This window comes from Bidens hawaiensis, unplaced genomic scaffold (genome assembly GCF_021521415.1).
Source record: "Bidens hawaiensis isolate Kalapana, Puna unplaced genomic scaffold, B.hawaiensis_p1.1 tig00038177_1, whole genome shotgun sequence".
NCBI lineage: Eukaryota > Viridiplantae > Streptophyta > Magnoliopsida > Asterales > Asteraceae > Bidens > Bidens hawaiensis.
In genome coordinates this window covers 37,276-109,364 of record NW_027496701.1, presented here as the reverse complement: position 1 = coordinate 109,364, position 72,089 = coordinate 37,276, and the positions used below count along the sequence as shown (strand labels likewise).

Here is a 72,089-nt window from a genome sequence, read left to right as displayed (position 1 = left end):
TGGTTAGCAGTTCTGAAGGTACACGCGCCTTGGCTTTGGAACTCTGTCGTGAGTTTGAAGACAAGTTTCTTCAACACATTACAACTGGAGAGGTGATAATTCGTAACATTATAGTTAGACCTTCATGAAGTGTATATTTTTGAACGGCATTTTTTTATATTATTATTATTGTTATTATTATTATTATTATTATCTATTTTGTGTATATATTCAGGGAAGTGGTTGGAAAGTGGTGGCAAGTTTTGAGGGAAACTTTCCTAATAGGATCAAACAGCTACCTCTAGACAGACATTTTGATATAAATAATGTTAAGAGGGTATGGAATAATGGAAGCCTTTTGATTTTTTTTAACCTTTATTTTTATCTATATTCTATTACTCTATGATGACATGGGAATTTTTATCAGATTGTGCTAGAGGCAGATGGTTACCAACCTTATCTTATATCTCCAGAAAAAGGACTTCGGTCTTTAATCAAAGGTGTATTAGAGCTTGCCAAAGAACCTTCTCGTCTCTGTGTTGATGAGGTATTACTATTTACTACACATATGTACTGTACTATAGATATATATGTATCTATGCATGCACATTTGTCTGATTGGTTTCAATGATGCAGGTTCATTGTGTGCTTGTGGATATAGTTTCAGCATCAGCAAATGCGACACCTGGACTTGGAAGATATCCTAATTTCAAAAGAGAGGTGATTATAAATTCGATTTTTCAAAATGTTTTGCAATTTAACTTTTGGTTGGTTTTGTTTATCTAAACATTTGTTTGAGTGTTATGTTTTTCATTAGGTTGTGGCAATTGCCACAACTGCCTTAGAGGATTTTAAGAATGATGCAAAGAAGATGGTGGTTGCTCTTGTTGACATGGAGCGTGTGTTTGTTCCACCTCAGCACTTCATCCGATTGGTCCAGAGAAGGTATGCACAATTTTTGTTCTGGACCGAACATTTTCACACACACACACACACGAAAACTATTGCCAACGAATCAATTTTTTTTATTTCTTATATATATATATATATATATATATTGGCAAAAATATAAAAAGAATGAAAAATTTAAACAAAATTATTGTTTAAAAGTGGTTTTTGTGAAGTTTTCAAGTAGCTACATATATACACGTTTGCTTTTTTCATGGTTTCCTAGAAACTCTTCTACAGTCTTTGGTATTTTTTTCATAATGCTTTTTCACTATTATCAAATTAGCTGTTGATCTTTTTCCAAAGTGTCATTCAGCACTTTTTACATTTTATATGGCTCGTACATTCTATAAAATATGTCAAAATATATTGTGTTTTTATTTATGACATTTACATTTATTTTCTATTACTTGATTTATGACTCCTATCTCAGCTAGCCTCTAAAAAAAGAGAAACTGAAAGTGTTATAGTCTAGAATTAGATCATCATCATCATCATCATCATCATCATCATCATCATCATCATCGTACTCAGTATATCCCGCCAATAGCAAAGCTATGGTAGGGTCTGAGGAGGGTAAGATGTAGACAACCTTACCTCTACCCCATAGGGATAGAGAGGCTGCTTCCGGTGAGACCCCCGGCTCGATAGTAGTTTTGCATCAAGCCTTGGACATAAGGCACATAACACTCAATCATCGGGACACCGGCTGATCGGTGCATGTACACTTATCTTTCGGCTATCAACGCCACCACATGATGCCTGATTAACCTTCCGCCGCTTTTAACGTTATTTTCACGAGATTAGTAAAATAACGTCAAAATTAGTGCAATTTCACTTTTGCCCACCCGTGGGTTCACACATATATACATTATATGCGCGCACCGCAAGCAGGGCGTGTAGAATTTTAAGGATCAGTTAAAATACTGAGTAACCTTAGTTATATTATATTGATTGTGACCTGTAGCAATATGTGACTAGATGTTATAGAATGTTCTGTGGCTGCTACTTGCTATTGATCCATAGCCTTTTAGGAATTTATTTATTATGCTCTGATTAATTTGTAAGTTCCAAAGAAAGGAAAATAAAAAAAAAGGCCGAAACTCTTTGTTATGCATTTTCTTGTTATACTCAATAATATTGGTGATTGATTTTTTTTTCTTTTTCTGGTTTTTAACAGGATGGATAGGCAGAGACGGGAGGAAGAGATCAAGAACAAATCTTCCAAGAAGGCTGTGGATGCAGAACAGTCCTTACTAAATAGGGTACATCTTGTTTTTGTTAACAGTAACATTGATTTTCACGAAACACATCCTTTCTATATTTTACTATGGTTTTGTCCCACTTATACTTTCTATTATCTTTTTACAGACAGCTAGTCCTCAAACAGGAGGCAACTTAAAATCAATGAAGGATAAAAAGGAAGACAAGGATGCACCAGAGGGACCTGTTCTAAAAACTGCTGGAGCTGATGGGGAGATTACAGCAGGTTTTTTCTCACATTGTTTAATATGATATATGTGTGTGTGTATAATCCAAACACTGGTGTTTTTTACAAACAATTGTGTTTTTGTGAGTTTTTAGGTGAAATCATATACCATACGTATGTAATAATTTGTTTTCATTTAGAATTTACTTGTGTATGTTTGTGGCAGGATATTTATTAAAGAAAAGCTCAAAAACTAATGGATGGAGTAAAAAGTGGTTCGTTTTAAATGAGAAAACTGGGAAGGTTAGTAAAAGAATTTTGATCAGATATGCACAAAATTCCCGAGAAATGAAGTGCTAAGAGTTGACACATGTAGATTAATTAATTATCATCACAGTTGTAATATTTTTTTTGTCTTCTAATGTTTTAATTGGTCTTTAAGCAAACTGTAAACTGTAAGTTCAATGTGATTAAATTTTTTATTTTTTTTAACTGCAGCTTGGTTACACCAACAAACAAGAAGAGAGAAATTTTCGTGGCGTGATCACCTTGGAGGTATGTGTATTCAGAAATTAATGTTTATCTTTGAGACACTTGTCAAATTACTATTAGGTCTCAACTTCCCATAATGAACGAATATTTCAGGAATGCAATATAGAAGAAATTGAAGAGGAAGAACCCCCAGTCAAGAGTTCAAAAGATAAAAAGTCAAAGTCAGAAGAAAAAGCACCCAGTTTGGCATTCAAGATAACGAGCAAAGTTGCATACAAAACTGTTCTAAAATGTAAACCTTCTTTCCATTTTTTTTGCTCTTTATCATTTGTGCTATAAATAATAACATACCTAACTTGACTTTTAAATTACTCCACAGCTCACAGTGCCGTCATACTAAAGGCAGAGAGTGCTACGGAAAAAGTTGAGTGGTTAAACAAGTTAAAAACCATTGTTGGTGCGAAAGGAGGTCAATTCATTACTAAAGAAAATGGTGTTCCACTTCGCCATAGTCAATCAGAAGGGTCGCTTGTGAGTTACATAATATTTGATTTTTGGGTTTCTTAAGGTTGTTGGTGTGTCTAAGTGAGTGGATGATTATTGTGGTTTGTAGGATACAATGGTTAGGAAACCTGCAGACCCGGAGGAAGAACTTCGTTGGATGGCTCAGGAAGTAAGAGGCTATGTTGAAGCTGTTCTCAACAGCCTTGCAGCCAATGTTCCAAAGGTATTTATTTATTAACATTTATTTATTAATATTTATTCTGTTTTTTACATTTCCGTGTTTTGGTTTTCAGGCGGTTGTTCTTTGCCAAGTGGAAAAGTCTAAAGAAGATATGCTTAATAAGTTATACAGTTCTGTAAGGTAAGCTCCTCTTGCTTAAAAGCAATCAATTTTCTCAGTTTGCATGAAAAAGTTCGTTAACCTATTTATGGTAAATTAAGTCTCTAAACTTGTTTTAAGTACACGTATGTGTAATATCAACAGTAAACCTCAGTTACTAGAAGTCTAGTACAGTTATTAGATATGTGGAGACTGTATAGTTTATTGTTTGCTCAACTGAAACACTAATTCGTCAATAACTTTATACAGTTCTATATATATAAAAACAAAACCCATTACAGCATTTTTACAACACTTAGAAGTTAGAACACTGCTTTATTAATTTTGGCTTGTTTAAGGGTAACAAGTCATTATTATTACTGTTTTTTTTCACAACATTCTATATATTAAACTAATGTAGAGTTTATATTCCCACTTTTTCATGTAAAATAAGGAAGTATGTTGGGGTTTATATATATATATATATATATATATATATATATATATATATATATATATATGGTATTGACTTGCAGTCTGGAATAAGATAATTTATTTGCAAGGTTGTGTACTTGTATCATTTAAAATACACTTTGGTCAGCTTTTGACCTGTTCCAAACTGATGCTTATATATTTTTATTATTTTTTGGTGTGAAGTTCATATATATATATATATATATATATGGTATTGACTTGCAGTCTGGAATAAGATAATTTATTTGCAAGGTTGTGTACTTGTATCATTTAAAATACACTTTGGTCAGCTTTTGACCTGTTCCAAACTGATGCTTATATATTTTTATTATTTTTTGGTGTGAAGTTCCCAAAGTACACCGAGGATTGAAGAGCTGCTTCAAGAGGACAGTAATGTTAAACGCAAGAGAGAGAAAATTCAAAAACAATCAAGCCTGCTTTCTAAACTCACCCGACAACTAAGTATTCATGACAATCAAGCAGCTGCAGCCTCAGGTGCTCTGTCAAACGGTACTACTAGTCCTGCAGGTAATGTAATAATAAATAACCAAACATATCATATATTTATGTTATTCCAATAATAAAAGTATATGTATATAATCTAGTTTTTTGGTTTTCATCTGAATGAAACAGAGTCTCCAAGAAATAGTGGGCCGGGTGATGATTGGAGATCTGCTTTTGATGGTGCCGCTAATAGACCCACGAGCGGGTCTAGGCTCGGGTCTAATGGTCATAGTCGCAGGAACAGTGACCCATCTGAGAATGGTGATGTGGGTTCAGGATCAAACTCTGGCAGCCGCCGCACCCCGAACCGGTTGCCACCAGCACCGCCTGGGTCTGGTTATAGATATTAGATTGATTATTATTATTAGTTGAAAGAAATGAAATTGAATATGGTTTACTATTATTATGATGATGATGTTTATAGTATGCTTTTTTGTAGAGTTGTTTTGTAGATATGACATGGTATGGTTTTGGACTGTTGATTTTGTAGTTTGCGGATTGAGGTGTGTTTTGTTTTGTATACGATCGATCAATACATTTATTTCAAATTTTTGGACAGATGAAAGGTGCGTGTTATCTTTTTTCGTTTTCAAAATTTTGGATAATCAATACAGATGAATAATTCACAGCGATAGGTCGCCAGGTTTATGAGCTTGAGGGTTTGATTGTAGTTTGAATCTACCGTTAAGGAGCTTTCTTTCCTACGTTCCTGTCCTTGATCAATGTCTCTCATTATATAAATATTTTAAAATGACAAAGGTGCTATAGTTGTAATACATTATACATAACTAGATACTTTAGGGGAAAAAATAAAAATAAAAAGGACGATGTTTAAATATCAAAGGTCAAACAACCGGTTCAAGTCTCATATCGGACTAAACAGTAAACCAAACTTTGTGAATCTCAAATCGCCTGACTAGCTTTGGTACGGTCACTTTGGTTGATAATAATATATTGAACCAAGTGATTCAACGGTTCCAACCTTGAGATGGTTTTTGATCATTCAAAAAGGAAATGGATCACCTTGGCCCGGTTGATAATAAAAGATGCCGTCTTAGGCCATGCGTAGTGGAGGGGCTATAAATGGGGGCGAATTGTGACACGTGACGCTAAGTCAGTAAAGGGTAAGAATTTGTTTTTGGGGTGTAATGGTGTAGGTGCTACATATTGAGCCCACAGTATCTTTTTTTATTATTTTCTTTTATAATTAAACTAAACAAATAAAAATCATTTTATTTAAATAATTAAATAAAAATGCATTAAAATTAAAAAGAAATACAAAAAAAAACATAGCTAAAAAAATACACAACTAAAAATATAAAAAAAACATAACTAAAGAAAAAAAACATACTAATATCCGTAATATCCGCGCATTTTTTTACGTCGTCATTGAAACAATAACGTGGCTTCCTCGTGAAACCCCTCCGCTTTGAGGGATTCGTAGTCTTCTTTCATTTGACGTAATTCCAACGTTTGGTTCAGCTTTTCTTGTTGTTTGTTGGAAGCTCGAAGGTCTTTTCCTATTTCTGTGGCATTTTTGTCCAAACGACCGACCAACTCGTTTATTTCACCGGGCGGCGTATTGAATCGTGTAGACGACGAACCTTCCCCCTTATTTTTTCTCGATCTCCCGCGTGGTCGAGGCAACTCGTACTTCGTCGTCGTCGGCTATATTAACATCGCTAAATTAACCGTGTCGTCCAGGAAGAAGCTACGAGCATCGGAGGGTGTGTTTGGTTTGCTCGGATTTGTCGACGACGATGTCTTCGACCTTTTTGAAGGCCGGGATGAGCCGGCTCGTCGGGCGACCGGAACAGTTGGTGCCCCGCTCCATTTCGCGTAATCGCGTAGTTTTTCCCAACAATTCAAATACTTGAACGGTTTCCCGGGCCGGTCAAAAGTTTGGCCTTGAGCTCGAAAGTTGCTCAAGGCTTGAGCTATAACGTCGCCGTCGTTATGCCCGCTACGCCAGCCGGGCCCCTGCAACCGGTTAATTATCCCGGCAAATTTTTGACAATCGGCGTTAAGCCCCTTCCAGTGGGCTTGAACAGCTTCTTTTCCCCGGTAGTCTTCGGGTTTATCGGTTATCGCGAGCCAAGCTTCAAAGACTTTCTTCCGAAACACCCCAATGGCTTGAAAGTTAGCTACAAATTAAAATTATTTGTCACAATTAGTATACATTTTAATATAACACTAAATACATTTTTAATAAATACTTAATATTAAAAAACTTACCGACGTTGGGATCCTCCGAAATGACGATCCAAGCCCTTGCGAGGGCCACCTCCTCCTCCTCGCTCCAATGCTTGTATGGATCACGTTGCGCCATCGGCTCCCCGGTTGTTTCTTTTTGTGTTTACGGGTCGCCTTTTTGCTTGAACCGGAGGCCCGTGCCGTTTGCGTCTCCGGCTTCGACTCCGGTGGTGTAGACCCGAAAGCCGACATTAAGTTTTGGGGGCTGAGATAGTTGGCGTACATGTTTAAGTTCGGGTCGGAAAATGGAAACAAATAGCTCGGTTGGTTTAGGTTCATCGGGTTCCATTGTAAGTTCGGTTGGCTCGGTTGCGAACCATACGTTTGACCGAAAGGAGGGATTGGTAGTTCAGTTGGTTTCTAGGATTCATTTTACTAATTTTTTGTAAGAATTTGGGTATGAATTGTGTATAAAATGGAGAAGAAGAGTGTATGTTTATATATATATATATATATATATATATATATATATAGGGAGAAAATGGTTCAAATAAAAATAAGTTGTTTCCTAGGAATAGTAAGAACCAATAGAATTTTGACATTGGACATTAAAACCTATGGTGAAAGAACAATTATAGGAAACTATGTCGGTTATAATGGTGAAAGAATAATTCTAGGAAACTATGACGGTTTTTTGTAATTTTAAATCTCAATCATTGATTGATATGATCCAATGACTATGATTTATTCCTAGTCTTTCTAGGAAACTACTTAAGATAACACTCCCATATATATATATATATATATATATATATATTAATTAATTAATTAAATTTTTTTTTACATTTGACCGTTGCAACGGTCATTTAATATAATATTATTATTTTTCAAACAATCCGGCGACAAAAGAACCCCACCCCTTTTCGCGGGGGGGGGGGGGGGGGGAGTGTTCGCGCCCCTTCTCTCCCTATTTCGCCCAAGCTCAAACCCCACTATACATTGCCTTATTGTGCGAAACTAAACAATATTTGATAATAATTATTCCCTAAAACCCATACACCATCTAGTTAAGAAAATTTAAAAATTTATTTCCATTTTCGTCAAACTAGTTACAAAGTCTTTTCATTCAGGGCAAGTTGAAAATAGGTGTTAATCAGTTTGATTTTTAGTTCATTTAATTTGGTTTATTCAGTTTCAAAACCAAATTCAAATTCAGTTTAGCCTTTGGTTTCACCGAATTATTTGCTATTGACCAAAAATGTAACTAACTGGCTAAATTGGCGATTTTTGTAATCATTATTTGTCATTCGGTTTTTTGTGTTATTCAGTTTATATAGATTCAAATTTTGAAAACCGAACACCGCACCGAATGACCATTCTGGTACGCTTTTCGGCTCAGTTTGGTTTTCGGTTTCAAATTGGTAATTGACACCCCTAAATGTAGAGGTGCACAAAAAACCCGAACCCGGAACCAAACCCGAAAAAAAAACCAGAACCGAGTTTTTTTATACCCGAACCCGTACCTGTAGGGTATAGATAGGGTATGCATTTCCGTACACAGACCCGAACCCGGTTTGTACCCAGTAATGCCCGAAAACCCGAACCGGTCCCATACTCGAATAAGGTTTTACAAATACCCGATCAATACCTGATATTACCCGGAAAAATAATCCTAAAATGTGCAACCCCTTAAAAAATCCAATATATCTCTGAAAAATGAATTTTAATATATCACCATAAATGAATTGGAATCGGCTTTTTTTAGTGAGGATAACGGCGGAAGCAATCTAGTTTATTTATATCTTACGTTATGATTTCCTTTACTTTTACTTTTTAAGGGGTTTCTATTAAGATTAAAACCCCTCAAAAAAATATTCAAAAATAATATAATAAAAAATTCATAACTCAAAATATAAATCAAAAACAAAAAAATAAAAAACTAAAATGTTTTATTCATTGTCCTCGTTAAAAAAAACTCGAGAAAAGATTACAATAAATTTATTTGAATTCATCAACATTTTGGAAGGATTTGGAATTCTTTCATTTAAAGGAATCTGAAAGTATTGAATTTCAAATCCAAATCCAATTCTTTGAACCGAACACATCAAAATAGAATTAAGATTCCAACTCCAACGAAACGAACACGCCATGGATTTTAATTCCAATTCCTTTAAATTTCACGAATTCTGTTGAACGAACGTGTCCTGAGTAAATGACTGGTGAAATAATACAGTAATTGTATTGTCTAGAAATAAAATGGGTGAATCAAAGTCAAATACTGATCAAAAGATGCAATTTTAAGTAGCAACAAAAGGGTAACTTCACACATAGTCCAAATTTCTCAAAAGGAGTTGTCATCTAAGGGAAAAAAATGGTGAATCTTCTCATCAATAACTGGATCAACTTACAGCAATCATCAAGGTTTATTATGACTTTTAGCTCATAAATTGACCAATTAAGAGCTCAAAACAGTCTTAAAAATTTGTCAAATATCAAGTATCAATCCTAACTCAGCCTACTAGGAGCATAACACATGTTGGTTAAACCAAACACTTTTGGTCGAAAATACAAACTAACAAAACATCTGAATCAAAAGTTCAATATAGATGAAGAAGCAGCAGATACCAAAGCAAATTTATATATAAATAAATAAAACTGCTACAGTTATCAGATATATTTATACTGATAGAGATGAACCATTATCAGCCATTGTGAGATTTAATATCATATCAGCAGCCTTAGGTGCCCTGTATACAGAAAAGATAAACAAACATATTATTATTATTATTATTATTATTATTTTTATCTTGCAATGGTTTGATTATTCTAATGCGGATTACAAGAAGAATAATAATAACATTGTACCATGAGTCGGGTGCCTGATACAGAGTAGACGAAGAACCAAAGCACGATGCAAGCATGTCCGTGTTTATAACACCGGGGTTAAGTGCAACGATGGCCATGCCCGTTGGCAGCTCCTTTGCCACTGACTTGGACAACCCTTCGACCGCCCATTTTGAGGCACAATAAGGGGCCACCTGTTTCCATTTTTACAAAATCACAGCACCGTGTATGTGATGATAAGTTAAACCAATTAATTATTTTGTAAAATTCAAAAAGTAGTGTTGTTGTTACCTGTGCTGCAGCGGATCTTCCCCAGCCAGATGACATATTGACGATAATCCCTTGTTTGTTGTCGATCATAAGGGGAATAAAATGCCGTAACATATTTGCAATTCCTTTCAAATTAGTATCAATGACAGCATTGAACTCCTCTTCTGGAACCTCCCATAATCTGTTGTTTTTGTTAATGGTACCTGCATTATTTACTGTAGACACATATACTTGTTGATAATACTAATAATGATAAAGTGAAGAAGGTAGTAATAAAGAAAAGAACAAGTGAGGTTTTGATTACCAATGATATCTGGAACACCTTTCTTGTCCATGACAACCCGAGCCAGTTCTTGAACACTGGTGTTTGAACACTGGAGGAAAGAAAACAAGCATATTTACATCGATTGATACCCTCCCTAATAAGCAGGCAGCATATTATCATCGAAATGAAAAGTGTAACTTACGACGTCAACATTAAGGAAGAGGTGTTTGGTGTCGTCTTCAGATTCAGAGAGTTGTGACTGGAGAGATTTGAGTTTGTCTTGAGAGCGAGAGCACCCGATGACCGAATGGCCTCTGCTGGCCACTTCTACCGCTAGGGCTTTCCCAAGACCCCTGCTCACGCCCGTTATCAGCACCGTCTTTTTCCCAACCCCACCCTTTAATGTCGCCCTCGTCATCTCCGATCGATCGATCCCTCACACTTCTGCTCAGGCTGTAGGATATTTTACACCCTATGCTTGGAGTGGGTATAGGTGATCAAATCGGGTTGGTCAAAGGAACCGGAACCGGTTCAGAACCGGTTCCATTAGTCAACATCACTGTTTAAACCGGTTCCATGGTCGAACCGGTTCCCCAACCCTCGGACCCGGAACCGGTGGAACCGGTTCTGACCGGTTCCTAAACCGGTTCTTACACTGTAACCAATTCCAACCGGTTACAGTGTAAAATATTATTTTTTTTTTCGTTTTTCGTTTCCGCTGCTTGTGTAGGTGATGATTTGTGTTCTTCTGATTTCTGAAGAGGCTCATGCTACTTTTGTTGTTTACCCACAGAGCAATGGTAAACAACATATTGAACTTAATGCTATGAGTGTCAGCGTGTTTGAATTGATTAGTCTGTATCGTGTATCATGTAATGGTGAACTTAAATCTGTATCGTGTTACATTTGTTGAGTTTGCTATGTATTATAGTCTTTTGGCTTACGCAAGTCAAATGCTGAATTATAATCAAGAGCGGTGTTATACGATTCGTATTTGTATAACATGTTAAATAAAAAAAACAATTAACATAAAATTCATTTTATTTACTTTAAGAAGTTCAAAAAAAAAGTTACATGTTTTAAAATATTCAAAAACAAACTAACAAAACATTAAAGTTATAAATATAAAGTTGTGACATATTATTTCTAGAAAAGCCTTCTTGTTCGTCGTAATTATTGAGTGGCGACTTATTCATCAGAATTACTTGTAGAAACGCATTCTTGTTCGTCGTGCACTCGAACATCAAGTGGTGTTTCGTCTTCCAGAGTGGTTACGTGTTGAACACGATCGATTGAGTCCAAGTGATCCTTCAAGCAAATGCACATCTCCACCGACTCCGAATTCAGTCTTGTTCTTCTCACCGATATTACCCTGCCACTAAGAGAAAAAGCAGATTCCGAAGCTACCGTAGAAGCTTGGGCGGTTAGTAAATCACGGGCCATGGTGGCAAGAATCGGAAACTCGGTTTCCTTTACCTTCCATCAAGCCAAAACATCAAAAGTGCCATATTCCTCTTCGGATAAACCGGTAGAGAAATCATATGCACTATACCTTCCTAGTTCGCTTGAAGGGGTGTTACCCCTTTGTTTTTTAGCCGTTACGTTGCGAACGGTGTTCATAAGGCTAATCATGGGGTCTCGTACTCTAGTAGCACTTGAACTTGATGAAGACCCCCCCGGCGTAGGCATGTGTATGTTTGACCCATATTTATTTATATAAAAGTCATACATAAATTTAAAATTCAAGTTAAAATCATTTTGTGCCTCTGTTGAAAAGTTTGGGTCAACTTCATGCATATCTAAGGCTGAAAAAATTTCGTCTATCACACATTCAACCCCCGTAACATTTAACATTGGGTTTAAAGCGGCGGCGCAAGTAAAAATCGGTGGCAATTCAAGAAAGTATTTTTTTAATTTAAACTTCATTGGTAATATGATGTTTGAAAACACTGGACTTTTATTTTCAAATTCTTTAAGATTGTTAACGATTAAAAATAACTCCGAAAGAACCAAGGGACTTGTCGGATAATACGTTCCCGATAGTTTCGTAGTTGATATTTTAAAAACTTCAAGAAAAGTCGATAAGTCATTGATAATTTCTCATTTCTCATTTGAAAAGGGGATTGCCAAATCATTCTCGGCAAGACTAGAATGAAACATTTGTAAAGTTTCTCTTTGTTTCAAAGCACTTTGAAACATTATGCAAGTGGAATTCCATCGATGAGGTACATCCCAATTAGCTCCCAAAGCTTTTCTTCCCGTATCTTTACAAAATTTTATATAATCCATTTGTCTTTTTTTACTTTTCTTAAAAACTTCATGTAGCATTACTCTAAAATCGTTTATAACCGATGTAACCTCATCCGAAGCAAGTCCGTCTTGCACGATTAAATTAATGATATGTGCAACACACCTTGAGTGAAAAAATACACCATTGCAAATCGGCGTATATTTTAATTTTAATTTATCAACCGCCGATGTATTATTTGACGCGTTATCAAATGCAATTGAAAATATTTTATTTTCTAGTTTATAAGTTTTTATAACATAATCTAAAATTTCAAACAAATTATCTCCCGTATGTGGATACTCAAAGAGTTCGAAAGCAATGGTGCGTTTCATCATTTCCCACGATGACGGGTCTACCCAATGAGCGGTGACACAAAGATAAGATTCGGGTAGACCATGTGGAGCCGACCAAACATCACTAGTTAAGTTTATTCCCGTATTTATATTTTCAAAATATGCAATTAGTACCTCTTTGGCCTTCTTCCACAATTTTAAACAATAACGTTTAAGAGTATGACGACTTACGTGAGTGTATTGTGGTTGAAGCGTATCTCGAATCATGGCGGTTAAGCGAGGGTTGTCGAAGTGGCTAAACGGCAAAGCTTCTTGAATCACAAAATTCGCCATACGATCTTGAACTCGATCAATTTGGTATGTAAATATTCCGCCTTCACTATCCATTTGCGTTTGTTGCGACTCGACGTTCTGTTTCAACGCCCTGCAATACGGTCTTTCGATGTGTTTCTTCAAATTTGAATTCAAAAGTGGGTTTAAATAAATCCCACAAAACTTGCACCGAGCCTTCAATGAATGGTCACTCAATTCAACCAAATCCCAATTGCACCAAATCTCTTGATTACGATTATGAGGTACAATAAGAACGAAACTTGGTCCGGCGGTGGAACCTTGACCAACCGATGATTGTGAGGCAGCCATAACAACAAATATGAATATAGAAGAAGAGAAAACAAGAGATTAGAGAACTCAGAACGTTGTAATAGCGTTTTTTTGTATTTTTTTGCGTTCGGGTTTGCGTTTTGAGTGTTGTGATGAACCCATTACACCAAATACCTATTTATACTAGTAGTGGGGTGTTTGGGGAGCCAAAAAACGGCCATTTTTGACCCCAACGGTCAAAAAACGGCCATAAAACCGTTTCCCAACGGCTAGAACTACTCCAACGGCTAGAACCGGTTCCGAACCGGTTCCGGTCGAACCGGTTCCAGAACCGGTTCCGGTTCCTACCCGGTCCACCTCCAAAAATGTCAAACCGGTCCCGGATCGTCGGGTTGAAACGGAACCGAACCGGTTCCTACGAAAAACGGGTAGGAACCGGTTCGGTTCCACCGAACCGGTTCCAGGAACCGGTTTTGTTGTCCACCTCTAGGAGTGGGTATATATAATTATTTTAGTTCCTGACTGGTTGGTTATGTATTATATTTGCAATTGTACATTATTAAAAGATTCAGCTACTCTACCCTATCAAACATCTAAATATATTTAAAAAAACTGTAAGTTTTGCCAAACATACCCACCTGATCTGGCATCCTTAAGGCTTCTAGTTTTGATACCGGTGGCTCATTGTTTTTGTATACAAGTACCAATGATTTTAAACTTTCTCGAGATATGCAAGTGACAAGAGTTAACTAATTATCTGAATCTGGTTATTGAAAATTAATTTATGATTTCTTTCTTGAAGTTATTGGATTCTCAATATGGGACAACCATTATGCGTTTTACGTGACTAATGAACATATTATGTAGGTTGAGTTAAATTAAGGCTAATGAGACAAAGAGAGTAACGAGTCTTCAACGTCAACACAAGACAATTTACAAGGCGAGCATACACTTGACTATGTTTTAATCACTAACAAATTTTATAATTATAAAAAAATTTTAACAAAAGAAAGGCAGAAAATCTAAATATTTATAATACACTTTATTTATTTTACATAATTTATATAACAACAATTTTGGGAGAACTCGACATTATGAGTTTGTACTTTGTGGAGTGTGAGTTGTTTCAGCATATGTATGTTGTACAAGGTGCTTTACAAGTGTTTCTTCCTTCCATTGGACCATAATTTCCACTTTGATTGTTATGGCGGTGTTCAATGACTATTAGCATATATTCAGAGGGTGTTTGGGATTCCTTATTTTTGCCTTCTTATAACTTCTAACTTATGATAAGTTAAAAAAATGTTTGGATTTCCTTATTATGTGAGAGGAAATATTGATAAGTTATACATTTGCAACTTATGACTTCTCCTTATAAGTTATAAGGAGGTCAAAATAAGGAATCCCAAACAGCCCTTTATATGTATTTCTTTCATATCGACTTTCTCACTCACTCTCTGTTTATGGTAGTGCGAGATTTGTTTGTGTTGTTGTCGGGTTCCATTTATGAACCCTAGGTGGCACACAACTATGGCAACAATGATTGTTTATGGTGGTGCCGGACTTGCCTGTGTTGTTTCCGGGTTCCATTTAGGAACCCTAGGCGACGGCGCACGGCGATGTCGATGATTATTGTTTATGGTGGTGCCGGATTTTTCTATATTACCCTAGACAGTTCCAGTATTGTTTATGCAGGTAACAGATATGTTTGTGTTGTTTCCAGGGTTCACTTCTTTCTGTGTTGATGACATGATACGATGCTCGATGAGCCTCAATTGTGAATTTCCTAGCCATTTCATCATCTGAATTGAAATCAATATTTAACCATTTGTACGTGTTTGTTTGTACATTTGGCTTATTTATTTGTAAAGGGTGTTGCCCTGCTGTTGGCAATGGCTTTTCTGGCCGTCTATGGTGGCGGCGATGGAGTGATTTTTGCAATTGTGGTGGGTTATTGTAAGTTGTTTATTGTTGTTGGGTTCCGATTTGGAACCCTAGGTGGCGGTTGCGTGGTTGTCTCTATTTTCTGCTGTATTAGGCGATTCTATCGTTGTGGGGTTCCGATTCAGAACCCTAGGTGGCGGTTGTGTGTTGTGGTGGGCGATTGTCGGTCGTATCTAATTCGAAATCATAGGTGGCGGTTGAGTGATTATGACAGTTGTGTGTTGTGGTCTGCGATTGTTATTGATCGAATGTTTTCTGACAACCATGTGTTCGAAACACCATAGGGCCTTGGGATTTTGGCGGTTGTCTGTTGTGGTGTGTGATTGTTGGTGATCAAACGCTTACCGACGGCTATGTGTTCGGGACACCAGATGGCCATGGTATTTTGGTTGTCATTTAAATGATGGTGAACATAGGGTCATAGAGAGGTGTTCGATCTGGACTCAATGGTTTTTTGGTTGCTAATGAATGTAAACCCTATCTTTTTGGGTGTCCAAGTCAATGATGACGGGCCTCGGTTCATCTGAGCTGCGATGCAATTCTGTGTTCACTTAAAGGGTTAGTATATGTTACAACTTTTAACCTTTCTGCTTTGTCTATTGTTTATGAATTTTGTTTATTGCTTCAAATATGATATTTAAAGTAACAATTAGTTGTTTAAAAGCCAAAAAAAAAATACACATTTGAGTTCAAAATTGTTATTTTGATGTTTTAGATTTGGTAGAAAATGACTAAAGAAAATTAAGTAATTTTGTTGCAGTTTTGTTAAGTTCAAAACTTTGCATTGAAACGTTCTCGCGAAATCTTCATTTACCTGTAAAACATTTTTAAATAATATTTGGGTCAACACGAATGTTGGTGAGTTATTCCCGAGAAAAACTTATTATATAAATATAGACAATTTATATATAAACAACACATGAATATAATAGTGTACGACTATTATACTCCCAACAGTACCGATCTGTACACGGTACAACACAATAACGAAACCCGCATTTTACCTTTAAGCACAAAAAGCGTTAGTTGTAAACTAGCTAAGAATACAACGCGTGTATGACTACCAATTTGATAACTCGAAACGTACCGTACTAGAAATATTCCCACTTTTAACCCAACGCGAATGGAAGTGGGGGGCGTCACCCCGATAGATCTACCAACATTTCTGTGCCCTTAATTAGGTTAACAATTATTTAACCAAATTGATCCATCCCACAATAACGACAAATAATTTGTAAAGTATAATGCGCTTTCAAAACATGTATATATAAATATGAATATAGATATACAATATGCTTTTCGAAGGAAGAACTCACTTTCGATTTTGGTAAGCGTCCAAATGCTCGTGTCCTATATTAGTACACGTTCGTTAATTTTAAGTTCGGGTTTGACCAAAAATTGGTTTACTATATACATACATACATACATACATACATACATACATACATATATATATATAACCATAATCTAAAAGTTCACACAAGCACACAACACATAAAAATTACTAACTTATAATTATATAAATACACTTAGAATATAAACAAGTAATAATCGATCAATAATTGTTTTATTTAATAATTTAAATTAATTATTATGATTTATAAAAATTATTTCTTTTAGTTGCTAGAGTATTTTGGAAATTTTAAGTTTTTAATTTATTTATTATTTTGACTTTATCTTAGTCGGTTTTGTCGGTATTGCCTGTTTCGTCGGTTTTGGACTAAAAAATGAACCGGTTGTCATTTTGTGACAACTTTTTAGTTTTAAATTATCAAAAATACTTCATATATTTTTAATCATATTTTATTAGTTTTTTAATAAAAATGACATGGTTTTCATTTTTGTTACCGATTTCTTAAAAACACTCATTTTAACGTTTTCGTGTCGGTTTTCGCGACACGAACCGGGATGGTTTAAGTTTTGCTATATTTGACTTTTCTTATAATTTAACTTATGTTAAATATAAGAATATTATGGCTTTAGGAGCTGTTCTAAATCAGTTCACAAACACTCATGTCGGTTCACCTTAAAAGTCAAACTTTCCGATCGTTAGTGTTACCGACAAGCTATTTAAGTCACAATGTCAAAACCAAACCATTTTGTACAGCAAATATACATATAATAACAAGTAACATATCATCACATTCATGTTTGATTATCTAGCACCAAGTATGCACACAAAAACTAATTTTACCACACATGCTCAAGCCTTAGCTTAAACTTTCAACCACACAATGAGTATGTTGTTTCTATAATCTCTACAAGGTGTTTATGTACCAAACTTTCCAGATCTTAACAACCCACAATATAGTCTTAATCCATCCCATTCTCATCCTTTAAACAAAAACATTCTTGTTTGTTTAAGTTACCAAGTTTCATGCATCCTAGTACTTCTAGTTGATTTTATTCCTTTCCATATGTCTCATTCAATCACTTACTTTGTCATTTTCAATCCATACCAAAATCAACATAAGACAAGTATGAACTTTATGATCAAAATCAAGTTTTTGTGTTACTTGCATGTGCAAGTAAACTTTTCAAAACAATCAAATCTCTACACTTTTGTCAATCCTTTTCCCAAGATCCCATTTACCTTTTCAAAACCATTATTAACATTACTTACAACTTTTCAAGTAATCTTTAGTAAATCAACCAAGTGGGTTTTCAAAATTATCAATTATTTTTAACCATTTTAACATTTAACAATTTAACAACTCCATATCATTACCCAAACCAAACCCACGGCCAATGTGGGTATTTGTTTTTACCCATAATCCATCTTTAATCTTTTGACCATTTTCATTATTATAAAAAATACTTAACCCATTTGTTAAACAAACTCAAGTAAGCTCAATATTGACAATCTAAACAAGCTAATATGCAACCATAACAAGTCCTAAAATCAACAAAACCCATCTTATACATTCACACACAAACTCACGGGTCACACACATGCATGCATACATTCATATTACACTTTCATGCACATCATCAAGCACACTAAAATCAAGCTTTAAACATCATGTAACAACTAATGTATCCAAATCTTGAAGTGGATTACCTTGGATTTCGGTTTTAGGTGACTCAGGAGGTGATAATGTGAACTTGTACTAGCTTGTAACTCCTTCCTTAGCTTCTTAATCCTTTGTTTTTGCCTAATCTCTCACCAAAGGTTCATATTCTTCAATAGTATGCATGTAATAATTTTTGAAGTATGATAATATGAGAGAGGTGGTGGTGATCGGTTTTATTGAGAGAGAAAGGGGGTATAGGTTTGATGAGTTGGTGTATAGGTTAGTATGCTGTCATAACACAATTCTCACAAGTAACCTTAAGTAATCATTGTGTGTATAATATTTTATTGGTGGGGTAGGGAAGTGGGTTGGGTTGTCTGAAAATGGCGGCCAAATAATGGGGGGGGGGGGGGGATTGGAAGAATTGGTGTTTAATAATAATATATGGTATAGTTTAGGTGATAAGGTTTAACGTATCTCGTAATTTATCTGGCCAAACGACATCCGTTTCTAATAATTTTCATCAGACTTTGAGCAAAAATATATTACAGTCAATGCCTGCCTTAAAACATAATTTTCTGAAAAACTTGATGTCGGGTCCTTACGGTGTCTTCTACTGGCTTTCGGTTATTATTTTCTACTTTTCGCGATCGAACCTTCTAAAATTAAGTTTATATACTATCTCTAATATCCTAATATAAAATTTAATTTTTCAAAGTCATCTAGACACGTTTATGAATTTATCCGTTTCTAGTCGTTACCCGGTGTCAATCTGTACAGTGTCTGCTACATGACAAAATTGAAATTTTTCGGGTTTCATATTTTAAAACTCAACTAAAATCAGAAACTTTGGACAAAAATATTATTCCTATATATTTATTTCACTAATTAATACGTGATTACGGTTAAGATAATTACTGGATTAGTCTAATTTTTGGCGGTTGTCACATTCTCCCATCCTTTTAGAAATTTCGTCCCGAAATTTAGGATGTAGTACTGGTTTCGGTTTCTACTGGGAAGAGGTGAGTGTACTTCAATTTCATTTGATCCTGTCGTTCCCACGTGAACTCCGGACCAAGTCTTGAATTCCAGCGGACTTTGACTGGCTTAATCCTGTTACGCCTTAGCTTCTGAATTTTCCAATCCATAACTTCAACGGGTTCTTCTACAAATTGAAGCTTATCGTCAACCCTAATGTGTTCAACAGGAACAATCAGAGATTCGTCATATAGACATTTCTTCAGGTTGGATACGTGAAACACGTCGTGTATTCCACTGAGTTCTGAAGGTAGGTCGAGTCGGTAGGCTACTGGCCCTACTCGTTCGGTGATTCTGAATGGTCCAACGTATCGTGGGCTTAGCTTACCTCTCTTACCGAATCTGACTATGCCTTTCCAAGGCGATACCTTTAGTAACACTTGGTCAGCTACTTGGAATTCCAATGGTCTCCTGCGATTATCCGCATAACTTTTCTGTCCGTCGGCTTTAGCTTTTAACCTGTCCTTGATTTGATAGACCCTGTCGGTGGTCTCTTGGACAATTTCAAGTACTGTAAGTTGCTTTTCTCCGACTTCTACCCAACAAAGAGGGAATCGACATTTTCTTCCGTATAAAGCTTCAAACGGTGATGCTTTAATACTGGAGTGATAACTGTTATTATAAAAGAATTCCGCTAAAGGCAGATAAGTATCCCAACTATGTAAGGCCCCGATTCTGGTGCCTCACATTGGACGTTGGATTTACTCATAAACACAGTTCTTTATATCAGAGTTAATTAAAAACCTTACGCGGAATATAAAACTTTCATAAAACATTACACATCAAATCATAAACATGTCTTAAAACATTCTTCTTGTCTTTCAAAATCAAAACATAACTTATAAAACATAGGAGGTCTTCAGATGCCAGACCCTTATTCTTCTGCCACGTGTGCCCGCTCAAGCCAGCTGTCTCATTCTACTCATCTGCGTGCATACTAAAAGTCAGCTATGTTGAGTGAGTTCTAGTTAATCATACATCAGACAATACATACACTTACCTTGATCATGCATCCGAAGATACATAATAATTACTTTACTAATTTACTTTCATTTCATACTTTCATACATACGTACATACTTTATTACTTCCATTCTTTATGTTTACTGTCCATTCTATCTCAGATATTATTAGGGTCTGATCCCTTTTCTTTTGTCTATCTCAGATATTATTAGGGTCTGATCCCTCTTTCCTTTGTCTATCTCAGATATTATTAGGGTCTGATCCCTTTCTTGTCTATCTCAGATATTATTAGGGTCTGATCCCTCTTTACTTCTCTATCTCAGATATTATTAGGGTCTGATCCCTTTCTTCTCTATCTCAGATATTATTAGGGTCTGATCCCTTACTTCTTCATCTTCGTACATACTGTCTTTACATACCCGCAACATACATATACTTCTTTTAATCATTATTACATACTCATATGTTGTACATATATATATGTCATACACATTCATCTTTCGTATGCATACCCCCTTTTCAATACGTGAAATATCCGAAGATCATTCACGTACCGACAAGCTTTCATTCACAATCATAACATAATATCTATCACATAAATCATAAATGGTATACCTTACCATTTAAGGTAAGTGTATTAACTATCACATCGAGTATGCACACATCCCTGAAAACATAACAAGGAAATGGGGCTAGAAACTCACCTGAATGCGGTTACGTTCACCGTTTATGGTTATCCCTTTCTTGAGCTGTGCATGAGTAACTGTATAACAATTACGCGTATCAATTTAACTATCACTACCCATATTGTGTTTCTAGTTTAAATATTGCCTTCAACGAACGGGGTTCGGGGGCAGCGCCCCTGGCAGCGGGGTTCTAGGGGAGGCAGCCCCTAGCGGGGTCCATGCCCCTGGCTGAGGTTAAGCTGCCAGGTCAGCTTGGAAAAATTTTATTTTCATTAACTGTCTTAACACATTTTCCATTAACATTTTAAATTATATCCTAAGTTGGGCTTATTTGCTAAGCCTAAGATAATGGGCCAGTTTGCTTTATATTAGGTATGGGCTTAGCCCAACTGTCCATTATGGTACCTGGGCCCAACTAACCAGGCCCAAAGTCAACAGAGAACCATGATGACCGAGAACCCGTTCTGGCCGAGAACTATTGGTCACAGAGAACCCTTTTGACCGAGAACCCTCGTTGACCGAGAACCCTTGGTCACCGAGAACTCTCGTGTTGACTGCCTGCTGACCGAAAACCATTTGGGTTTGACCGAGAACTCTCAGATTTGGCCGAGAACCCCCAGATCAGATGTTTTCAGCTTAACTTTCTATCTTTTATTCCATTTTAGGCTCAATAACGGTTATCGGTCCAAAATTGCTCTTTTAGCTACCTTACACCACCATTTCTAACCGTTTAAGACCCATTAACCCCCACGTCTCAAAGTCTAGCTCGTTATTGTCATAAAGCTTGAACCTTTAAGCTTAAAAACGTTCTTTAAGCTAGATCTAGGGTTTCCTTCTTGAACTGTAGCTAATCATAAGTCCATTAAGTTCATTTTGATAATCAAGTTTGCATCTTTGTGAAACATCTAGACCTGATCTATTCTATGTTTAAGTTTTAAGGCTAACCGTTCACAAAAACATAAACTTTAAGATCAAGAACATACCTTTAAGTGTTCTTAGGTTACGGTTTAGCTTGATGTTCAACGATGATCTTGTATCTAGCTTGGGTAATCACTGTCTATCGATAATCTGCTTGGTTTAGGCCTTGGATCTTGTTTCCTCTCTTGCGGCCGAAACGGAAAGGGTTTGTGTGTGTGTTATGGTGTGTAGGGAGAATAAGGTGGATAAGATGGATATAAATGGAAAGATTTAGGGTTTAAGGGGTATTTATACTCCCTTAAGCCCATGGACCTAAGGCCCATCTTTTTTTAGTCCATGTTTAATTCCCTTTAATTAGCCTACTTATCTTTCTTTTAATATTTTATTATTTCTTTGTCATATCAAGTAAACCCGTTTACCTTAAGAAATAATTTAATATTATTATTACTTGAAATTTTGGGATGTTACAAACTATTTCCAATATCAATGATGCAGGCTCGCAGCATGTCTTCCAATGTTTGGATAGCTCTCTCGCTTTGACCGTCTGTTTGGGGATGATAGGCGGTGCTCATGTCTAAGCGAGTTCCTAGGGATCGTGAAGAGATTGCCAAAAACGAGAAACAAAACGACCATCTCTGTCTGAAATGATTGAGACAGGTATACCATGTTTGGCTGCAATATCTTTCAGATAAAGCTGAGTCAACTTTTCCATTCGGTCTTTTTCTCTAATGGGTATAAAATGAGCGGATTTGGTTAATCTATCCACAATTACCCAAATAGCATCATAACTTCGCGGTGTAACTGGCAATTTGGTTATGAAGTCCATGGTAATATTATCCCATTTCCACTGTGAGATCTCTGGTTGTTGCAGTAGTCCAGGCGGTCTTCTATGTTCAGCCTTCACTTTGGAACAGGTTAGACACTTGCTGACATAAACAGCTATGTCCCTTTTCAAGTTAGGCCACCAATAATGTTCTTGGAGATCCTTGTACATCTTGGTTAATCCTGGGAGGATTGAGTATCCAGACTTATGCGCTTCTTCTAGTGCAAGTTTACGCAGATTTCCATAGAGTGGTACCCAAACTCGATCAATTAGATATAATGTTCCATCAGATTTTGTGACGAATTCACATTCAAGTCCTTGCAATTTCTCAAACCTTGTTTCGCGGTTTCAAAGCTTCACGCTGTGCATCACGGATTTGAGTAATGAGACTCGTTTGAATCATTAATCCTAATGCACGAACACGTAAAGGCTTTTCTCTTTCCTTTCGACTTAGTGCATCGGCCACAACATTCGCTTTACCTGGGTGGTAACGAATATCACAGTCGTAATCATTGAGCAACTCTACCCATCGACGTTGCCTCATTTTTAGCTCCTTCTGATCAAAGATATGCTGGAGACTCTTATGATCAGTAAATATTGTACATTCCGTTCCATACTATAATGCCTCCAAATCTTGAGAGCAAACACTACCGCTCTCAATTCCAAATCGTGAGTCGTGTAATTCTTTTCATGTACCTTGAGCTGTCTTGATGCGTATGCTATCACCTTGTCTCGTTGCATAAGCACACAACCAAGACCTAAGCGAGACGCATCACAATATACTACAACTTCAAGAGCTGTTAGATAAAGTATTCATTAGACCTAGTTTTTCCCCGTGGGGAGCACCAGTTCTTTTTGTGAAAAAGAATGATGGTTCGTTTAGAATTTGTATTGATTATCGCGAATTGAACAAACTAACCATTAAGAATCGGTATCCCTTACCGAGAATTGATGAATTGTTTGATCAATTACAAGGATCTTGTTACTATTCAAAGATAGATCTGCGATCTGGATAACACCAACTACGAGTTGCTGAAGAAGATGCTCACAAGACTGCGTTCCGTACCCGAATGGCTACTATGAATATTTAGTCATGCCTTTTGGTTTAAAAAATGCACCTGCTGTATTTATGGACCTCATGAATAGAGTTTGTAAGCCATATTTGGATAAATTCGTGATAGTATTCTTCGATGATATACTTATTTATTCACAAACTGAGAAGGAACACGAGCAACATCTGAAGCTAATTCTAGAATTGCTACGAGATGAGAAGCTATATGCTAAATTCTCAAGGTGTGAATTCTGGATGAGAGAAGTACGTTTCCTTGGAAACGTGATTAATGAACAAGGTATACACGTGGATCCCTAAAAAATTGAAGCAATCAAAAACTGGGAGACACCAAAGTCACCTATCGAAGTGCGTCAATTTTTAGGTCTTGCTGGGTATTACCGGAGATTCATCGAGAATTTCTCTAAAATAGCTCAACCTTTGACGGTATTAACCCAGAAGGAAAGGGAGTATAATTGGACCGAAGATCAAGAAGACGCTTTTCAGATTTTTAAAACAGAAGTTGTGTAGCGCGCCTATCTTGTCTTTACCGGAAGGAACCGATGGATTTGTGGTGTATTGTGATGCGTCTCGCTTAGGTCTTGGTTATGTGCTTATGAAACGAGACAATGTGATAGCATACGCATCAAGGCAGCTCAAGGTACATGAAAAGAATTACACGACTCACGATTTGGAATTGGGAGCGGAAGTGTTTGCTCTCAAGATTTGGAGGCATTATTTGTATGGAACGAAATGTACAATATTTACTTATCATAAGAGTCTCCAGCATATCTTTGATTAGAAAGAGCTATATATGAGACAACATCGATGGGTAGAATTGCTCAATGATTACGACTGTGATATTCGTTACCACCCAAGTAAAGCGAATGTTGTGGCTGATGAATTGAGTCGAAAGGAAAGAGAAAAGCCTTTACGTGTTCATGCATTAGGATTAACGATTCAAACGAGTCTCACTACTCAAATTCGTGATGCACAGTGTGAAGCTTTGAAACCGCGAAACATAAGGTTTGAGAAATTGTGAGGACTTTAATGTGAATTTGTCACAAAGTCTGATGGAACACTATATTTAATTGATCGAGTTTGGCTATGGAAATCTGCGTAAACTTGTACTAGACGAAGCAAATAAGTCTGGATACTCGATCCACACAGGATCAACCAAGATGTACAAGGATCTCTAAGAATATTATTGGTGGCCTAACTTGAAAAGAGACATAGCTGTTTATGTCAGCAAGTGTCTAACCTGTTCCAAAGTGAAAGCTGAACATAGAAGACCGCCTGGACTACTGCAACAACCAGAGATCTCACAGTGGAAATGGGATAATATTACCATAGACTTCATAACCAAATTGCCAGTTACACCGCGAAGTCATGATGCTATTTGGGTAATTGTGGATAGATTAACCAAATCCACTCATTTTGTACCCATTAGAGAAAAAGACCGAATGGAAAAGTTGACTCGGCTTTATCTGAAAGAGATTGTAGCCAATCATGGTATACCTGTCTCAATCATTTCTGACAGAGATGGTCATTTTATTTCTCGTTTTTGGCAATCTCCTCACGAATCCCTAGGAACTCGCTTAGACATGAGCACCGCCTATCATCTCCAGACAGACGGCCAAAGCGAGAGAACTATTCAAACATTGGAAGACATACTGTGAGCCTGTATCATCGATTTTGGAAATAGGTGGGATACATATCTGTCTTTAGCTGAATTCTCTTATAATAACAGTTATCATTTCTGTATTAAAGCTGCACCGTTTGAAGCTTTATACGGAAGAAAATGTCGATCCCCTATTTGTTAGGCAGAAGTCGGAGAAAAGCATCTTACAGGACCTAAAATTGTCCAAGAGACCACCAACGGGGTCTTTAGATCAAGGACATGTTAAAAGCTGCAGCCGACAGACAGATTAGTTATGCGGATAATCGCAGGAGACCGTTGGAATTCCAAGTAGGAGACCAAGTGTTACTAAAGGTATCACCTTGGAAAGACATAGTCAGATTCGGTAAAAGAGGCAAGCTAAGCCCACGATACGTTGGACCATTAAGAATCACCGAATGAGTAGGGTCAGTAGCCTACCGACTCGACCTACCTTCAAAACTCAGTGGAATACACGACGTATTTCACGTATCCAACCTGAAGAAGTGTCTATCTAACGAATCGCTGATTGTTCCTATTGAGGACATTAGGGTTGACGATAAGATTCGATTTGTAGAAGAACCTGTTGAAGTCATGGATTGGAAAATTCAGAAGCTAAGACGCAACAGGATAAAGCTAGTCAAAGTCCGCTGGAATTCAAGACTTGATCCCGAGTTCATGTGGGAACGTCAGGATCAAATGAAGTTGAAGTACCCCCACCTCTTCCCAGTAGAAACCGAAACCAATACTACATCCTAAATTTCGGGATGAAATTTCTAAAAGGATGGGAGAATGTGACAACCGCCAAAAATTAGACTGACCTGGTAATTATCTTAACCGTAATCGCGTATTATTTAGCACATTAAATATATAGGAATAATTTTTTTACCTAAAGTCTTTGATTTTAGTTGAGTTTTAAAATATGGAACCCGAAAAAGTTCAACTCTGTCGTGTAACTGACACTGTACAGATTGACGCCGGGTAACGACTCGAAACGATAAATTCATAAACGTGTCAAGATGACCTCAAAAAATTAAATTTTATATTAGGATATTAGAGATAGTATATAAACTTAATTTTAGAAGGTTTGCAAAAATTAGAAAATAAGTAACCGAAAGCCAGTAGAGGACACCGTGAGGACCCGACATCAAGATTTTCAGAAAAGTATGTTTCTAGGCAGACATTGTCTTTAATCTAATTTCACTCAAAGTCTGACAAAAATTATTAGAAACGGATGTCGTTTGGCTAGATAAATTACGAGATACGTTAAACCTTAACACCTGGATAATACCTGTCACACCCCAACCTACGGCGGAAATGCCGGGGCGAACTGATTACTCACAGCTTTTCAAAGGTTACTATATGCAATATTAAAAGTTTCGATATCTATTAAATAAATTCAAATAAATACAAATATTCATACAATATCCAAACAAAACGAAAGTACATCAACAATCAAAGGTCATAAATAATATTTTCTCGTTAATTTTCTTCTAGCATAAAATCCTTAAGTGGTCTTGTACTTCACATCAAACGAATACCTACATATGCGTTGAAATGGAATGGTTTTGTCAACACAAGTTTGAGTGAGCAACACACCAGTTCAAAGTATAAATAAAAATATATATTTGCAACAAGTCATATGAGAATAATAAAATAACCAAATGAGCAAGTATAACTGAGATGTCGAGAAGCACAAAGCTATAACGACTGGCGTATGATCATACTAGACTGAGATTATGTTGGACCTCTCCGAATGCGAAAGCATACAAAGCAAATAAGCACATAAACAAGTAAGGTATAAGTTGTTAACACATAAGACAAAGTTGCAGTTTTGTGTATAAGTATAAATGAGAAATATATTTACGCATATGTCCCTAAAACGTGGAAAAACGAGTAAAAAGGGGGAATGTGGTACTCACCTCGATAGACGAACAAAGGTGAATGAGAATATTAAGAATGTGGGAAATCACATATGAACGTTAAAGGCTAGTAAAGAGCAATGATAATACGAATACGTTTAAGTAAATGTACAAGATTGATTTATGAAACTCGATAATTATAATTATTATTAAATTAATATTATACTCCCTTCTTAATCATGATTAATATAATATTATATATAAAGATATATTATATATAATAGTTAGTTTGTTAATCGTATATAAAAGAAAATATATCCTTTAATAATATTACTAGTTTTATAAATATATATATATATATATATATATATGTATTAAAATATAAAGATTTGTTTTCATGTTATTATATATATGTATATATACATATATGTTTACATATCCATACATACACGGACTCAAGACGTTAGAAAACAAGTATTTACATAGTCGGTTTTTGATAAAATAACTTTATTTGATTATTAATATTAATAATATACTTAATAAAATGTTTTAAAATAAATATAAAAAATAAAGCTGAAAAATCGGGGTGGCAGGGTCTCGAACCCACGACCTGCCCCCTTAATATTCAACTGTTTTAACCAGCTGGGCTACCCAACACATGCAAAGTATGACCAGAACCAAAAATTTATAAACAGAAGCAGATTGAACAAAGTTGCTTATAAACTTCAATTCAGCCAAATCTGTTAATGATAATCAAATTAGCCTTAGGGCTTTTGTTTAGTACTGTATCGCGATCAAAACCATATACATATATTACCTTAACTCGATCTAATCGATGGTGAATGAGATCAAACAGTTGTCAGCCAGAAAACGATGACGAACGGCAAGTGAAAGGCAAATGTAATGTAATTAATTATAGGGTTACTGTTGGCGATGGTGAGAGGAAGGTCGGTGTCTGTTTAATTGTGTTTATGAGATCGTTTATATAGAAAACGAGATTAGGGTTCATAGCGTGAGCAATAAGTTGCGGCCCATGATCTAGATCCTTCTAAACGCAATTAAATGAGGGTTTAGGGTCGGCTGGAAGCGAATTATGGTTTAGGAAAGCTTAATTAAACTTTGGTTGATGGGTTTGGGCTCAAGAACAAACTAGGGTTTGTATTAAACGTTCTGGGTTCGGGTTTGGTTTGGATCCAGATTCAAAAACGGGTTAAACTATTTGATTTGGGCTATAAGTGTAAAATAAATAAATAAATAAAATAATCAATTTTGCTCGATAAACGCCAATTATATTTATTTAATAAAAAGAAATAACCCGAGCATTGAACCGAGTCGGGTAAAAGTATAAGTTCGAAACCCGAGTTGTTACAATACCATAAGCCTTGATATTTACACAACTCTCCCACTCCCTCACCTCTCTCTTGGCCGCCACTCTCACACAAACCCAACCCACCTCCCAAACCCATCAATAGTAAATTAAACCTACACACATACAATGATTGAAAGATTACTTGTGAACTTGATATTGTTCCAACACACAACTCTAAGATACAACTCATCAACCCTATACCTCTTTCCTTCTCTCTATAACCGGCCACCCACGCCAACCTTTCACCATCTCACCTTTTCAAATTATTATACACACAATACTTGATTTAAGAGTCTTGGCAGAAGATTAAGCAAAGGTAGGAGGATAGGAAACTAAAGAAGTCATAAGCTAACACAAGGCCATACTATCTTTCCTTTAGTCACCAATCCAAAAATCCAAGGTAACCCACTTCAAGATTTGGATATATTAGTTGTTATATGATGTATAAAGTTTGATTTTAGTATGCTTGACAATGTGCAAGCAAGTGTAATATGGAGGTATGCATGCATGTGTGTGACCCGTGAGTTTGTGTGTGAATGTATAAGATGGGTTTTGTTGATTATAGGACTTGTTATGGTTGTATATTAGCTTTTTTAGATTGTCCATATTGAGCTTACTTGAGTTTGTTGAATAAATGGGTTTTAAGTATTGTTTTAATTATGAAAGTAAGTATGTAAATGGCTAAAATTGGAAAATTGATTATGGGTCAAAACACCCACTTGAGCCGTGGTCTTTGGCATGGGTTATGGTTTGGGATGATTAATTAGTTACTTGGTTAAATGGTTAAAAATAATTGTTAAATTAGAAAATCCATTTGGTTGATTTACTAAAGATTACTTGAAAAGTTGTAAGTAATATTAATAATGGTTTTGAAAAGTTAAATGGGATCTTGGAAGTTTTAAATTATAAAAAACACTTTTTATATAGTTTTTAATCATATTTTATTAGTTTTTCAATAAAAATGATATGGTTTTCATTTTTGTTACCGATTTCTTAAAAACACTCATTTTAACGTTTTCGTGTCGGTTTTGGCGAAATGAACCGGGTTGGTTTAAGTTTTGCTATATTTGACTTTTCTTATAATTTAACTTATGTTAAATATAAGAATATTATACCTTTAGGATCTGTTCTAAATCAGTTCCAAAAACTCATGTCGGTTCACGTTAAAAGTCGAACTTTCCGACCGTTAGTGTTACCGACAAGCTATTTAAGTCACAATGTCAAAACCAAACCATTTTGTACAGAAAATATACATATAATAACAAGTAATATATCATCACATTCATGTTTGATTATCTAGCACCAAGTATGCACACAAAAACTAATTTTTCCCACACATGCTCAAGCCTTAGCTTAAGCTTTCAACCACACAATGTGTATGTTGTTTCTATAATCTCTACAAGGTGTTTATGTACCAAACTTTCTAGATCTTAACAATCCATAATATAGTCTTAATCCATCCCATTCTCATCCTTTAAACAAAAACATTCTTGTTTGTTTAAGTTACCAAGTTTCATGCATCCTAGTACTTCTAGTTGATTTTATTCCTTTTCATATGTCCCATTCAATCACTTACTTTGTCATTTTCAATCCATACCAAAATAAACATAAGACAAGTACGAACTTTATGATCAAAATCAAGTTTTTGGTATTACTTGCATGTGCAAGTAAACTTTTCAAACAATCAAATCTCTACACTTTTGTCAACCATTTTTCCAAGATTCCATTCACCTTTTCAAAACCATTACTAACATTACTTACAACTTTTCAAGTAATCTTTAGTAAATCAACCAAGTGGGTTTTCAAAATTATCAATTATTTTTAACCATTTTAACATTTAACAAGTTAACAACTCCATATCATTACCCAAACCAAAACCCGTGCCAAAACCCACGGCTCAAGTGGGTGTGTTTACCCATAATTCATTTTCATATTTTAGCCATTTACACACTTACTTTCATAATTAAAACAATACTTAAAACCCATTTATTCAACAAACTCAAGTAAGCTCAATATGGACAATCTAAACAAGCTAATATACAACCATAACAAGTTCTATAATCAACAAAACCCATCTTATACATTCACATACAAACTCACGGCTCACACACATGCATGCATACATCCATATTACACTTGCATGCACACTATCAAGCACACTAAAATCAAACTTTATACATCATATAACAACTAATATACCCCATCTTGAAGTGGGTTACCTTGGATTTTTGGATTGGTGACTAAAGGAAAGATAGTATGGCCTTTTGCTAGCTTATAACTCCTTCCTAAGCTTCCTAATTTCCTATTTTTGCTTAATCTTCCACCAAAACCCTTAGTCTTCAACAATGGATGTATGGTACGTTTCAAGTTATCAAATTGGTAGTCATACACGCGTTGTATTCTTAGCTAGTTTACAACTAACGCTTTTTGTGCTTAAAGGTAAAATGCGGGTTTCGTTATTGTGTTGTACCGTGTACAGATCGGTACTGTTGGGAGTATAATAGACGTACACTGTTATATTCATTTGTATATAAATTGTCTATATTTATATAATAAGTTTTTCTCGAGAATAACTCACCGACATTTGTGTTGACCCAAATATTATTTAAAAATGTTTTACAGGTAAATGAAGATTTCGCGAGGAGGCGTTGAGCGAGGCGTAGGTGTTTGAATAAAGAAGTGTGTGGGACCGTAATGTAGTTTTTAATAATAAAAACTATGTGAACTCTGATATTTAAATAATATGTTTAATATAATATATTAAACATTTTGTTATTATGATTGGCTATCGGTTAACAACAACAGTCACCGCCCGAAAAATTGTTTAGTTGTAAAGACTTCCACTGAAATTGTTATTATGAGGTTTTCGGGGTGTGACAAAGGTGAAATTGTCCTTTATGTTTGTAGGAAAGTTCATTGTTCGTCATTTATCTTCAAAGTTAATATGTTTTATACTTTATGTTTCCAAATGTTACACCGTTTGTCCTCTAGCCCTAACCTAGTTAGTTTTTCTGGTTAAATCTGATCATGTGCCTTGCACATGAGGGCAACTTGGTCATTTTACCCATTTATTATAAAAAGATTAAAAAAGTAAAAGAATATAAATGAAAAAAAATCTCTCTCTCTTAAACCATTCTTTCTTCTCACGTCCATCCACCACCAAGTCCAACAACCAATCACCACCACCACCATATTGGTTACCACCATATTTGTTACGGATTATATCAACCCCAATTTCAAAATCCCAGCTCACCTTGTAGTGGATTATCTCAATCCCATCAATTATAATTCGAACCTGATTGATTGAATTTTTTTTCATGTACAACATTATACTTAATAACAACCAAACGATTTACAATGAAGTGGCAGGTAAGTGGGCAACAAGCTATGCCGCAACCCCCTTTTGGATAGCAAACCCAATCCTACTAAATACAAAGTTTCGGTTCTTATGGGCAAACCATACCCTTTCATATATTCCTTATCATATTTTGCAACAGATTATCTCCCCTTCGAGTTTGTCCATTGCCACCGTAGCATTATCTCAGACAAGACACCAACGCAGCCACCGACATCCACCGCCACATAGCCCACCACCAAAGCTGACCCATCCACCATCTCTCTCTCTCTCTTCCCGCCACCACTGCAACCCCCATTACTCTTGTAACTTTAACTTAATTAGATGAAGGCAGTCACGACCAATCAAAACCCTAATCGAAGTCCATTAATTGTATTCTGGTAAATCGGAACCCAATCGAAGCCCATTCACGGAATTCCAGCCAAATCGAAGTCCATTCTTCTTATTCCGGCCAAATCGGAATCCTAATCGAAGCCCGTTCACTGTCTTGATGATCCCACACAGAAACATAAGAACCAAGCTAATAGGCTGATGTAGAAGAGTTTGAATATGTCGATATGGCAGTATTGTTGGTGGTGTTTATGGTGGGAGTGGAGATGGTTTTCGTCAGAGAATACAATGGTGACGGCTCGCTGGAGAGAGAGCTCGACGGCGGCTCACCGTGGGGTTGCGACTAGCTGCAGAGTGGTGCCGGAGGTCGATAGGCGTGAGGGTGATAGGCGTGGTGGTGGTTTTGAAAGGCGGTTATGGAGGTCGATGGTGGCCGGCGGTTATGAAGGTTGCTGGTGGGTTTGTGGCAGAAAGATAGAGAGGAAGAGAGAGAGAGAAAGAGAGAGAGAGATTTATATGATTTATATTTATATATTATATTTTAGTTTATTTATTAATTTTGTTAAGTAAATAAGTTGATTGACCAATTTGACCTCATGTGCAAAGCATGTGACCTGAGTTAACGAGAAATACTAACTGGGTTAGGGCTAAAGGACAAACGGTGTAACATTTGGAAACGTAAAGTACAAATTATGATACTTTTGAAAATAAAAGACAACCACTGAAATTTGGTGTAAACATAAAAGATAATTTCTGTAATTATGTTGATATTTAAATTTATTTGCAACTATTGACTTAGTTGTCATATTTGACTTTGAATTTTGGTTGCTATATGTTGTTTTGTTTGGATATGTATGCTTAGGATCTAGCATGTTTGTATGGTATTAGTCATTTTTGGAGAGTCTCTACATGTTAGCTGAACTGTGTCTCTTTTTGAATATGCAGTTTGGGTTGTTTGTATCCGAATATGCTACCTATCAGTTTGGGTTGACTTTGTAAGGTCAATATAGGTCACTGCAATGGCAGGTTTACATGTGTAATTTAAATGAGGTTTAAACTGCCAGACTTACAAGCTTACAGATCAGTAACTGTCAACAAACACATACGACTAAACACATATACCACAGGCCCAGATGAAAAGAAACAAAGGATGTAGTTGGTGCACCACATGCTTTTTGGGAACATCCGCAACACAGTTACTAAATTGCTATTCAGTTACAAAAATTACAATGGAAAACCAACTGATACCTAACACACTGTAACAGGTTTTACATTGTGGAAACGAATGGCGACCTACTACTTTTGGCAGGTTTTACACATGTATGTAAAAAGACCACTAATGTTATTTTGTAATAAGATCCTGCAAATAATTTGTATAGTTTAAAAGACCCTTTCATATAATGCAACAAAGAGCTATATGGTTATCATGCATAACAAAACCAATGGCAATGCATGCCACAAACGCAACTAAGTAACTCTTTTGTAACTACCATTCTTGATTGTTGTCTCCCCCATCCCCGCAATGCGGGGGTGGCTAATTACTAGTATACATATAATTTGAAATTTACCCATTTTTTCTTTCGCTGATTCAGTTTATTCAACATGTACAGATTTGGATAAGCTTATTCGAATAAATTGTGTGAACTTTATTTGGCTTCAATTTCAATTTGAAAGTTTTCATTGTGACTAATACAAACTATATGAGAGATGCATCCAACGACTTCTCCAGTAGTTATTGCTTCAAAGAAGAAAGTTGGGCATGGTCTTAGCATCGAGTGTGGCTTGTATGTTCATGATTTTGTCAAATATTTTTCTTTCATCTTTCAATAGCTTGGATATCATTGTTCATGATACAAAAATATATTTTATGTATGCACGTATAAGTAAATATACATAGAATTTTTGTTACATATCTAGGGTTGGAGATTTGAGGATGATATAATCAATCAGTAGATCCATAAGGTTCGTAGTGGTTGGAAGATCATGCAGCAAAGGATCTGATGTTTTTCATGAAGCTTCGCAAGGATAATCTAGTTTCGCAGAGCTTCTCTGTGAAACAACAAACAATTTAATTTGCGAAACTCTAATTGGAAAGCCTGCAAAATTTCATGATGTTATGCAAAAGTTGTGTGGTTTCCATTAAAAGGGGATTTGCTTGGGGAACAAGGCTCATGGGGCTATAAATAGAGAGCTAGGCCTTCATTTGTTTGTTGCGGTTAGTTTATTTGTATGTGAGCCACCATCACGGGGGAGCTCACCCTGGGTGAAATAGAGTTATCTAATCATTTTTATAATACAAGTCGACATCGGAATCATAACTTTGTATATACTTTATGTTTATCTTTGTTGTTCGATTGTTTGATATAAAAAAACAAGCTGAAAATCTATAACTCGGGGATTCTAAATCGCAAGAGAACATACATTTAGCAATAAACAATTAGTAAATCGGTGCATGAACAAAAGTTTACCCAAAAATTCGAATGGTGTATGTTTTGTAGGTGGGTTAGGTGATGGTGGCATTGTTAGTGGTTCAAGTGTGGGTGCTGGTAGTTCCTTAAGTATTGCTAGTGTTAGATTGAGGTAAGAGAAAGTAGTTCTGGTGTATGTGCTAGTGTTCAAGAAACTGATGTCGATGAAAGCGATCATTTTGAGCTAGTTAGTGAAGCTAGTGATAGTGTTGATGATGTTGCGAAAGTATTTTATAAAGCTGCTGTGACATTCGTGACAAAACGAGGTATACCTTATTTAATACGTAGCGAGTAAACTATAAATCGGTTAATTCGTAGCGATTAAACGAGTAACCGAACGATACTGATTATGACCCGTATATATACTGAGGGGTCATATACGAGTTATATATATATATATTATAGAGGTTAACATATAGATATTTAGGCCCCAGTACGTTTAAAACCATTTAAAAGAAAAAGGTTTCGTTTATTGATACGCTATAACTTTAAACGCAATCGTTAACATCAAAACGAGCATTGTAGCATCCGTTAAGCCGAAAAAGATTTATGGAACACTTATATGACATGTTCTAAGCAATCCGTGAAAATATTTTGGATTTTTACAACTAGTTAGTACGTTTTTCTTAATTTAGAAAAATGGGGTGAAAAACACTCGTTTTCGCGCTGTTTTTCGCACTCGAACTAGTTTTCTTGCGAAAAACCGGACCCGAACTAAATTTTGGACCAAGATCGAACCTTGTCACGCAAAACGAGGCATCAATGGGCCAAAACAAGGCCCGATGGGCCCCCCTTTTGATCTGGCCGCCAAAGTGGACTTTTACCCCCCTTGTTCTAGTTTGTTGTATATAGTATAATACTTAGATATTTTTTTACACAAAAATCAACCAGATCATCTTCTTGCTGTGTTCTTCATCTTGTGCTCAAAAACCCTAAAGGTAACAATTATTTTCATGAGATTTTAACTTGATTAACATGCTTTAAACATGGAAAATTAGGTTTTGATTAGTATTAAACATGTTTAACCATCCAAAAACCCTAAAAATCACCAAAAATAACTTTTTGATGTTAAACATGTTTACAAGTCAGTACCATGTGGATTTTTGGCCAAAAACACGGATTAGAACATGAATATGTCGTTTTTACTTTTCGAAAGTTCGGTTTGAAACCAAAACCGAAACCCTAATTAACAAGGTTGTTCTATGGATAATTTATGCTTGGTTTGATGTTATATGATATATATATATATACACTAACTTTGTGACCCAAGACCTGAAGAGTGGTTAAAACCATCAAAATCTACCGAAAACCGACAAGGTATTATCGGTTAACTCGTTTAGGGGCTGTTTGTGCTTCGAATTTTGACGTGCTTATTTTTAGGTTATCAAAATTTGCAGAGACATCTGGGATCACATAAGTGAGTCCCTGTTCAAATTTGGTAATTTTTTGATGAACGGAGAATATTTGGCGAATTTATAACCGTTTATTGGTGTTTATTCGGGAAAAATAGGTAAACTTCATGAACAATTATGAAATTTGGTTTGGAATCCAGAAGTTTTATTTTAAGATCACTGGAAAAATTTTGGAACATTTGGAGATGGATAAGTATTTTTTGTGCAATTGTGTTTCAATCGAGTTTTAACAGACGAAAACCGCACAAAAAGGCATTTGGGCCGAGGAGTTAGATTCTGGAGATTTTTCAGGGGCTATGTGATGATATTTAGACCACTTAGAAAAATTATCGGATTTTTTGTATGTCGTTTGATATAAACGGGCTAATTATTACTTAATTATAACACATTTAATGAATTTTCATAAATAGATAATTAATCATAAAATTTCTGAAACTATTTTTATAAAAATCTCCATATTTTAATTTATTTTTACAAAAATTTTCATAATTTATATATAAGTGCACAATTAGTTATAAATATTTAAAGATTTAAATTATATATGTTTTAACAAAACCGACAGTTTTGTGTTTAACGAACTGACTGGTATGTCAAAACATCAAAAGTGGTCAAATATCATATTTTTGTATGAATTTGATAAAAACGAACTTTTTACGAGAATTCCGGATAATTCGGGTGGATTGTACGTGTTTTGTATAATCAAACCCGTGTGAAAACGGAAACGAACCCTGCGATCAATCCAGATACCGAAAAATTCTTTTATAAATCAAATCATTTTATCAATCAGTATGTTTACTTAAGTTTATGTGATCTTACCTATTTCCGAAACGCGTAAACGATCAACTTGGCTAGGCTCGGAAAACGGTGAAACTGAGCCAAATCTGATTTTGAACATTTCATAGTATACAACGTCACGATCTAAGACTATGGTTATGTTCTGGGCCTAACAGCTATACCCAGACTAGTTATACAGCCCGATTTAACTTAAACACTGTACTAATGTTAACAATAAGATACTGGTTATAGGATTCAAGCTATAAACGAGACGCACTACTTACTGACATGTATTACCAGCTTGAACTACGATAAGGTGAGTTTCACAATCCCACTTTCTAAACTGTTTTACGAACTTTTGGGGTGGAAAGCATGTACTTTTATACTTGAAAACTTGTGATGATGTGAATTATCTAAGTACTAACACTTGAAAGTCCCCACAAACACAAGTGATTAACTTCGTGCCAGTGATGTGTGGATAGTACTATCGGTTTGACAAACCCAACTGAAGGCGCCGGAGGGGTATGCCGGATATACTTGTTAACACAGTTACACATTGTCATATAAATTTATTACATTCGGCTATGTGGTGTTAGACATAGTACGTACTTGGGTCAAAGTGGCTATTAAATGCCAACGGGAGTACATGGGCAAGGGTGGCCATGCGTGCGAGCTGTCTTGGTTTCACTTGTGGCTTAGTATAAAAACATCATGCACATATATACATAAATACATACGTACTGTGAACTTTACGAACTCGTATACTAATTTTATTTGTACTCGTGAAACTTGAAACTCACAAACTAGACGTAGTTGACCTGTTTTAACATGTTTCTCAGGTAAACCGAAGTAGGAATGAATTGCTTACGTGCTTGCTGTTAGAAGTGAAGTTGAATAGCTGTGAATAGACGCAAATATATAGTATTGAATAAGAAGCTCGTGAACCGGTTATGTGATTTTCATCTAGTTTGTAAACATAGTACCAATCCATGTAATATGATGTAAATTAGTTTGTTGAATTTCTTTATAAACAATGTGGTTGATACCAGAATTATCTGTTACATTCCCGTATTACGCTTCCGCAATTACCTAGTCAGGGTGTGACGGCTGCAGATAAGAATTGGTTTAAACTACGACACCGGTTTCCACACAAACCTTCCAAACTTTGAAAATAAACAAAAAAGAACTCACTTCGTAGATAGTCGCTTAGAAGTATGACGGTTTGAGAATATGTTTGTTGTAAAAAGAATTGGTGAGATGGAATACTTAAAGAGAGAATGAGCATAATATGCAAACCATGGTAAGTTGGGATCTGCGTCATTAAACAAGTTTCCACTTATAAATCCTACCAGATATGCAAAAGGGGTAATAAGAATGGTTGCTACAGGTTGTGAAAACGGGTTCAAGTCATTCAAATATCGAATCCTTGTTCGTATGAGATCAAAGAGGTTTATGGATAAGCATACATTTATGGGAAAGATTGTGTCGGTTGTTAAACCAGCAACTGTGATTCACTGAATCACCGTGTTCATATTCCATTAACCCTTCCTACTTGCCTATTAAGCTTTGAGAAATGTTGTTATGACAATCAAGTAGGATAAGCAGTTATCAAGAGAATATGTGAAGCTGAAATAAGAATTTTTGATCCAATGGATGTGATGGACCTCTGACTTTCAGGTGTTGATAAGTAATCTGATAAAGACAGGTGCAGGCGCTGATACTGAGTTGGAAGCAGGTCACTACATAAGGGTTGTGTTTTGGCATTGGATGTGATGTGAGGCATGATACAATTATTTGTCTTCCTCAAAAAGTCTAAATGGGCATGGTATGTATCCAAGTGCCTCAGGGGAAATTGTAGGGTCTATATAGGCACTTGATATCGACCACATTGGATGCAAGGTGTCAGGATCGTTGTTTGACCAAACACAGACAAACAATTTTAATTGAAGATACTGATATGCAGGCGAAATCTACACATTCAATATTGATTGAGCAAACAAAAGGCATACACACACACACATATTGACCCCTGCTGACCATTCGTTAGACCAGTATTTGATTTGTGTCAAAAAGACCTTCATAATCCCTACATACACATAGACAGACATATACAAACAGAGACCACCACAGTTTGACCACCACATATGACCACCAATGTTTACTTTTTTGTTTGACTTTCTTTGACCTTCTGATCTTTCACTAAAGCTGGATTCAAATACATTTTAAATAAACTGACCTACTAAACTGTTGACTATAATTTAGTCAAACAGTAGCCATACATGCATACATACATTAAACACATTTAGGGGTGCATTGGTCATTAAATCAAACAATTCACCACTGTCTGAGTATACATTGACCCATGTTGACCATCAGTTAGACCACATGTAGAAGATTATTATTTAGTCGACAATTCATACCTTTTTGTACACTTACAGTGTATAATATGGAATGCAATTACACTGAGTGTCAAACATGACACATAGACCACTGTCAAAATGACTTTTATAACCACTGCATACATACATACATACATACATTATGCATCTATATTATGCCCCTGCATACCCATGCATACATATATTATTCATCTATCTATACATAGCTAATTAGCTCTATACATAGCATAATCAAGTTACAAGTATATTGTTAGTTTACAACATATATTCCCTTGCACAAAGTAAACTGAAAATGGACAAGCTTCATAAACAGACATTAACACATTCATTAACAGTTTCCTCATTCATTTCATAAACATAACTATATAACATTTCATAATCAAAGTTATATGAGTAGTTGAGCATTATATAATTCAACATTCATTAAATAAATTATATATAACTACTTAGATCATTATATAATACAAAAATTTTTATTGACCGATTTATTATAAGCAGAAACCATTCTGAGCATGCAATTATCTCATAAACCATTGCAAATACCCTTATTTTTAACACCAAAAGCATATATATGTAATATGTATAAAAGGTTTGTGCCCCTGAAACTTATGTGCCCCGGCCGATGGTTCGACTCGCACACCCTCTGAGCCTCCCCTGGGTGCAAATTAAGTTCTTGACGACAAAAGGTTGTTTTCGGAAAACAAGGACACACTATGCACTCGCTTGGTCGACTTCAGGGTTATATGTTGCGCATGGATGCAAAATGGCTGAGTTACCCCTAAGTCAAACCCACTATGACAGTCAAACAAACATTGAACAACCATTGGGAAAACGCTGGGATTGGCATTGCAAAAATTAAAACACTAAAGGAACTGAGCGTGCAAAGGGCCAACCGCAGGTGCTTAAACTGCAAAGGGGTGTTACCCACAAGAGTGTCCGTTGCGTACAATATATAGAAGTTATGTCTTACAAGACCAATATTCTATGATGTTGTAAATCTTCTGATAATAATATTGTAATAGATATAACGGAAAATCATATTTTAGTTACAACACTAAGGATAAAAACATATATAAACCCTACTTTGTTTGTAAAATAAAGAGGGTTGACTTTTCTACCACAACTTGTTTTTTCTTGTAATAATTGGTTTCTTGTTCTTGGCTGCAGTTACGGTTGTTGAGATACGAAATTTTCTATTAAGATGTTGAGGTTGCCTTGTTTTTCTGTTGAATCCTCTCACAAATAATGATCCTGAAAAAAATAAATAAACCAAACCATATATGAATACCCCTAGTAAAAGTTATTGTTTAAAACTCTGATTTTTAGGGTTGGAAATGTACTTTATGAATGAAAAGAGTTGGTACAATTTTTGGAAGATTATAACCCATTTAATATATATATATATATATCTCTCTATATAACAAATAGGTGGATTTTCCATCAAATCCCTATTTTGTTTTTCACCAAATTTCGTTAAGGTGACACATGGCATTTTCTAATTATTTTTTAATTATTTTAATTAAATTTCAAAGTCAAAATAATTAAACTAGCTAAAAACTAACAAAACAATATAAAACATGTATGTTTTAATTAAACTAGCTAAAAACTAACCAAACAATATTAAACATAATGAAAAGAGTATGCACTATAGTTCTCATACTTGAACGTTACGTCACGATTATGTTTATTATTTTCATATAAGTTATACCAATGTATTAATAAAGAATGTTGGTTTTTTATTTTTCTACAAAATATATACTTCCCACAGCCAAACATCTCTATATATAATAAACATGTGGATATTCCATCAAATTTTCATTTTATTTTTCACCAAATTTCTTTAAAGTGCCACATGACATTTTCTAATTATTTTTTAATTATTTTAATTCAATTTCAAAATCAACTTGGAATGTCTATCACATTAAGAATTTTGATCATCCCAATTCACACGTTCTAATCCTAGCAATCATCGTCTACCTATTACATTGAAATTCATCAACAATTAAGTTAACTATCAAATATTTGTAATCAAATTCACGTATTCAATTGTTTCACCTTCATAAATTCAATCGGACTCATAACTTCAATAAGAGTCAATCGATTCACATACACATATTCAATCGATTCGCAATTCAATCAATCAATCTTCTTAAATGTGATTCATTCAATCCGAATCATGTAATCTAATCGATTCACGTAGTTGATTTATATGTAATGTACATACATTGTCTTTATAAGTAAAATGTTTTTTTTTAACTTTTAATATAGCAACATGTTTATAATTTTGTTTGTAAATCATTCTCATATTAACACTTCGTCACTATCAAATATTTCATATGTAGACAGTATGATTTCTTATGTTATTAAAGTATTTACAGATTTAATAATTATCAATTACCTTAAAGAAAGTGGGGTTTGATGTTTGAAGTAGTTGAAACAAGACTTTCGTGACTTAAAAAACAATGAAATAAATTTAAGATCATAATCATGTTTACAAATGACCATTCTAGATCTGCATTTTCTTTAACCACAAGTGTTCGTAACAAATTACCAGCAATATATTGTAAATCATATTCGCATCAGAAGGATAATTATAGAATTGTTTTTAAGTTATTTTTGTAACAGAAAATTGTTTGTTAGTTACATATGTAGGGTGAACAAATCAAAGATTTAGTTTCGAATTAAAATTTTGAGTACCGGTCAAAATTTTTCACGAAAACATTTAAATTATTTAAAAGTTTGCAATACCGCGTTACTTAAAAAAAAGATAAATAAACTTTTTTAAAGTACTCTTAAATTTTTTAGATAAATTAATTAGTTTTATTGAAATTTAATCTATATACATTAAAACTTTCCGATACATATGTTGCGATGACCGTAAACCAAAGTCAAGAAAATTTTTAGAGAATTGTAATTTATGTCTACTTAAAGTGGTATAATTGTTTATATAATATGTACCCATTTTTTTATCTTATTTTCTATATATATGATTTTTTTTATTTTTTTTATTATATTTTTAACCAACCCGTGTGTCACACGGGGTCTAACCTAGTACATATATATATAGGGGGAAAGTTAACGTACAAATGAAATTAATGTGCTAAACGTGATAATCGAATATGGTAAATATATATACAAGTAGGGTAATTATGTAATTACATCATAGAGTAATTATGTAATTACTCTATGCTGTAATTACATAAATACTCTACTTGATTATAATTACTCTATGATGTAACTACATAATTACTCTACTTGTATATATAATTATTCTACTTGATTCTCATGTTTAGCACGTTAATTATATATATATATATATTACTCGGGAGAAATAAACATAACGGAAGTTTTGGCTTTATACGTTTCCAAAACGAGTGTTGAATGGCACTGGTTGATAGTGCTGAATTAATAATGCACGGTTAACATTATGTAGGCTTATAAAAATATTCATAATTAGGAAATACGAAAGTGTTAAAAACACACCTTTATATATTGATGTTGCAGATAACCCGCAAGTTAATTCTCGTAATGGCAAATTATACAACAAACGTCTTGGAACATCCATTGGAGCATAACTAGTTTCATCATCAGCGAATACCTGAACCATACTTCATGTTTATGTAACATGCGATATAGGTAGACCAAACAGATTGCTAGGATCAAACTCCCCCAAAGTAAAAAAAAAAGGTCACATACAATGTTTTAATAGTTATTGCCAGTTCAAAAACGACAAAACTTTTAGACCAAAGGCTTTTGAGTCAACCGAACCGGTACCAAAAGATTACCCCAAACCCAACCCGCCCATTTTACGCAACATCTACATAACATCTGATAGTTACCTCATTAACCTGAAAATATGTTCCATTAAGGGGAAATGACCCTCTAGTTGCAGTTCGACAAGGGATCTGTTGATGCAAATTAATACTTACCACTTTCAGTAAAAACATAAATAGCATTATATAATAATTTAGTACTTTTCTGACCAAGATGGTTGCTTTAACGGTTTCATCTAGATTACTGTTAGCGGCGCCGGCTACGCATGCTATGCTTTCTGTATATTCTAATGTGCTGGGAACATCACCTGTTTTAGAAAGGCGATATGAGAACACGTAATAGCAAAATAATAAAGATGTATTGAGCTATTACCTAGAGACCATACAGCAAGAAGGTATGGTGTCGGATCATCACGGTCCCTTTTTTCAAACTGTATTATATATATATATATTCATAAATAGCATATTAGACGGAGATTAACAAAATAATATTAATAAAATGCGACAATTCCTTACCCCAGCCAAACTCGGATGGATGTCCGGGAGCTCATAGCTACATTAACAAAAAAAATTTAATAACAGTAACAAACAAATTTGTGCTAACATTAACAGAGGTAATTAAAAAAAAACAAAATAACAATAAATAACATACACAAGATGCATAGTCCTTGATTTGGCTATAAATTTCTTTGGTGGCTCACGAATGTTGGCCGGTTCTGCTGAATAAGCAATTAGAGCTTTTGACATCTCAGCTTCCGGAATTTTAGCCCTATGTGTATCTTTTAAAGTTTCCCTGAAGTCCTTGGTCTTAAACCTGATAGTGGGGATTTCATCAACACCAAAACCGCAACATATATCTTCAATGTCGCCTATGACTGATTCTGCTTCTGGCGATGCGGGAACTTCAACTATGGGCTCACAGTTATTGACTTCTAGGTCAAAGGACGATGGCGGTTGACGCATTGAATATTTCTCTTCATTTCCAGCTGCGACAATTGAAGTTACATGGCTACTTTCTTTTGTTCCAATAAGGGCCAGCCTACGACTATATTTAAAAACTTTATATCAGTAACAACCTAAACAAATACAAGTATAAATAATTTATTATAATTATGATACAAACCTAGCAAAGGCACTTGCATAATGTCTGCACTCTGCTCTCATTGGGCATGAATTGCAATTTGGTTTTATCTTGGTACAAAATACCTATAAAGAACAAGTTTCAAATATAACAGAAAGAAACTTATGATGGAAATAAAGAAATAATGACCTTTCCAAATGTGATCAAATGACAATGTAACTCGTACCTATATACAACACCAGTATTGCAATAAGACTCTTGATAAATATAGTTATGAATCATGATGCAGGTGATGGTCAAAATGGAATAAACTTTAGCTGTTTTATAGTATTGTATTATAAAGAATAAGAAATGCAACACAAGAAGTAAGACACATGTCAAATTTTAATCAAACAAGCATTACGTTTGACATCTCAAATCTCAAAATCAAAAGCTGAACTTTTAGTTACTGATTGTATAACATGTATGCATGCTGAAAACTAAATAAAGATAAAGTCTACAGTGTTTTTTGATCAAGGGTGCATAGCCTGGGGTAAAGGTAGCTTTGAATCTTATTCACCATTGGGTACCTGAAATGAAGCTTCAGGAGATAAAAAATATTCCACTTTTATGACATTTGCTTCTAAATCTATCACAGCGATTTTTCAGAGTTGGGAAAATAAATAGAAATAAGTTGTATATTTACGCGTTTAAATGATGAATTTGAACTGAATCGGGGAGTGGTTGCAGTGGGACCCACCCTAGACGTGTGGCTACACGCCCGACATTTGTGTCAACCTTCCACAAACAAAACATCTTGAAACCAACAATAACATATTGAAACTATATAAAGAGTTAATGAAGTGTAAACCCTTACTGGAAAAGCATTATGATGCAGCGTTAAGAGGCGTACACACTCCACACTTTTCAAACCATGTCCATATATGCTCAACAAGAATTCCCTGCAAACATAGATATTATTAAACTCTAATCCTTAGTAATAATTAAACCTTAAACTATTAGTGGCTATAACTCATGAATCACTTACTTTGCCATATCTGGTGGAACATCCCTTAACCACTCAAGATTATGATTGCCATGTTCTTTGTACATTCTACTTAAAAAATACTGCCAAAAAGTAGAAATCTAAGTCAAACTTTGTACAAATTAATAACCCTTGTAGCGAGAAAACATTATTTACTTTATTGGGAAAACATAGATGCAAATATACCAAAACACAAACACTACCACCATCGGTAGACTCTGTAACGCATAAAATGCTTAGAGTTGGCCACATGTAGAAAAATCTATATATTTCCCTTACATTATAACTACTATTAACATAAAGTTGTATACTTTTATTCGATCTGCTATCACATTTTGCATCCCTCGGTCTTCTATAATTTTTGCAAATTCCTCGGCTGGAGCACACCTAACTGCATCCCAGTCAACTACATCCCTGTAATTCACAATGGTTTCTTTTTCTCCAGTTTTACAGTAAGTTTTTCTCAATTTGTCCCAATCAGCTTTGGACATTTGCCTTTTCTTCTTTCTGTATTTCCTTTTTCCCTTTGGTTCACTTTTTAAGGGTGTTTCCTTGTGATTGTTTGCTGCATCTACTCCTTGTTCAATAGTAACTTCGGATTGTGTATTACTTGCGACTGATTCTTGGCTATTTGGGACTTGTTTAACTTCTTCGCTACCATAAATAGCGGGGAATCTGGCTGCTACGGACATGAAAGCAGAGCTGCAAAGAAAGATTATATATTTATAGGAAAACTATGGAATCACATTTGAAATTCAGGGTATAAAATATGTGTACCTTGAAAGGTGGTCAGATACGTTTTGAGTTAAATAAGCTCCAACCACCGAGTCGGTAACTGAACCCTTCCAAGGAGAGAAACGCCTGTTACCTGTGATAGATGTCCTTAAGTCAGCATATGCTCTTTCAAGTGAAAACTATGGATCAATACATCACGCATATGCCAAATTAAATGATGATTCATTATACCACTTCATTCAGAAACTCAAAATACTACCTTGGATATGATGCATTTTTGCAATAAATGAGTCAACATGTCTGCGAAAAATATTTCTCTGTGTTTCCCACCATTCTTCCTCATCTTTAAGGGGTTCACTTCCATCACTCTCCATCAGCAGTTTCCAAGAACTCAATGTCCCAGTGTCAAGATCCACTTTGGGACGCTTCTTGGGAGAAAGTATCTTTACAAGGGCACCATGATCCTGCAGCACAAGTTCTTTGCACTGATCCAGACTCTTGCGAAGTTCAGCAGCTATCACGTACCACTGGTTTACCTTGCTTTTCCTCATCTTCCTTTGTTTCTTGAACAATTTTGGAAAACGGGCCTGCTCTTGTTTTGAAACATGCTTGTGTTTCTCTTAGAAGTAACAATCTTACCACACAAACAGTCATGTGACTTTGACTTTTTATCCACCAAGCGGCCAAGATCTAAGAAACGATTGCGCGAAAGAACATCTATGGAATCCTTTTGGCCAACATCTTCAGTGTCAAAACTTGTTTGGAGTTTGAGCCATTAGAACCTTGTTTGTGTTGGTGTCATCATAACGCCTTTTATTGGTTTCTGTTGTCTTTGAAGGAGTGGGAATTGAGCCAATGCCATCTTGTAAACAGCTTGAGTCATCTGCACCATGCCATAAGTTTTGAGTTTAAAAGACAAGGATCGATATAAAGAGTTTAGTGCTACAAGTACAAGTAAAAGGGAAATTAGTCAATAAACCACACAACACAGAAAGAAGATAGTGGTAGCAGCTAGGCCGGGTAAAGACCGCTGTAGTACCTTTAGGTTTCTTTCCAGCCACACTCTCAACCTCATTCAATACACGCTTTTCCGTATCAAAACAACCAGCATTCTTATTTTCCTTTCCTGTTTCCATTACATATATATGCGTTCACTAAAATCAATGTCAGGTTACAAATTAATTCAAACAGAAAATGCTCAAAATCGATTTCATATTTATTATAAACTAAACTATTATTGTTATAGTATGCATACATATATATTATTAACTAACCGGCCACCAATGTTATACCCAAAAGTCTGTTAACAATTCAAAGTATTTCACACTAAAATGAAAATGAAGTGTATTATGAGCGGCGGCGACGAAAACAATGCTTATGTATGTATGTATATTCAAAGGAAGTTATGCGAGTAAGATATCAGCTTACAATGATCGTTCAACTAAGATGGCGTCCATCGGTTGCACATAAATTTTGTTGGAGAAAGTAAAACATTCACTCCCTCGAGTTCAACTGCCTGCATGTTATATCTGATATTCGTACAACTTTCGTCAATGACACGTGTCCATACCCGTTAATTAAAACATGAATGAGTCGGGTTGGATCTGATGATATCAGAATGGGTTTGGGTCGGAACGGGTTTTTTAGAAAAAAAAATGTTAGAATGTGTATGGGTTAAAATGGTTAAAGTTAACCTATCTTAACCCGTTTAAAGGTTATAATACAAATGTTTTTGTTTTTTTAAAATAGTATCCTTTAGCTCGGAAATCGAAAATAAAGCAGAAATCAAAATAAAAACAAAATATTTTTGGATTTTGTATATTTTCGAATTAAAAATAATTAAAAGTAGAACAGTATGAAATCTATTCGATGAAGACAGTACATATTTTTGTGACTTGAGTAGAGAATCATATTGACCAAATCGCCCTTTCACCTCAGTTTTATATTTTAGCATTATTATGACTGGCGTTAAGTCGGTCATTGATATTGTTGTCCACTTAAATCTTAGAACAAACTTTCAAGCATTTTTGTGATATGATTTAGGTTCAATTAAAGCACAGATTATCAGAAACTATCAGCCTCTGATCTCGATTCAGGCTTAATTTGATTTTAACCATGCTACCCCAACTTGACTTAAACCATTATGCCTGAAGATCAAAAATTTATGATTTATAATTGAATAGCTTATAATCCCCACTATCACCAAGCTTCCTTTACTATGAGTGAATATGCATGAATTCATCTGTAGGATTACATACATTGTATCCCATGGAGTCCGTTTCTTAATGGTATTAAGACGCACGCAAGGGAGGAACAATGTATGTCTCACATCGGATTTTGATCAAGTCAGTAACGAGTTTGTATGAAGTACAGTAGTGATCAAGTTTATTGACTTAGGGTTCGCTCTTAAAGCATGTGAAATATTCACATTATGAATATCCAGATTATAAACCGCATAAAGACTCACAATGTCCAGAAACCGGATGCATCCCATCAATACAGGATTTTAGGCCATATACCATACACCGTTGAAGTGTTAACCATAAACTAGATGCATTTTATTTAGAACATTTGTTCTTGGTGATCAAACAGACATAAGGCTTGAGTATGACAAGCTATTACATTTATGTCTTCATTACCAAGACTTTTGGAAGAGACTAACACATCTTTCAAACTAGAAACTCTTATGTTTTTATCACATACTTTACTCTAACGGTTTGTTTAAGATCTACCAATGCACCAATGCAGTTAAGCACACAGTCTTTTAAGCTATTTCTTTCTGGATATGGGACTTATTGATCAATGTACTATCATCTTCCCTTTTTTGCTTCAAAACTAATTTTGAGGAGCATTTTTTAATGCTTTTGTATTTTTGAAATATTTGAATGTTTTTTGTTTTTCTCTATACAAACAAAAAGCACAATATTTTTGTATTTTTTTTCTTTTTCTCCCCCAAAAACTAAAATATTAAAATAACCAAAATAAAAATAAAATCTATACAAACTAAAGGTTAATCATCCGAGCTTAAGGATATCAGCAAGAGTTTTCAATCCGTTTAAACCAAGCAAAAAGTTAAAGCGAGTTTGTCAAAAGCTTTGGTAAATAGATAAGCTTTCTGAAATCCATGTGCACCTTTTCCAGATCGATTATTTCTTTTCAAAATAGTCACGGATAAAATGATATTGAATATTGATATGCTTCGTCTTAGAGTGGTGCACAGGGTTCTTCGTGATACAAATAGCAGCTGAGTTATCAATAAATATGGGAGTAGTAAGAAATTCAAACTGTAATCCCGTAAATGTTGCTGGATCCAAAGAACCTGTGAATAGCAACTCGAGGCTGCCACATACTCTTCTTCTGCGGTTGAAGTGGAGACCGTTGTCTGCTTCTTACACTGCCAGGAAACAAGCCGGCTTCCTAGAGATTTAAAACCCGCTGTCGTTGACTTGAAGTTGATCTTGCATCCTCCGTAGCCTGAATCGGAAAACACAGTGAGATCAAAGATATCATCCTTGGGATACCATAACCCGGTGTCAGGATTACCCCTCAGATAGTGAAGTATACGTTTAACCGCCGCCAGATGAGTCACTTGGGGACTCGATTAGTACATGGCACATAAACAAACAGCAAACATGAAATCAGGACGGGAAGCAGTAAGATACATTAAAGAACCTATCATAGCTCGGTATAGGGTAGGATCAACGGTATCCTCTAATTCGTCTGGTGACAAATTGTGACCCATGGGTAGAGGCGTCGAAGGGATTTTTCCGGCAGTTATCTTTAACCGGCTCAAGACATCGTTCACATATTTCGTCTGATGTATGAAAATTCCAGCATCTTACTGAACTTCTGGAAACGGTACTGAAGAAGAATCAATAAAATGACCATCATCCGATGAAATATAAATAACATCAGATGTATCATGATAATCATTTTGTGCAACATTATCATAATTAGAAGTCGAAGCCCTTGGTGTGAAAAACAATTGATCTTCCAAATAAGTCTTCATCAGGTAGATCAACTATGGGAGTAAAGGAGTTAAATAAACTCTCATAGTCAAACATCCAATCAGGACCCTTGCCAGCAGGAGGTGTTGTGTAACTCTAGCAATCAACATGATACCATTCCTCAACGCAACCCAAAGTGAGTTGAAAACACGTTTCTTAGGCGATGCATAGCCCAAGAAGTAACCTTCCATAGCCTTTTCTTCGAATTTTCTCGCATCTTTTTTCAACATCGTGCAAGGACACCTGAAAGGTTCCAAAAACTTTAAATTAGGTTTTCTTTTATTCAGAAGTTCGTAACTCGTCTTACCCAGCTTCTTAACAGTCAGAACACGATTGAGCGTGTAGCAAGCAGTGTTCATCGCCTCCTTCCAAAATTGGACAGGAAGCTTTGAATCAGTTCTTGCTGTTTCAATCAATGTTCGGTTTTTCTGTTTAGCCACACCATTCTGTTGTGGTACATATGGAGCACTATATTCTCGATGGATTCCTTTTTGAATGCAAAATAAGTCCAATATAGTATTCTTGAACTCCGTTCCATTATCACTCCGAATACGTCTCACCTTGTGTTTGTAAAGTGATTCGATCTTTGTGATTAGATTTTGAACAAGAAATGGTGTCTGATCTTTAGAACTCATAGATAACACCCATGAATACCTCGAATAGTCATCAGTGACAACTAGACAGTTCCAATCTCCAGCAATACTCGCACGCTTCACATGACCAAACAAATTGATATGAAGTCGTTCCAGAGGAGTATCAATGGAATTAATTAACTTAGGCGAGTGCAACTTCTTCTTCTGCTTGCCCTTATTGCATGCAACACAGTGATTGGTCAGCTTGAAGTGCTTCAGGGAAACCCCATCCACGAAATCATTTGCCATAAGATAATTCATCTTTCTGACATGAATGTGACCCACACGCCTATGCCACAAAATCGAGTCTTTCTCAGTTGCTTTTGAGACAAAACACGTTTCAACAGAAGTCTTAGTCGATACCTTAGTACTCATATTAAGTTCATAAATATCATTTGACCTAGGAAACCACATAACAACCATGTCTTCTGGAATGACATATCCTGGTTTGAGTATTATGCACTCCTTGTCAGTAAACACAGTGGATACTTCTTATCACAAATTTGAGACACGCTCAACAAATTGTGATCCACCTTATCACAATAATTACTTTCTCGAATGTAATACTACCATACGAAACATCTCCTCCCTTCGTAATCATTCCCCCAGAATTACCCGCAAACGCTACATAACCCCCTTGAATATTCTTTACATTAGTTAGTAAGTCAATGTTTCCTGTAATATGATGAGAGCATCCACTATCCATAATTCAATTTTCACCAGATATAGTCTTGAATAAACTCTGTACAAATAGGTAAAATGATTAGTTCAAAAAGACAGCCCATGCCTCAGTCTTGGGAACCTCTTTAATTTCATTTGAAGAGTTAATGTTGATTGAATCCAAATGCAGCTTAGCTGCTTGTGAATAAGTCACAAGCCTTTTCGACTCTCGTCTCAAGTATGTCGCTTGAACTACATTTGTGTTCACATTTTTACAAATTGGTTCCGTAGGACCAAATTTGGGTTTTAAATTAACATTGCTTTCATCAACATGAATCACCTTGCGTGGGTTCACATTAGAAAACATGATGTGAGTCTCATCATCACAAGACATGGGTCTTTTTATAATTTCTTTAACCAAAGGAACTGTTTTGGATTGTTCTTTGATAAACGGATGAATATTTTGTGATTTCTTCATTCCACAGTTTCTTACAACGTGCCAACGTTCGCCACATAAGAAGCATGTTCTCATATCAACAAATGTACGTTGTGGTTTAACATAAACTGGTGCAACAGAAGGCTGATGAGAAACACCAAAAGTATGCACTTTGTTTAAGTCATCAAACGTAATATATTTCTTTTTCATATAAAAATCAAGGTTTGAAAAATTAGAGAAACTCTGTAACGTGTCAGTTCCAGTTGAGTTAACAAATTGAACTTTCTTAACATATTTTAACAATTATTTGGCTTTAACCAATGGATCTGTTATGTTTGATACTTTAGATCTATCCAATGCATGCTCAAGATCTTGTACCTTTGAAGTTTCATTGTTAAAGACACTTTCGATCAACTCAGGCTTGATCAAATTAAGTGGAATGTCATTTTCAGTGAACACTTTGCTAAGACCTTTTAGCGTAAACACTCGACCAGTGTTTACATTAGAAGGAGCTGGATTGATGAAACGCATCAAGTCCGCATCAGAAACTTTTGGTTTTTCTGATTTCTTAGCTTTAACCTTAGCTGGTTTTGTCACTTTCACTTTAGATGTACTTGAACTGTATACAACTTTCTCAAATTCTTAAGGTTCACTCGAGGTGTGATTCGAATGTGGAATGTTCGATTCCTTGTGTACAATTTATGTTTCAACTATATCTTCAATGATGACTTTTTCAACAAAGACTTTGTTTCTTTAAATATGTGGCTCTTTAGTCAAAGATTTAACAGTGAAATTTTCTTTGGCACTTTTTGTCGGTTTCTCATTAAACATGGACATTTTGAATGTGACCCGATCTCAGCATTGAGATGTAGCATCTGTTGCATTAACACGTTTTGAGATGCCAGTGCGTAATAACCAACCATCTCAAAATAGAGAATAAAATGAAAGTTTAAGGTGATAAATGTTCAAGTTTGAAACTTAAAGGTTTAAAAGGTAAATAATAGTAGCAAATGGTTTAACGAATGAATGAAGGTGGTAATGAATGAGTAAGAAGTGAATTGATGATGAACAGTATCACGAATGAAGTATCTTATCGCGAATGAAGTAACGAATCTCGTGACGAATGAGGTGACGATTGACACTCAGTCTTCACGAATGATGATAACGAATAACTATAACGAATGATGACGAATCAACACCCGAATAGCTTAAAAAATGGATGACGAATGTGGTAACGGATGGTAACGAATGAACTTGGCACGAATGGGTATTATTGACTAATCGTTTGACGAATGAGTGATGACGAATCTGTTTCTATCACGAATAGCTAATAACGAATCAGCTAAAGTAATGAGTGAGGTTGTTATTTTGTTGTAACAACTTCGACACGTGGCACGAATCAGTTAAACCCTGATAGCGAATGACTATCAAATGCATAACGAATGAATGAATTCATCATAACGAATGTTTATATGAATCTTTAAATATTCAAAGTAATTTTCCTGCCAGATTCAAAGCTCGATCCAGACTAACACAAACTAGTGGATTAAACAACCAATACTTAACCAAATCACACAAATAACGACTCAAAATGCTCGTCTCAATCTCGTGAACAAAACCAAACACTACAACACAAATGGGCTTTTAGGACCTTTTGTGTGGGACGCTTGTAAAATAGGGTCCTAAAATCTATTTAATAGGACAAATGAACATCTTGGGTCCTTTTAAAATGTACGCTACAGAACTGGTGTTCTAAAAAGTTATTTAATAGGATCGATGATTCTTTGGGTTCGTATTATCATATAACTTAATAAGACTAAAAACTAAATTCTAATAAAGTAACCTATAAGACTTGTAGTTGTTGGTGTCTTATTATGTAGTAATGTAATAGGACACTTGATCACTGAAGGTCTTATTATATCATAAGTTAATAGGACATTTGTATTTAAGTCATAAATGTTCGGTGTTATAGGACCATTTCTAGTCGATGTCATATAAGAATATAACTTAACATGACATTTTACACTATGGTCTTATCACTTTAACCTTTATAAGACGCTTAATCATTGTGGTGTTATTATAATACACCGTAATAGGACATTTCATATTTGAGTCATAAAACATCTGTTTTATAGGACACTTATTCGCTAGAATCCGAATCCATATCCGAATTATCCGAAAATTCGAATTCGAATTATCCAAAATATCGGATATCCGAAAATTTGGATATCTGAAAATTTGGATTCGGATAACAGTTTTAGGATTTTTTGGTTAGTGTGGATATCCGAATTTTCCGAAATATTTAATATATTATTTTTTAATTTTTAATATATATATATATATATATAAAATAGGGGTGTTCAAAAAAATTCGAATTCCAATCCCTATCCGAACTATCCGGAATTTCGGGTATCCGAAAATTCGGATTCGGATTCGGATAGAAATTCTGGAATTTTTCGGATAGTTCGGATTTCCGAACTATCCGAAATAATAAATTTAGTATTTGTTTTAGTTTTATTTTATATACAATTAATAAGAGATGAGATATAAAACCCTAGATCTAAAATATACGCCTCTCAAACTGCCTCTCTACATCTCAGTGCTCTCTTCTTTGTTCTTTCCTGTCTCCATGATTCTTTCTAGCCATGTGAATTCCTCATCGATAGATAATATGAAATCCCGAAATCTAACCCTGCAGCAACTGTGGTTATGACTTCTTTGGCCACCGACTTATGAATCCTACAAGTAGACTTATTGATTTACCTTTTCTTATGGCATTAATTAATTTGGTCAAGGAAAGGATATTGATTTCACAATACAAACGAGTGGCTGTAAAATAATACAAGACTTGCAATCAAGAAGTAAGGTGGGTGGGCCTATGCCCACCGTAGACTACACATAGAGCCCAACCTATTAAGGTTAATTGCAACTTAATTGATGGGTTGCGGCCTAAGTGCCCACGGCAGAGCCCAAACTATTTGGCTTATTAGCACAGTGAGGATGGTGACGGTGGATTGGTTAAACTATAATTTAATTGGTAATTTCCATTAAGGCCCTTCATGTTTCATCTCTGGTCTCTTTTATCTAAAGCAATTAAATTGAGGTTTCTAATTAATCGGCCACTCAAGGCCTCATTGCATAGTAAAATCGCCACTTGCTCCGAAAGTCCATATAGTTAAAGGCGATTATTAATCATGTTATGTTAGATATATTGTACCTACTTGGTTTGATCAACATACCAATTGGTTAATGAACTATATTACTTTATAATATTCTTTTTGTTTAATTAGCCGATTCATATTGTGCCCACCCTACAAAAAATTTCTATATCCATCTCTGCTTGCAAATGAGGGATTTTATTCAAGATCCTTCTTATATTCTTGTTTAGATCTTTAAGGTATCTATGAGAACATTATTTATTTTTATTTTTTTTATTATAAAACCTTTAATATATTTTTTCTTGTAGAATTAGCTACTACAAAGCGTACTTAGTGAACATTATTCCATTACAATATTGTACTTAGTGAATTTTTTGTTTGGATTTGGAATGCATGTTTAATTTTAAGCAGACTTGATTTTTTTTTAGTTTTTTAGAATTCTGATTTTTTTTTTTAGTTTTTTACATATATATTTTTGGTGTGTACAATATAGACACTCGGTCCATAGCTAATGTATCGGTCCATGGTTAGACAAAGTTAGAAAACTTGTTGCAAGTTAGAAAACTCGGTCCATGGTCTTGTCCATTGATCTCGGTATGTATTTGTTAAACTTGTGATAAGAATAATTTTAATGACATGGAACTTAATGCTTATACATGGATGGTTTATTTGTAGGTAGTCCGTGAGGTTTGAGGAAGTATGCATGATGACTCGAGATTTTATGGTGCTGATTTCTTTTATTGCTTTTAATTTTTTTTGTTGAATGTTACAAGAGTTTATGTTGGATAATGCTATAACTTATTTATGTTTAGCTTTTTTGTTATGAACAAGCTTATTAATATAATGAAGTTTTATTTCTTTCCATATTTAGATGTCCATAACCGTGTAGTAAAATTGTGTGTGTGGACGTTTAAAAAAGGGTCGTATAATATGATTTGTTAGGACTTCTAATTTTTGTCCTATTAAACGTTAGAACATTGTAAAAGTGTCATAATGTCATAATATGTTTGTTTAGGACGTTGTTTAAGTTGTTCATAAACATATTATGTAACCATAAAATTTAGTTTCATAATCTTGTTTGGGATATTAGGACCCTTTTCTTGGTACTATAATGTTCCATCATAAGGGTCCTATAAATTAATTTTTAAGAACGCCTGTATGTGTATCAAAAGTTTACAATTAGGTAAGCACATGCCGAAACATTGTAAAAGTGTCCTAATATGTTTTTATTGGGACCCTTTTGGGTTGTTAATAGATATATTACGCGACCATAAAATTGGTTTCATAATCTTATTTGAGATATCAGGACGCTTTTTGTGTTCCGAGACTTATTACGACCCCTATACATGAAACGCTTTTCTCGTTGGTCCTATTAAATGAAAGGTCCTATAAAATAGCATTTTAGGACGCTTTTGTGTCCACTAAAAAGCCCTTTTTGTTGTAGTGAAACAAATCCAAACACTCAATTCCAACTCAAAACCAGTCTGTAATCTGATTAACACCAAACAAAAACCTCTGTTTCTAATCCACACAAATTCAATCCAAATTCATTCCAAACTCTCACAATAACATAATTCAATAATCACGAAGATTATAATACCAATTCCGAATCCAATTTCAACCAATTCAGCCTCTAATTAACATCTTAACATGCTAATTCAACTAAAATCAATAAAATCAAACGCGGATCTAAAATTAACAATCAGTCAATGGATTATCCAATCAATTCATTACGAATTACCTTAACACACACACACACACACAATCTAACCTCTGAGATCCGATACCACTTGAGAAACACTAAAGAGCTTCAATACTATTGATCAATTCGTATTTATTAATCAACAGATCTAATTATTTAAAATGCGTACGTGAGTAATAGATTAGTGAACGAAGTGTATGAGTAATCAATTGGGCAGCGTAATGGCTAGAGAGAAAATACTTTAAACACTTGTTAAATTACTAAGACTGAATCAGCCAATATACAGAAGAAGAATGCCATTCGTTACACATTCTGTAACGAATGGCCTTCATTCGTCTTCATTACATAATTATATTAATGGGTATAGAGAATGACTCATTCGCTATACCCCATTCGTCAACATTCCATGACGAATGGTATAGAAACATAACGATTAGCCGTTCATTCGTTAAACATCCTTAACGAATGAACATAGTTAAATACGAATGGTCTCATTCATTAAACATCCTTAACGAATGAGCCTTTACAATAACGAGTGGGACTTGTAACTTACTAAAATGCCCTTACATTAAAATAATAATAAATTACAAATGATTACAAACACTCGAGACGACCAAAACCGTGCACTAACAAAGTGTGTGAGTGTTAAAGCAGTAAATGGATCTGGATATACGAAGAGAAACCATGATCCTTGTTAGGATCTCTGCATAAAACCTCGGGAGGGGAAAGCCATTCCATTGCCTCGGAAATATTATTAAGTAAACAATGTTACAACTTGAAAACTAGTGATGAGCGATTGCTAGAGTACAAAAGTATGTATGTAATGAGGTGCTAGTGTCCTATTTTGTTTACCATAACCTCCTTTTTAAGTAATCGGTATGCTGCAATTAGTACTATTGAATTGGTCTTCAAACTAGCTGTTGGACCTTGGTCATCTTAGTTTCTACGCATGTCTTTACGAAGACTTGGTCTTCTAGCCATTAGGTAGTTATTTAGATGACTATTCAGTAAGCATAATCTCCGCAGGTGTAACTGTCACTGAGGATCCTACTTGTTTAATGTGTCTTTTGATGTGATCATTATTCTTAGAAGTTACAAGACACGTTCTAGATATTTTCATCATGCATGTAACGAATCTTTAATGCTAACTAAGTCGAAAATGGTTACCTGCAAAAAAATATATTAGTTTGTCACCAATGTTAACCCAAACGTATGATAAAACAAAGAACATCCCGATAAATGAGAAAGTAAGGTTGAGATAATCAATTATTCGATAAAAGGGTATAGATGGAAAATGAAATAGCATGAGGATCATCATGAATAAAATAAAATTGAGGACATAAATGAAAATTTGTGAAAATTATTGTGTATAATAAGATTAACCTCATGAGGATGAGGTAGCGAAATTATTGTCACACCCCGACCAAAGGCGACAAAACATGCCGGGCTGTAACATATTGATTAGATAGTAGCTGAAAAGACACTAATTAAAGCGACAACAAATATTTAATTTCATTATGTTGGGACCAATCTTTCAACCACAATCAGTCTAGTAACCAACAACAACGCGTTGATAAGACGGTTACGAGTTCTGCTCTTGTGAAGATCCAGTGAACATTAAAGGCGGGATCAATAATATTCAAATTGTTGCTAAAAAACAAAAATGTAACAAACAAACAAAGTTACTCAAAAGATTTCTATTAATATTGTGAATGATACAATGAAAACCGATTAGGGTTTCTAGGTGGAATGTTTGTATTTTTAGGCAGCTTTCCATACAAATATATTCTTTTTCCAGAAACCGTCAGCCGTCAAATCACAATATTCGCTCCGTGTCCATTGTCATAAACGTGCCCTAAAGTTTCCTTAAATAGGTACGCCTGACATCATCTAGAAACCCTAATGATTGATACATAACATATTCAAACGTATTCAACAATATTACAAATGTAAACAGTTCTTCGAGTAAGCTTGTAAGCTTTTATCCTTGTCGAGCATACCTTGTAACCTTAAGTGTGCTTGGAACAGTTCTTCGAGTAAGCTTTACTTAGAATAGTTTCCTTAGAAAATATTCTTCATGCAGACTTCAATCTTCATGATATTACCAAACTTTGCTCGATAATATCCTACAAGCAAACTTGTTCCTCTTTGATCCCTTCAACCTTTTGTCTAACTTATTTGAACAAGTTAAGTGTGCTGGCAACATTGTAGCTTCCTCGAGGTTGAACCTTGCTTGTTGGAAGTCCTTTGGATAATTTCTTCAATAACTTCCCTCAAGTGTGCTTGGACCACTGTTTATTAATAAACCTTGCTCGATCCACCAAAATACTTGGTTTTAGCTTGGTTAAGTCAAGACTTTGCTCTAAAACAAACCTTGCTCGACTTGAAGAACAACCTTACTTGATGAAGTGTAGTTTGGTTGAATTAACACTTAGAAGAATTCTAGAATATAACTTTGCTCAAAAGTAAAATACCTTGCTTGAATAAGTCTAGGCTTGCTCGAAGTGTCAAATTTGCTCGGTTTTCAAACTTAGCCATTTCTGAGGAGGTTGAGAAGACTCCAATCTTTCCTTTGTTGAATCTTGATCCCAACAATCTCCCCTTAGATTGGAACAAACTCAGATGCACCGAAACACCTGTTGGTTACATACACTTTTCAAAAAGTAAAATTACATTACTTAAAGAAAATTACATATTCGAAAGGTTGTCACATCGACATTATAAATCAAATTTAAATAGAAAAACAAAAGGCTTTTATCTTCTTGAGCTTTCAGCTTTTGATCTTCTATCAAACTTTACTGCAGCAGCCTTTTGTTGAAATAAGGAGATTTCCTTGTGGTGTGGATGTTGAGAAGACAGATTCCATCTAATTATGTCCTCAAGAACCTCCACATGAAGATACTCCAATTTGGTGTCATGCTCAATTATGCCCAAGGCCAGTCCTTCTGAATTTCTCAATATGAATGATTGAGTCTTCTGTTCACAGACTTTTTGAGATTCTTCCATTCTTCAGGACTTTATAGTTGGGCCTTATCATTTATTGTTTCATACTGATACACTCTTTAATGGTGGCTAGAAGATTAGAGGATCTTCTTGATTGCTTGTAGGATAACTCAGTCATCCTAATGCCACTCATCCTCCTCTGCCTCTTTGTTCGTTCAGCTTAAGAGTATTCCATCTTCCTTTTCTTGTTAAGTAAAGGAAATCCCTTTCGAGATTGTTATTTTAAGAATTTAGAAAGTTCATTCCTTTGTTGTCATGTGAATCGATGCCTCTGTTGATAATCATACATGTTGAGTTTAGCCATTTCCTCCAGTTGTTCTTTGTTGAATTCCTGGAAGTCATCTTTAAACACAACAATCTTTAATGCACCACTAGACATTATCACCTTAATGGTTTTTGTTCTTGAATCAAAATAAAGATTTTTAGGTAGGTCCACATTTGAAGGTGGCCTTTGATCTCTTTGTAGTCTTGACCTTGTAGTTGGAATAGGGACACTCATAGTGGAAGACGTAGAAGTGTATTGTCTTTTAGGTTGAGGTCTTCTCACATGCCCTTTTGCTTCGTACATCTTTACAATATCAGCCTTTTTCATCATGATCAGCTTTATGTAATTACCCTTTCTTTAGACAAAGTTTTGATCATCTCCATTGTCTCTTTATCAATTTGTTCAGTTGGAGGAGATCTTTGTCTTTGAACTGGTTGTCCCTTTGGTCCACATTGTAGTGACATTAATCTTCTTTATTCTTCTTCTGCTATCTCCCAGAGGGCTTTTTCAGTGTAAAATAGTTCTTTCAGTTGTGCTTGCCCAAGATTATCAAAAACACTTGTAGACATTCCTTTATTTATCATGGCTTGTCTCAAGGTTCTGATTCTATCAGAATCCTCCTGTGGCAAGAGATTGGTTCTTGTACTTGTTCAACTGGTTCTTCTTTCACTTTAGTTATACGGGAAGGAGCTTGAGTTGTTTTATTGCTTGTAGACTGATCATTTAGCTCCTCCCTGTACTTTGACAATTCAGATTCATATAATCTCTTCTTTTCATCAGCATTCAAAGTTTTTACTTTGTCACCTTCACCCCTTACCACCATTAATCTTTCCCATTAAATTTCTTTATCATGAGCCCATTTCTTTTTCTCCTCCTCAGCTTGTTTTGCATATTTCATTTTTCTTTGTTTCATTTGTTCAGCAGCAACATCTGCTTCTTTTTTTAATGTTTCTGTTATCTGCCTGAACAACATCCCCACCTCTTTCTTTTGCATGATTTCAGCATGTTCAAAAGGAATTCCATTATCAACCAGAAATTCAATTTTTCCTCCAAACTTCCTCAACACGCTAGCTTTTCCTTTTAGTTCATCAGTTTTTCTTTGTTCAAGTCTTTTCTTTTCTTCTTATTTAATTTCTATCTTGTGTGGATTTGTAAACACTTTCAAGCTCATGTAGCTTAACTGTTTATCGGAGAAGTTGTGGAGCCTCAAGTAAATTAAATACTTTTGTGTAAGCCTATTTCTCTTCTCTCTCATTATTTTTACTTCCTCTCTCTTTTATCAAACAATAACTCCAATTGTTCTTCATTCAATTCTACCAACTCCTCAAATCCAAAAATGTATCCCATTAGTTGTACAATCCTGGGATCTTCCCTCTTTAATTCTTCAAGTCTTGCTTGAATATTTTCCCTGTGTTCTTCAGTCAAAACCACATGGGGAGAGGTGTGTTGTTTCTCTTCAATTTTCTCCTCATTTACCTCCTCATCTTCAAAATCTGATATGTCATTCAAGGCATCAATCTTGGGCTCATTCACATCTTCTACAGGTTTCACAGCTTGCAAAGGTACAACATTAATAGGTACTTTCTTTTCTTTGGGCATAGCCTCTTTTGGAATGTTTCCAACCCCAAATCTCTTTCTCTTTCTTGAGTATCTTAACAAATCAGTTGGCCAGCTCTTTTCGTTCTTATTTATCTCATCAAATAGGATTTGGAACATCATTTCATTAGATATTTTTACCATTTCATTTTGAATAGATTTTCCATCAATATCAGTCACCAACTGCATATCAGATTTTCAGTTACAGGTTCAGCAATGGAAATGGTTACTTCAGGTTCAGGAATCTGTTTTGATGTTTGTTAAGGGGTTTTGGATTGCTGAACTTTGTAAACAACAACTGCTAAAGCATTTTCAGCTTCTTTAGCTTGTTGTAGCTTCAACTATCAATCAATTACTTCTTGTTCAGCCTCCCCTTTTTCTTCATCCAACTTCTTTTTCGGCTCATATTCCTCCAACAATATCCTTTGCTCTTCCATCTCCTTATCAGTTAGATATCTGCTAAGCATATCTCTTTGAATCCATTCTCCAACTATTTTATCATGTCTTTTGATCCCTTCTTCAACTGATTCATCCACAAACAGTAGTTCATCACTGTATTCAATTCTTTTTTGTTTCAAGGGTTGCAGTTGGCTCTCATGTTCAGCCACAACCTTCCCCTTGATTCTTCTCATTTCATCTTCTTTATCTTTCAGTCTTGATGGACCTACTTCCCTCACCACAGTGGGTGGGAATTCATCTCTCTCTCTCATCAACTCATCTAATTCTTCATCAACTTCTTTTTCTTTCTCTACCATAATCAGAGATTCAATGTTTTCAAAGTCTCCATACATCATTTCAAGGTCAGAGTCATCATCAACTACCTCTTCCTTAATCACAATCTCAACAATATTTTCAACAATTACATCATTATTCACCTCATCTTCGTTATTTATTTCCACTTCATTCGCATCATCATCAATATTCTTGTCTATAACATTGTCTGTCTCACCTTCATTCTCATTCACTTCAGCCTCTCGATCAGTTTCATTATCATTCTCTTCAATCCTCTCACCTACATTGTATTTCTGAACAATATCATCCGACACATCAGCCTCATATCCTCCCTCATCATCTTCATCATCCCTTTCCTCCTCTTCCTCCTCACTTTCATATAATTCTCCAAGACTTTTTAACACATCTCCTCAACAACATTAACACTAGAAACAGGTAAATTCTTCCCCTATTTTGGTTTATTTGAGGTCTTCTCAACCTCTATCACCAGGGTTTGAATTTGTAAAAGAGTCTGTTCTAATTGATTCTTTAATTCGTCATTTTGTTTCTTTAAATCTTGATTCTTAGTTTTTGGGTCAGTGTTTTCAACAAGTAAATCAAAATTTCTCTTAAATAGGTAATGGGTTGAGACTGGGGAAATGGGATTAGAATCAGAATGGTTAAAGGTGGTTGGTAATGGGTTGATTATTTGGATAAGTGGTGATTGGCTATGTGTAGATGGGGATTGAGATGTTGCATTTTGTTCATTGTTGATAGAGTGTGATGGTGATTGGTATGGATTGTTAGGTTGGTTAATGAGATGGGATGGAATGTATTCTGGTATGTAAGGTTCAGGATCAGGGTAAGTTTCCTAATTATTATTATACACTGACTTGGGGGACGTAAGAGTGGTTATGAAGAATGCAGGATCATCCTGCAATATGCATTCGTTGCGTTGATATTGAACAAGCCGTTCAATTTCTCAAAGCTAATATTTTATAACTTTGAGGAGAATTGTTTAGTTAAACATAAAAAGAACAAATTTTTGATGTACCCTAGCTTTCTACAGCTTATCATTCATGATCTGATTCCTGATTTTGTGATTGATCAGTCTTTGATGAGTGATATCATGGTGTTGGAGCACATGACTGAAGATACGATGAAGTGAATGAAGACGTATTGAAAGCAAATTGTTGAGGATAGACCAAGGGCTAAACGTTTAATTGGTCATTTAGCAAATCCTGATTATGTATGTCCATCTAATGATCGTTGGATCCACGACGATTCCGATCCTGGACGTGAAAATGGACCAGGTGGGAACAATGACGGGAATGATGGTGGTGACGGAGGTGATGGTGGTAATGGGGGAGCTGGGATATGTGATATGGTTGAGGCAGCCAGTTCTGAGGACGCTCAACGTAAGTTAAAGGGTAAAGCTCCAATGAAAGAACAACCACCAAAGAGAAGAGCTCATAGAAGCAGTAGTATGGAGATTGATCCTTACGAACCAAGGTCGTCTGCTCCTCCTCAAGTACCAGTGGTGTCTCCTGCTGTTAGCACTCTGGTTATTACACTTACAACGACGGCATCCACTGATCCGAGATTCTCTTCGATTCCACAATCGATGTTGTCTCTTATGCTGACCTCTCATATCACAACGATTGCTACATCTCCTGCTCCAACAACGATGCATATGCAGCCTTTGGCTCTATCTTTTATGAGATTTAGTCGTCCTCAAGGTCCAGTTCAGCCAGTGCCTCCCTCGTTTCATACTTTGACGGTTCAACAGTAGATGGATAGTTGTTATACTACGTATATCACTTGTTCATGGCCCCCCAATATATCAGGTTCATAATTAGTAACGTTCGGTTGATCGTTTACTCGATATGAATTAACTGGTTAATTGTTTACTTGGTATGTAATAAATAAGGTATATCTCGTTTTGCCACGAATGTCATAGGGAACAAGTCTTGAAGATGTATGGTAGCAAAACATAATTTCTTGTTGAAAATGGCTATCCCTATGACATTGTAAAGATCATGACTAAGAAGGAGGCGGAAGCCAAGTTTCAACTACTCAAAAAGAAAATTCACGATGAACAAAAAGGTCACGTCCATGCAACACAAAGAAACTGCTAAAAGAGTGTCACCAGTCAAGGCCTCAACTTCTCAACCTCCTGCATCTCAAAAGAAAATTGAAAAGAAGAGGGAGGTGGACGAATTTATAATTTCAAAAGAAAAGGTTTATTTGTTAAGAAGATTGTTGAATACCAAAGGTGTTAGAGCACAAATGTCTATAGCTAGGGTCTTGTATGTATTAGAAACAGTCGAGAATGTATTTTGTATTGTATATAACACATAAGTCATATACAAATGTGTAACATTCGTTACTTTTCAAAACCCGAAAACCCGACCCACTTTAAATTTTGGTTTTTATATGTATTAATATAAATGTAATCCAAGTTTCGTTGTATGTATATATATGTTCCTCAACCGACTCATTTTGATGTTTCGATGTATTCGTATAATTCTTTTATTATATATATAGTTATTGTTTATTTACTTAATAATATTTACGACATGTTATAGACGTTATTCGTTGTTTATCTATTTCGTATTTTTCAATAACGAAACTCCAAGTTCTAACATGCTTAAACGAGTCCCGAACTATCAAGTATAATACGAAATAAATTTATTAAACTTATATTTCCATTTCTAATATATTTTAAAGTTCAAGGTTTGTTGTGTAAATATATTTTAAATTATACTTAAAAGAAATATGAAACTTGGAGGGCTTAAAGTGTAAATATAATTAAAAATAATAAAAATAATATTATCAGCCCCAACCCCTCCCATCCCCATCCCACCTCTCACGTTTTTTCGACCGCCGGCTGCGACGTTTACGGCAAAGCTCCGGCGACCCTCCGTACGCGTATAAACGCTTCGTTTCAATACGTTAACCATCCCAAACGTCGTCTCCACTATTACTAAACATTATTATGCCCTTTATTTCGTCATTTATCCATCCATTAACTCGTATTAAATCTCTAAACGGCCGGATTTTATTAAAACTCTAATAACACGAATTAAACACCAAATGGTTCAATTGAGGCTATAAATAGAACCCTCACATTCGTATAAACTCGCACCAACCTTCATATTCATCTATAACACTCTCTAAAACTTCTAAATATTTCCGGCCAAAACCGAACTCCGGCGAGCTTGTTCTTCGTCATTCCGGCACAAAAATAGGTAATTAAAATATGGTTTTGAATCCTTTAAAGCCGACTAACAAAACCCCTAACTTAGTTCGGGCAAACATGGAACGGTTTGAACGAATTGAATCTAGGGTTTGTTGAGGAAGATGATGAAACTTAATATGGTTATAAATTTTTAATAAACTGGTAGTGTTAACAATCAAACAATTAGTCCATTTGATTTGTCACATTTGTTTGGTCACAAAGACCCGGGTTCGAACCCGGGTCAGGCCGTTTTTCATTTTTATTTATTTATTTAGTTTTATTTTATTTTTTAACCATTTTCTTATATATATTAAACAAACAAAAATTTATAAAAATTACAATAAATCATACAAAATTATTATGAGTTAACTAAAATTTGTTTTAAACCATACTTATCCTTTTTCACCTAAAAACCAATCTTTTATTTTTTTCCGTTAAGTTTGCGTTAGAAACCCGATTTATATTATATCAATAACTATTATTTCGTTAAACTTTATAACACGCTAACATAACTATTTTCAAGCTAAAATTTCGTTAAAGATCTATAATTCATAAACGATATAAATATCAAACCCGTCAAGTTCGTTTAAAACTAGTTTAACATAGATATTTTCGTTCGCTAAACTTTAAAATTCGTTAACATGTTCTCTTTCAAAATATAATATACTAATAACACTCAAAATTTTGTAACATTAGAATATTCAAACTTGATATTAACCTCGTAATTTATTATTAAAATATTAATTCATTAAAATCCCGTTAATGTATAAAATAATATTATAATATCCAACTCCATGATAAAATATGCACTTCCAAACCCGACAACCCAATTTATCTACTTTTTATAAGTCGTTAGTTAATATTGTTTTTTTTACTTTTAATTCTAGTTTGTGAAGTTCAATTGCTTCGGTTTCATTTACGCACTTTCGGTCTTATTTCAAGTTTGTCTTCAACTTCAAGGTGAGTTTCTTACACCCCCCTTTTTACTCTTTTACATATTTTGGGGGTACCATATATATCCTATCAACATTACAATTTCGTTTATTTATTATTTACAAACTACAATTCGTTACATGGACTTGTGTGTGTATTTGCTTACTTGCTCAAAGATTACTTGCTCATGGTTTCCTCAATAAGTATGATCATACGCCCCCCCTATGCACTCAGGACCTCGATGTTATGAGTGGAATAGGGACCCCCGATCCAAGTATGTTGGTTGTTACTAACAGAAAAGACACTTACTTGCGCTATTATCCGAGTACGTTGGTGCACAATCCCAACTGGAAAGGACTTTACTTGCTCATTTACACTTGTTCATGGAATTGTATAATTTTTATATATTTATGTCAAAACTTGTGTGAACTCACCAACTATTCAATTATTTGACTTTATTTTATATATATGCTACAGGCACAATGATTAGAAGATATCATGAGAAGAAGACATTATTACTTAGGTTATATTAATAAATGGACAAGATGTTAATTGTTCTTGTATTTTCCTTGTATTCTTTGCTACAAACTTGTGTACTTGATGTGTAAATGAATTAATGGTAATATTGTCACTTAATAGTGTCACATGTGTTTTGAGCAATCTGTACGTCACACTCGGGCGTATTCCGCTTTAGCCGGGGTGTTACAGATTGGTTTCAGAGCCGTGACTATAAGATAGGATATTAGACGTAGTGTTCTAGTTGGTTATAGTTTATTTTCTTAATTGTTTAGGTTGCATGATTAGAAATTATGTGAGCCTAATTTGATTGTTCAATGCACATTATTTGGTTATTATTGATTTGTTTATGCCTCATGTACGCAAATACTATTATACTGATGATTCAATTACTTCAATTACTTCAATTACACAAGCACACACAAGTCCAAGGCCTGTGCCTAACGCAAAGATTTTCACTTGATGATTCAATTACTTCAATTACACAAGCACACACAAGTCCAAGGCATGTGCCTAACGCAAAGACTTTCACTTTCAATAATCAGATTTTTTATTTTTGGTTGCCCGTTATTTCTTCCTCTTTAAGATGGTTCGTTATGGCGGGTATGTAGTAACTGTAAGGGGGACGTGCCTGTTTTCCGAAACTCTTGACACCAAGGTTATTGAAACCTAAGGATAAGCAATGCGTATAAATTCCAATCAGACGCGGGACCCAGTTGCCTACCTGGAGAGTTAGGAAAGAGCATGAACTCTATTAAGCCAAAGCATACCACTTTCAACGCCATATGAATCACAACTTTAAGTTTTCCAACGCGACCATGTTCTCTTTGTGAAAAGAATATGGTTACACTCCTCTATGTTTTACAATGTGTTTTAACTGGAAGTCTGTACTCGAATACCCAGCTTTCGCTTCGATTTAATTACACATTTTTATACGAGAATAGTTAAGTTTTAAAAATTTTGTGACACGTTTTCTTTATTTATACGCTCATTTACGGCTTAAACTTTTAAAAGTTTGCAAAGTAATAACCGAATTTCAAACGATTACTTTATTATTTTACTATTATGTTTTAGAATTGAAAGTTCAAAAATGGTTGAATTTCGATTTGATTACTATATTATTTTATTCATTTACTACTAAGTTTTATAATTGAAAATTCGAAAGGTCATGGTGATATATGAATGGTCGAATTTCAATTCGATTACCTTATTATTATATTCATTTACACTTATGTTTTAGAATTGAGAATTTAGAAAATTATGGTGGTACATGAACACTCGATTTGCAATTCGTTTCTACAATTCATTGTTAAGTTTAATATTTATTCCATATGATTATTCAATAATTTCTTAGATTTTCGTTTGTTGAATGTAAAAACTCATGATGTCTCATGGGAATTACAATTTAGATTTCAAATTTTGTTTCATATGATTTCTTTTCTTTACTTGTTTCATTGATGTATCTATTAGTCGTTTTTATACTTACGTCCCAAGTCACGCAAATTCCTCACGTTTTGTATCACGTCTTCTCGTTTACCTAGTTGTCGCACTCAACCGGCGAAATGACAATCCAAGTTATCAAGCAAATGGCCTCCGTGATCCCGATCACTCCACGTTTAACCACAGCCACCTCCATCGCTATAACAAATTTAAATTCAAACCCAACACCATTCTTGGAAACGCAAACTAAACCCAACCGAAAGGCCTCACGCTGAAACACACCCTTTGTATGGTATGTGTAAATCCCACCACTTTACTTCCCTGAAACGTTGATATACTTCAATTTGTGGTAGATTCAATTACCATTTATTGCTAAAAACCCACCCAAACTCAACGCCACACGCCCATCTGCAAGACCTGTACCTAACCATTTGTCTCAATCACATGTTTGACCTCATGCTTCATGCCTACTATCATTGTGGTGACCCTAGCACACCCGCTATACTGTGGAAGGCCTGACTTGGTTCCGCCATGCAATATCCTAACCTCACATCCTTTGTCGACTTTACACGATTTCCCGGTTTCAATACTTAGATCTTTACAAAACTCATCAAACTCGTCTATATTTTCTTTTGCATACATTCCTACATTTTGTCTCTTTTACTAACACCTCTCGCTTAAACCCAAATCCTTGGTTGTTTTTAACTTTCAGTCAAATGAGTTTTCTTTAAAATGATTTATTACCTCTACTACTACTACTACTACTACTACTACTACTACTACCACTACCACTACCACTACCACTACCACTACCACTACCACTACTACCACTACTACCACTACTACCACTACCACCACTACTACCACCACTACCACTACCACTACCACTACCACCACCACCACCACCACCACCACCACCACCACCACTACCACTACCACTACCACTACCACTACCACTACCACTACCACTACTACTACTACTACTACTACTACCACTACCACTACCACCACCACCACCACCACCACCACCACCACCACTACCACTACCACTACCACTACCACTACTACTACTATCATTAAAGTTATTAAGATCATTAATTATATTACTACCACCATTATTATTAGTACCATTACTTTCAACATTATTTTTATTACCATCATTATCAATATTATTATTAATACTATTTATTATTATTAGTATTATCGTCACCACTAATAATTATGTAATTATTTATTCAAACCATACTTAAAGTAAAATTCTTCGTCATTCCGGCACAAAAATAGGTAATTAAAATATGGTTTTGAATCCTTTAAAGCCGACTAACAAAACCCCTAACTTAGTTCGGGCAAACATGGAATGGTTTGAACGAATTGAATCTATGGTTTGTTGAGGAAGATGATGAAACTTAATATGGTTATAAATTTTTAATAAACTGGTAGTGTTAACAATCAAACAATTAGTCCATTTGATTTGTCACATTTGTTTGGTCACAAAGACCCGGGTTCGAACCCGGGTCAGGCCGTTTTTCATTTTTATTTATTTGTTTAGTTTTATTTTATTTTTTAACCATTTTCTTATATATATTAAACAAAAAAAAATTTATAAAAATTACAATAAATCATACAAAATTATTATGAGTTAACTAAAATTTGTTTTAAACCATACTTATCCTTTTTCACCTAAAAACCAATCTTTTATTTTTTTCCGTTAAGTTTGCGTTAGAAACCCGATTTATATTATATCAATAACTATTATTTCGTTAAACTTTATAACACGCTAACATAACTATTTTCAAGCTAAAATTTCGTTAAAGATCTATAATTCATAAACGATATAAATATCAAACCCGTCAAGTTCGTTTAAAACTAGTTTAACATAGATATTTTCGTTCGCTAAACTTTAAAATTCGTTAACATGTTCTCTTTCAAAATATAATATACTAATAACACTCAAAATTTTGTAACATTAGAATATTCAAACTTGATATTAACCTCGTAATTTATTATTAAAATATTAATTCATTAAAATCCCGTTAATGTATAAAATAATATTATAATATCCAACTCCATGATAAAATATGCACTTCCAAACCCGACAACCCAATTTATCTACTTTTTATAAGTCGTTAGTTAATATTGTTTTTTTTACTTTTAATTCTAGTTTGTGAAGTTCAATTGCTTCGGTTTCATTTACGCACTTTCGGTCTTATTTCAAGTTTGTCTTCAACTTCAAGGTGAGTTTCTCACACCCCCTTTTTACTCTTTTACATATTTTGGGGGTAGCATATATATCCTATCAACATTACAATTTCGTTTATTTATTATTTACAAACTACAATTCGTTACATGGACTTGTGTGTGTATTTGCTTACTTGCTCAAAGATTACTTGCTCGTGGTTTCCTCAATAAGTATGATCATACGCCCCCCCTATGCACTCAGGACCTCGATGTTATGAGTGGAATAGGGACCCCCGATCCAAGTATGTTGGTTGTTACTAACAGAAAAGACACTTACTTGCGCTATTATCCGAGTACGTTGGTGCACAATCCCAACTGGAAAGGACTTTACTTGCTCATTTACACTTGTTCATGGAATTGTATAATTTTTATATATTTATGTCAAAACTTGTGTGAACTCACCAACTATTCAATTAGTTGACTTTATTTTATATATATGCTACAGGCACAATGATTAGAAGATATCATGAGAAGAAGACATTAGTACTTAGGTTATATTAATAAATGGACAAGATGTTAATTGTTCTTGTATTTTCCTTGTATTCTTTGCTACAAACTTGTGTACTTGATGTGTAAATGAATTAATGGTAATATTGTCACTTAATAGTGTCACATGTGTTTTGAGCAATCTGTACGTCACACTCGGGCTTATTCCGCTTTAGCTGGGGTGTTACAAAATGTATAAGACTTATACGACACATATGTTATGCGCTGGATAAGACTTATACGCCGTATATGATTTTGTCATGTCTATAAATAGGTGTTAGGACTTATGCGCTAATTTGTGATCATTCTAGAGTACAAGAGCTGTAATTGAGTCAAAACTTGATTGTACTAAGGTTGTTTTGATAATATAAACCTCCAAAGCTTCTTAAGATGGAGGATTATCCTTCATGGGCCGACAAATTTGAGATATATGTTCAAGCCATCAGATATGATACATGGATTGTTGTTGAAGAAGAATATATCTTCCAAAGAATGAGAATGGAACCAACTACTAATTATCACAAATTGTTGAGGAAGATAAAGAAACATTCTTGAGAGAAAAGAAGATGTTGAACTTGTTTCAACAAGCTATAAAAGTTGAGATCTTCCTATTACTACAACACAATGGTTCTTGTTATTCAATTTGGCAAGCCTTATTGAACAAAGACCGTGGTAATACCGACATGAGGAAGAGCAAGATGGCTCTTTTGAAAAAAGAGTTTGACAACTTTACTATGGTAAAGGGTGAGTTATTTGCACAATTAATAGAAAGGTATTGTCATTTGGTAAATAAGATGAAGAGTCTAGGATTTGAAAAGCCTGATTATGAATACATTGACAAGCTAGCTGATGCACTGCCTGAAGAATGGGGAACTTTAATCATGATTCAACAATCTAACCTCGTTGCCTATGCTAGGCCAAACTTGGCAAGATTCTCTGAAAAACTGGAAGCTCAAGAACTTGAGTTGAGGAAGAAACAAAAAAT

At 35.0% G+C, this 72,089-nt stretch overlaps 3 protein-coding genes across 3 annotated transcripts in view; 1 reads left to right on the top strand and 2 right to left on the bottom strand.

Annotated features, from left to right (window-relative positions):
- The window catches only part of LOC143590135 (dynamin-2A-like), a 13,513-nt gene extending 8,509 nt beyond the window's left edge, over positions 1–5,004 (top strand). Inside the window, exons 8-22 of the mRNA XM_077070709.1 lie at positions 1–92; positions 215–316; positions 407–526; positions 616–699; positions 797–924; positions 2,108–2,192; positions 2,299–2,416; positions 2,583–2,659; positions 2,855–2,911; positions 3,002–3,140; positions 3,228–3,379; positions 3,462–3,575; positions 3,646–3,713; positions 4,492–4,673; positions 4,779–5,004. The exon at positions 1–92 is cut by the window's left edge and continues 56 nt beyond it. Coding sequence (XP_076926824.1) covers positions 1–92; positions 215–316; positions 407–526; positions 616–699; positions 797–924; positions 2,108–2,192; positions 2,299–2,416; positions 2,583–2,659; positions 2,855–2,911; positions 3,002–3,140; positions 3,228–3,379; positions 3,462–3,575; positions 3,646–3,713; positions 4,492–4,673; positions 4,779–4,999 — 1,739 coding nt within the window. The 3' untranslated portion in view covers positions 5,000–5,004. The remainder of the gene's footprint in view (positions 93–214; positions 317–406; positions 527–615; positions 700–796; positions 925–2,107; positions 2,193–2,298; positions 2,417–2,582; positions 2,660–2,854; positions 2,912–3,001; positions 3,141–3,227; positions 3,380–3,461; positions 3,576–3,645; positions 3,714–4,491; positions 4,674–4,778) is intronic.
- A 4,428-nt stretch (positions 5,005–9,432) lies between these two features.
- Positions 9,433–10,639, bottom strand: LOC143590137 (NADPH-dependent pterin aldehyde reductase-like). The gene is made up of 5 exons (XM_077070712.1): positions 10,424–10,639; positions 10,261–10,330; positions 9,978–10,171; positions 9,708–9,880; positions 9,433–9,589 (listed from the first exon to the last, which is right to left on the bottom strand). Exons 1-5 carry the CDS (start codon positions 10,637–10,639, stop codon positions 9,520–9,522), a joined length of 723 nt encoding a protein of 240 aa, XP_076926827.1. The 3' UTR covers positions 9,433–9,519.
- Positions 10,640–23,121: 12,482 nt separating this feature from the next.
- On the bottom strand, positions 23,122–46,168 carry LOC143590136 (DNA glycosylase/AP lyase ROS1-like). Its single transcript, XM_077070710.1, has 14 exons — positions 45,657–46,168; positions 45,349–45,428; positions 45,178–45,262; positions 45,007–45,098; positions 44,822–44,890; positions 44,511–44,547; positions 44,364–44,446; positions 43,893–44,285; positions 43,757–43,793; positions 43,614–43,671; positions 43,451–43,548; positions 43,307–43,372; positions 42,951–43,065; positions 23,122–23,273 (listed from the first exon to the last, which is right to left on the bottom strand). Exons 1-14 carry the CDS (start codon positions 46,035–46,037, stop codon positions 23,122–23,124), a joined length of 1,746 nt encoding a protein of 581 aa, XP_076926825.1. The 5' UTR covers positions 46,038–46,168.
- Between the last annotated feature and the right edge of the window lie 25,921 nt (positions 46,169–72,089).

Coding starts and splice junctions, on each gene's coding strand:
- LOC143590136 (XM_077070710.1), bottom strand. CDS start 46,037: ATGTCCGTAGCAGCCAGATTCCCCGCTATTTATGGTAGCGAAGAAGTT. Junction 45,099..45,177: donor TGCATCATAATGCTTTTCCA/GTAAGGGTTTAC, acceptor TGTTTGTGGAAG/GTTGACACAAATGTCGGGCG. Junction 44,548..44,821: donor ACCCTTGATCAAAAAACACT/GTAGACTTTATC, acceptor TGTTGTATATAG/GTACGAGTTACATTGTCATT.
- LOC143590137 (XM_077070712.1), bottom strand. CDS start 10,639: ATGACGAGGGCGACATTAAAGGGTGGGGTTGGGAAAAAGACGGTGCTG. Junction 10,172..10,260: donor AGGTGTTCCAGATATCATTG/GTAATCAAAACC, acceptor ATGTGTCTACAG/TAAATAATGCAGGTACCATT. Junction 9,590..9,707: donor TATCAGGCACCCGACTCATG/GTACAATGTTAT, acceptor TTCTGTATACAG/GGCACCTAAGGCTGCTGATA.